Source organism: Centroberyx gerrardi, chromosome 2 (assembly GCF_048128805.1).
Source record: "Centroberyx gerrardi isolate f3 chromosome 2, fCenGer3.hap1.cur.20231027, whole genome shotgun sequence".
NCBI classification, from domain to species: Eukaryota; Metazoa; Chordata; class Actinopteri; order Beryciformes; family Berycidae; genus Centroberyx; species Centroberyx gerrardi.
This window is the reverse complement of record NC_135998.1, coordinates 5740224-5812312: the sequence shown is the minus strand read 5'-3', so window position 1 is coordinate 5812312 and position 72089 is coordinate 5740224. Positions and strand designations below refer to the sequence as shown.

Sequence of the window (72089 nt, the reverse complement as noted above, 5' to 3'; positions counted from 1 at the left end):
ACTGAAGACATGAAAGAGTAAAATTGTTTGTGTTCTTTTTTTATTCAGATTGTGTTTATCTATTAATGTATGACCTAGTTGAGGATCAGACCACATTTTAGGAGTAATGAATGCAGGAATCCAGGTAAGGAAATAGGAAAAAGGAAATCAGCTGTTTGTTTCACTCTTTCACTGCAGCTTTATTAGATTAGATTAGATTAGATTTAGATTTAGATTTATTTCGAACATGTTAAAAAGACAAAAAAATAATAAATATATATATTTATATATATTTATATATATATATATATATATATATATATAAATATACATACGTAAGAAAACAAAACAAGAATAACCAATAAAATTAACAGTAAACGTGTACAACAAATTCTCACTAAACAACATAAATAAATAAATATTACATGTCCGAAATGGAGTAGGAAGAAGTAAAATACTTATTTGGTCCTACCCCTTTGCTAAGCTTAATCAATGAACTTACTGTTTATAGTCCAACTATCCACCCCAGTGTCCATCATACACAACTTAAATAATTACTTCTATGTTCATCGTCTTTATACATAATCAACTTGTAGGCGCCCATCCGGCATGTCCCAACACTCACAGCGAGAAAACAAAAAAAGAAAAAAACCCCAAAACAAAACAAAAAACAAAACAAAAACAATAACAACATCATCATCAGCGAGCGTCACATTCTTGAGACAAACAAGGGCCGTTCCTCATCCCTGTACCTCGCGAAAATCATTTTTTTGTACATCTTCTTAAACTGTTTGATATTCTTACTCTGCTTGAGTTCTACATCAAGACCATTCCACAAAGTCACCCCACAAATTGTAATACACATACTCTTAAGATTGGTACGAACACAACGTTTTTTCAGATTCAGTTTTCCTCTTAAGTTATACCCCCCCTCTCTGTCTAAGAACATTTTTTGTATGTTGCCAGGAAGTAAATTATTTCTTGCTTCTTTGTACATTATTTGTGCAGTCTTAAATTCCACCAGATCCATGAATTTCACAGCATGTGTCTTTAAAAACAGCATGTTAGTGTGTTCACGATATCCTACATTGTTTACTATCCTTATGGCTCTTTTTTGTAGTATACATAATGAGTGTAAGGTGCTTTTGTAGGTGTTACCCCACACCTCCACACAGTAATTCAGATACGGTAATACAAGTGAACAATATAGAGTGTGCAATGCTTTATGATCCAAAATATGCCTTGTTTTTCCCAGAACTGCAACACTCCTTGCCAACTTTGCTCGCACATATTTTATATGAGGTTTCCAGCAGATTTTGTGGTCTAATATCACACCCAGAAATGTATTTTCATATACTCTTTCTATATTAACATTATCTATCAGCACTTGTACGTGTGTGTTTATTTTACGATTTCCAAATAGCATAAGTTTGGTTTTGTTCAAATTTAATGATAACTTGTTTATGTCAAACCACCGTTTTAATTTACTCATTTCTGCCGTAACCACCTCCAAAAGCTGCTGCAAATTCTCCCCAGAACAAAAAATATTGGTATCGTCCGCAAATAAAACACATTTCAGTATCTTTGATACCCTGCATATGTCATTTATGTACAAAATAAACAATTTCGGGCCTAATACTGACCCCTGTGGGACTCCACAAGTAATATCCATACATGTTGATTTGTAGTCATCTATCTGTACAAATTGTTGCCTATTTCCTATATAGCTTTTCAACCAATTCAGCACAACCCCTCTGATACCATACCTTTCCTTTTTTTTTTTTTTTTTTTTTTTTTTTTTTTCTAGTGTAACTTTTTTTTTTTTTTTTTTTAATTGTTGAAATAGCATTACAAACAAAAAGAGTGATATAGAAGATAAACAAGACAGACATAATGGACAGACATACAGACAATAACATCAAGCAGTTATGATGTATGTGATGATATGATAAGAGTCCGGGGGCGGAGAGAAAGAAAAAGAAGTAATGTTGAAGTTATAGTGAAAATAAATATATGATGTAACAGCAATATCATTATAATAACAATAATAAAATAATATGATAATAATATAATATTACTATCACTATCATCATTATATACAATACAATATAATATAATATAATATAATATAATAATGACCATTAATAATTAACATTACATTTATATGGCAATGAGGAGAGAGGCCAGACCGGGGCACCGGAGAGGCGAGCGAGAGGCCCCCCACCCGGCCCTCCAGCAACACAACCGGAAGCCCCGGCGGGAGACAGGCGGCGCGGGTCAGGGAGGGACCCAAACCCCCTCCCTCTTTTTTTTTTTTTTTTTTTTTTCTTCCTTTTTTTCTTTCCTTTTACCCTCTTTCTTCCTTTTTGTTAGTTTAGTTTAAGTTTTTAGTTTTGGGGAGATCTTGCTTTGAGCCACGCCCAGGCCCAGAGGAGGGCGCTGGCCCGTTGCAGGTTTTGTGCCTTGTCCTGCCTTGGACCACTCCCAGACCGTTTGGGAGGGAGTCTGTCCGCTGAGGAGTGACATTCTTTGTTTTCTTTGATTGTTTATTTGTTTTTTTTTTTTTTTTTTTTTTTTTGTTTTGTTTCTTTTTTCCTTAAGAGGGAGGGAGGTAGGCCCCGCCAGCCCCGCCCCACATCAGCCCCCACCGGAGCCCCCGCCGCGCCGCCAGAGGGCCAGGCGGGGAGCCGCCGCCCGCCCCCCCCCCAGCCAACCCAGCCAGGCCCCACACCCCATCGCAATTGTTTGACAGTAATAATGTCATTATCACAATTACAGCAACTGAAGAGAAAAAATAAATAAATAAATAAATAAATAATTCAAAATAGATAAATAATAATAATAATAATAATAATAATAATAATAATAATAATAATATCAATTCTATAAATTAATAAGTAGTATGTAAGTGTAAAAGAGGAGAGAAAAAAAAAAAAAAAAAAAAAAAAAAAAAGGAAGAGCAACAACACTATTTTAATGTAAAGAATGAATAATAAAACAAAGCAATAGAAAAACAAAAGATAAGTGTGTGTGTGTGTAGGTGGGTGTGTGTGAAAATGCAATGTTTGATTGTGGGTGACAGATGTCTCATGAAGATAATAACCTTAGTAAAATTTAAAAAAGCGAAAAAATAAATAAATAAATAAATAAATAACAATAATAATAATAATATTAATAATATATATACATATACATACATACGCACACACATACATATATATATATATATGCATATATACACATATACATACATATACACAATAATAACGATAATGATAATAATAATAATAACAGCAATAATAGTAATAATAATACTAACAATGATAACAATAATAGTAACAACAATAATTATAATAGTAATAACATCACTGGCAGCATCGAAAAGAAAATAATCAAGGGAGAAAAAGAAAAAAATAAAATAAATAAATAAATAAATAAATAAAATAAAAAAAAGGGGCAAAAAATAAATAAATAAATATATAAAATCAAGTAAAATTAAAAAAAAAACAAAAAAAAACAAAAAAAAAACAAAAACAAAGAACTTGATGACTATGATAGTAGTAATGACAACAATAATAACAACAACATTATTAATACTAACCATAATAACAATATATTTGATTAGAAATGAAAAGAATATATAAATATATATAAGTACATATAAGTATTATAATTAAGTAGTAAGTACACATAAAATGAATAATGATGGTATGCAGGAGGGAGGGATAGATTAGAGGGAGCTAGTGGGGGAGGGGGGGTGTATGTTTGTTGGGTGTATGTGTGTGATACCTGTAAGTGTGCAAATGTATGTCAGATTAGGGAGAAAAAAAAGAAAAGAAAAAATTATAGGAATCATAGCATTGTGGATTGGAGATCAGGCAGTAGCGGAGGTTAATTTATTGATGACTGTGGACCAGGTGTTATTGAAATCAGCTGTTTTATGGTTGAGGGAGGCAGACATTTTTTCCAGGGATATATGGTCTATTAGAAGATTCTTCCACTGTGAGATGTTTAGGTTATTTTTTGATTTCCAGTTTAAAAAGATAGACTTCTTGGCGATAGTTAGGGCTGTGAGGAGAACACTAGAAGCAGTGCTGCATAATTGTAAAGCTGATAGGTCGCCTAAGATGCAGACCTCCGGGGATAAAGGGATGTGGCAGTCCAGTACGTGAGATAATTGATCTGTAACTTGGAGCCAAAAGTGCCTGATTGGTGAGCAATGCCAGGTGGCATGCAAGTAAGTGTCAGCTGTGTTTTGTGAACAGTGTGTGCATCTGTCTGATTCATTAAATCCCATTTTGTGTAATTTCTCACCAGTGTAGTGTATTCTATGAATAACCATATACTGTATGAGTTGTAAGTTTGTGTTATTGCTCTTGTTGAAGTTATTTTTGCAGATTTGGGTCCAGAAGTCGGCATTGGTACTAATGGAGAGGTCTTGTTCCCACTTGGAGACTGGGAGAGATATTGAGGTGTCTGAGCTGCTGAGAAATATGTAAATTCTTGATAGGATTTTCTTTGGGCCTGAGAGATTTAATATTTTCTCTATTGGAGTTGGATGAATTAGACTGCTGAGAGTTCTATTGAGTTTTGATAGGATGGTTGATTTTAATTGCAGGTACTCCAGAAACTGTGAATTCCCAATGCCGAACTTCTGGATTAGATGTTGAAAATTAACGAAGGTACTATCTTGAATGACATGGTGTAGATGTGTAATTCCTTTATCCTTCCAGGCAGTGAAATTTAATGTTTTTTTATTGATAGAGAAGTCTGGGTTGTTCCAGATTGGTGTGCGGAGGGATGGTACAACTGTGGAGTTGGTGATTTGAAGTGCTTTCCACCAAGCTGACAGAGTTGAAGCTATGGTTATGTTTTGAAAACAGTAATGTTGCTTGATGGTTTGGCTGATAAATGGGAGGTCTGATAAATGTATGCCGTTGCATAATGCCTGTTCAGTTTCTAACCAGAAAGAATCAAGTTTGGGGGGGTTGAGCCATTTTATAAGATATTTAAGATGATTGGCCAGGTGATATAATTCAAAGTTTTGGGCTTCTAATCCCCCCTGGGATTTTGGTTTTTGTAAAGTTGAGAGTTTTATCCGTGGAGTTTTGTTTTTCCAGTAAAATTTTGAGATAGTCGAGTTGAGGGATTTAAACCAGGAAGTGTTGGGGAAAACGGGAATCATTGAAAATAGATAGTTGATTTTTGGTAGGATTGACATTTTAATTGTGGCTATTCTTCCAGAAAGGGAAATAGGTAGGTTGGTCCAGCGATTTAAGTCATCTTGTATTGATTTGAGTAGTGGTGTGAAATTTAAGTTGAACAACTCTGACAGCTTGGTAGATATATTGATGCCTAAATATTTAATATTGCCTGTGGGGAGGTGATAAGGTGATGCCAGGGCTGCCACATCCCTCTCATCCATACCGAGTGGTAAGATGGTGGATTTTGACCAATTCACTGAGTAGCTGGAGAGTTCTGAGAAAGATTTTATAACCATAAAGGATTCTTGCAGGGATGAGTGAGGGTCCTGAAGGAGTAATAACACATCATCTGCGTAAAGAATAATTTTGTGCTCTGTAGTGGATGTCTGAATACCTTTGATGTTACCATTTTGCCGTATTGCAGCTGCTAGAGGTTCAATGAATATAGCAAAGAGGGATGGAGAGAGAGGACATCCTTGCCTGGTCCCGTTGTGTAGAGTGAAATTTTGTGAAATCAACCCGTTGGTAGTGACTGTGGCCGTTGGTGATGTGTATAGTGCCCTTATCCAATTAATAAATGATTCTCCGAACCCGAATTTTTGTAAGGTTGCAAATAAGAATTTCCAATTAACTTTGTCAAATGCCTTTTCTGCATCAAGTGATAAAATCAAGGTGTTAGATTTTTGGTGATTTGAAAGCTGCATTAAGTTGAATAGTTTGCGAGTGTTGATAGATGACTGTCTTCCTTTAATAAAACCTGTCTGATCGGGATGTATGAGAAATGAGATGACTCCTTCAATTCTGGATGCTAAGGTCTTACTTATAATTTTTATGTCTGTATTGATAAGGGATAGTGGACGATAATTCGCTGGATGAGTGGGATCTTTGTTAGCTTTCAAGAGTAGGGTGATCATTGCTGTATTCATAGCTGGAGGTATTTTGGAGGTGATGGTGAGTTCTGCTATCATTCTTATGAACAATGGGGAGATGGTTGTCCAGAAATGTTTGTAGAACTCAGCAGGGAAGCCATCCGGTCCAGGTGCTACCATACCTTTCCATTTTATTGAGTAATATATCATGATCAATGGTATCAAATGCTTTTTTTAAATCTATAAATACTCCCACTACATACTTCTTTTTTTCTATACAACTAGTTATTTCTTCTATTAGCTCAATTAATGCCATAGATGTTGATCTGTTTGTTCTGAATCCATATTGACTGTCATTCAACAATTTATGCTTCTCAATAAAACTGTCTAACCTTTCAATGAATAGTTTTTCCAATACCTTAGAGAACTGGGAAAGTAAGGAAACAGGCCTATAATTAGTAAAGTGATGTCTATCCCCAGCTTTATATAATGGGATAACTTTAGCAATTTTCATTTTACCTGGAAATGTGCCCGTTTTGAAGGACAAGTTACAAATGTAAGTTAATGGTTTTACAATGCCGTCAATGACTTTCTTGACTAGTGTCATATTAATTTCATTCCAGTCAGTAGACGTTTTATTCTTACACTTACTAACAATATCGATAATTTCCTGTTCTTCTACTGCTCTTAGAAAAATTGAGCTTGGATTTCTATCCCCATGAACATCAACAGCCCCCCCCCTCTTCTGGCTGTGGGCCATTGATTTCTTCTGCCAATTTTGGTCCCACATTTACAAAAAAATTGTTAAACCCATTAACCACATCATTCTTATTATTTATAGTCTTATCATTATCAATAAAATACTGAGGGTAACTTATGTTTGTTGATCCATTTCTAATAATGCTATTTAATGCACTCCATATGCCCTTGATGTTGTTTTTATTATTCTCTAATATTTTATTATAATATTCCTTCTTACATATCCTCATAATATTAGTTAACTTATTTTTATATTTTTTATATTTATTTTCTGCATCTATAGTTCTATATTTTATGAATTCTCTATATAGGGTATTTTTTTTTTTGCAGGCATTTTGTAGTCCCTTTGTGATCCACGGCCTATCTGTATAATTTTGCTTTCTGTTGTACTGCTTTATTGCACAGTTTTTGTCATATAATGATTTGAATATTTTTAGAAATGTTTCATAGGCTTTGTCAGTATCATCTTCTTCATATACTCTTTTCCAGTTTTGTGTTAGTAATTCATCTCTAAATGCACTCATAGATTCCTCCGTTCTCACTCGCCTGTATTTAAATTTATTGACATCCTTATCCTTCCCATCGCCACAGTCATAGATCACAAAAACTGGCAAATGGTCACTGATGTCATTCATTAGAAGCCCACTCACTGTATTGTCTTCCATAATATTTGTAAATATATTATCTATTAGAGTGGCACAGTGTGATGTTATTCTGCTTGGTCTAGTGATCGTTGGATATAAACTCATACTATACATTGCATCAATAAACTCATCAGTCATTTTGTGCTTATTAGGATTTAACAGGTCTATATTGAAATCTCCACAAATGAACATAACTTTCTGATTTGTCTTAGCAAACATTCCCTCCATACTATCCTTAAATATTTCAATGTTAGATCCGGGTGCTCTATATACACAACTAACAATTACATTTTTCTTTTTTTCCATACAGATTTCAATGGTGACACATTCCAGCACATCATCAATAGTAGTTGTCATACTTTCCATTACCTTATAATTAAAGCTTTTATCCACATAGAGAGCCACACCCCCTCCTTTTTTATTCTCCCTGTTCATGTAAGTCAATTCATATCCATTCAACTCAAAATCCACACCCTTCTCAGAGTTGAGCCAGGTCTCAGATATAGCTATGACATTGAATGGTTTCTTGAATTGACTTAAATATTCTTTGATGTTTTGAAAATTTGCATATAAACTTCTGCTGTTAAAGTGAATAATTGACATTCCATGATCTGAATTAACCTTCATGTTAAACTGATCCTCTGTGTAGTAACAGCAATTATTGTTTAGATTATTGAAGAAATTATTCTCAGGGTCAATATTTTGATCAAATTCATATATATTATGTTCAGTGTATTTGAATGTTTTGAGATTCCAACCATCTCCATTTACATATAAGCCTTCCATCCCTCTGCAGCTAACTTGCGAATTTACACACTTGATCTCTTCATCATCAGCGCTGTTAAATGGAAGAATGATATTACCTTCTTTGCAAGGCTCATTTTCTGGTGTTTTACAATTTAAACATGAAGTGCACAGTATATTAAAGGATAAGGCTGGTATTTTTTTAAGGCTGGTATTTTTTAATGCATTGCTTACCGTCAACAAATCCTATGAAAATAACAAAATCAACAATGCATTTGCTCTACTCCCATTACTCTCCGACTTCCCACGTTCCCTTTTTAGCCTTCAAACCGGAAGTCATTGGCTCCAACTGTAAGCTAAAAACCTTGAAATACAGCTCACAAAGACATAGTTTCTATTTTAAAAATCGCTAACTGTTACCATGAAAAGTCAGGCTATTGTAGTTATTACCAAATCAAATTCAAATGGGAACAAATTCTTCATTACGCCGGGGACTATTTTCGGTGCTACGGAACTACTTTCCTGAGATCGCAAACATGTTTACAGTCGGCTTATTAAGTTGTTTGAGGAAAAAGTCGGCTGGCCCGGTGCATCGCAATGATGAAATATGCTGCCAGAGCAGCAGCATGGCTCTGTGATGTGTTTTTAATCGTTTTTTTAAATACAATGGAGTTATGGCTGCTGGGACATGGCTTCATTGGGCACCGGCAACATGGACGAGACTTGTTAGCAAAACAAATTCATTGCTTATTTTATTTTCATAGGATTTGTTGATTAAAAAAACACCAGCCTTATCCTTTAATGAGATGTACTGGGAAGCACTTTTCAAATATGAGAAGAGATGAGATACAGAGTTGTAAGAGATCTGTCCCAAGTAACTCCATATCACATCAAACAGGTAGCTTGATTTTTTTTGTCTCCTTTGTTCTTCTGGTTTGAGGTATTGTTTTTAAGGCCCTTGTGGTCTCTCCTGGGGCATATTCCAGAAAGCGGGTTTAGTGAAAACTCTGAGTTTGTTAACCCTGAGATGAGGGAAACTCTGGGTTTTCCGTTCCAGAAAGAGAGGTAACTCAAACTCTGAGTGAACCTAACCTGCTCGCTGGCAGGTTTTCTTTAACAAACCCTGAGTTTCTCCCGGTCTCCTCCCTCCTGCTGAGCCTGAAGCAGCTGTCGGACATGGGGTGTCCTTTCCTCGGTAACCCGATAGATGTTGAAGCCGAATTAATTCGCATAGCCTTACGTCGGGAGAGGATTTTGAGACCCCGATTAGATGTACTATCATTCCCTGATGAGTACCTAATTGAACGTTACCGTTTTTCGTCACACTCTTATCATTTATCTGAACAACATTCTCTGGCCTTACATCTCCAATATTACACACCGCGGACGTGCTCTCAGATCAGAGCAAATTCTTTGTGTTGCTCTTCGTTTTTTTGCCAACGGGAGTTTCCTTTATAACATTGGCGACGCAGAACACATCGGGAAAGCAACTGTGTGTAGAGCCGTATGAAAAGTGTCCCTTGCACTTAAACGCCTGCTGCACTAAAAGAAAAATGTCACAACTGGAGTTGCAGTGTTTTCACGTAACAGCAGAATGTGTTTCTAACACAGAAGCAACAGCATTGTGGAATAAATATATCATCATCTAACCAACATTTTCTGATTGGTTAATAGACCATGAGTACAATGATGAGTAATTATGAACAGCTGTGATTATGAGGGTACAACAAGCAGGAGTGGCTCAATTTTCCAACCACAAGCAGACAGTTGGTCATGGGAGAGGGCTATGATACATGCTACAGCTTTTAAGATACATTGCAGAATTTTAGTTGACCATCTCAATTTGGGGTAGCTTCTCATAGCATCATGAAAAGTTTGAGTGCCTTTTGAGCGCCCCGGGGTTAACCTCTTCTTCCCTGTCGGCTCTGCCACTGGGTCCGTCATTACAAACACAGGTTGCATGGCCAAGCTTTATTCAAATCCACAGAACTTTATTTTAAATTCTAGTCAAGTTTTCCAAAAACACCAAATGTGTCTATGCTGAATTACAGGGAAATAATGTAGATAAATCTAGATTTTTTCCATTTGATGTAATGGTGCAGCCATAAAAACATGGCGTCTTGTATTTGAATATTACATTCAATATAAGCAGCTGGAGCTTCAAGAAAGAGTTGGAACGAGCAGATACAGAATATTGATGTGACATTGTTGTACAGTTAGGAAAAAAAAAATTCCAACTTTGAAGCTACTTAAGAGGAAATTTAAGGGTAAAGTCAGGAAAAGTCAGGGTAGAAGGAGTCAATAACAAGCACATCCATTCAAATTCTCCCAGAAAAAAAGTCAACATAATTGACGTTACTTACGTCAAATGCATGAGCATGTGCAGAAAGAGGCGAGATATCCCAACCAAAGAAAGTGATCAGAATGAGTGTTTGACAAAATTTTATCCATCGACCGGATTACAAAAGGGTTACACCACCCCTCTCAAACTGAATGAAATTTAATTCGGATTGGGCCAGTTTATTCTGATTGACGTGTTTATATGAGGCATTTTTATTCTGATTAAAAGGCTCCATGTAAACGCAGCTACTGTTGACGGCCTCAGTGACATATAACGGATGATGCCCTGCTTCTTTATCCTACTAATTTTGGACACAGGAAATTATTAGTAGGACTCCTGACAACAGCAGGTTGGCAGTTTTACTTTTCAGGCTCATATCAAAATGAAACTATATCCTTTGTGCACTTTGCTTGATTCTTGATATTTATTAATTTACAGAAACTGGCTTCCAGCAATGTTGACGAGATCCAGAGAGGAAGCATTACCTGAATCATTAGTCTATGAGGAAAATACTTTCCATTTCAAAAATCCCAATAAAGTTTGTTTCTTTTCAATGAGCTAGAGATGCAGAGTCAAATTGGTGGAAAAAACACAATTTTAGTCAAAGACATACGTGAGGGCAAAGGTTCATGTACTATATATTTTGAGAGATTAGAGACTGCATAACAGGTTGAGATGTACTGACATCCACAGAGTTTTGTATTTTGTAGAGGATCGTCAGCGGTGTGCTATGTGATGTCAAAGGAGTTGGTGTTGTCTGCCACCGAAAGACATGAAGGAAGGACACCAGGCAGGGACAGAACACCAAGGACACCACTAAGGTAAGTACAAAGAATGGTGGGAATCCAGGAGAGAGGGAGAGGAGGCAGGGAGAAAGACAGTTAAGAGAGAGAGAGAGGAGGCAGAGGGAAAGACAGTTAAAGGGCTAATGATGAGATTTGAAAATGGTGATTTCCCTAGGAACAAAATAAAATTCAGGCTAGGCTTCATTGATATCTATGTGGCATGCCCATATGCCAATTACAGGTGGAATTAAAAATCTAAAAGGTTTCATTTTCCTGAAATGCAGTATCATTTTGTATCACTTTGGTGTAAACGTGATCACACACACACGTTTATACTCATGTTCAGCTGCTGTATATTATTACTCATACTTATTTATATTCTCACTCTTCTTAGCTCTATCAGTGAAATTAAGAATAAAATTACTTCAATTGGTTTTCGGTGGTGGGGTTATTCTTTAGTTCTTTAGGATTATCCATAATCCAATTGTAAACTAATGATTTTGAAACAAAAGAAAAGGGTTTTGTTGTTCTGTATTATTTCAAAATACATTTATTTGACATTTTCTATTCCAAGTTCTATGCAAAGTACTCTATTATATCAAAGTGACAAGGAAATTATACTCTTCATTACAAAAAACAGTAGGCCTCCTACCGTTCTATTTGTTATGCCAGCTCAGCATTCAATTGATTCATGGACATTAAAGTGGGATTTCTGCACTCAGAAATAGTCTACCTCGTCCCCTTCAACATTTTGCTAAATTATTAATTATTAATTAGGGATATTTCAGCATTCACAACCTTATTTTTAGTGGCAGCCTGGTGGGGCTTTTATTTTGAAAATAAAATAAGCTTGGGCCACAAAACCGGAGATGAAATTGTGGCTAGTTTCACGGATCTCTTCTTAACACTGTAAACATTTAGGACCTTCTGATAAAGTATTACACCTACAAAGTGACAAATGTGATCTCACCTCTGGAGAATTACACACTTTGGTGTTATTGCATATAAGAAAACCTTACATATATCTAACTTTAATACATATTTGCATAAATAACTGACAGTGGATACATCCATAAACAGGATCTTTATTAAGTTTTACTGATATAATTAATTACCGGTCTGTCAACATTGGGATCTGAAATAAAGTCAGTAATAAGATTAGGTGTTTTGGTATGTTAAACTTGCAAATAAAACAAATGTAATGTAAAGCCTGCATACTATACTAATATTTAACACTTTGTAAATACTTCGGCGGCACACATTTGGTTGCATAGCAATGCTACTATGACAAGAAAATGGTTATGTTAGCTGGCCTGGTAGCGAGTGAGCTAGCTAGATTTTCAAAATAGTTAGCCAAGTTTGGCCATGATCCGCTTTCTACCACTTGGCACATTACCAATTTTCTCCATAGGATACTTTGTCGTCCAGGGTAAGGGCACATTGTCATTTTGCAAATGTCTCTTGTATATAAGGCTGCATTTTATAGGCCTAGCTATCTTTACACCTCTGCTCTGTCCCGTTCCTTCACTGTGTGGGCGCCTAAATGGAGACTAGATGACATGCATGGAAAAAGCGGGACATTTGCAAGAGCACTGAAAAATCTAAAAAAAAAAACGAGCTTTCTGTCAGCAGTTATTTTTGGAGACAGTGGCATTCTTCTGGCTCTCATGGACGCTTACACCAGCTTTGAAGGTAGTGCGTCTTTGAGGAAAAAATAGTTCCTATCCAAATAGAACACAACTATTGACAGAAAGCTTGGTTTTTTTTTAAAAAACATTCAACATAACATACTGACACCGGTATGATTTTACTGTGAGCATCGTGTTTTGCAAAACAACGTTTAACATAGTTTTCAAAGACTGTCGCGTATGCCCCTAGGTTTCTATTGCAGTAGAGTGGGGGGGCAGCCCGGTGTTACTGGACGGGTGGAGCAGGCGGCTAGCGAAGTTATGGTTTCAACTAATAGGTATCATGTTATTTGGGCCCAGGCTTCAAAATACCGAACTATTCCTTTAAGGGTCAATAGTAGCAGATGCTAGACAACAGAGGACCTCATAGAGGCCCTCCGAGTGTACCCGTCCCATTTGATGGTAGATTTCTGTAAGGCCGAAATTTATGCTCTGGAGGAGGAGTATGAAATTTGCATATTTTTAGTGCAGTAGTGTTTTGGGTTTGGCATATGACTGATAACTCTCAGTAAATCTCTTGCCTTAAATGTAATATCTTCCAGATTCCAAAGTGCTTCTCTGTGACTTTCATCGTGGGAAGGCATGGGTTGAATGGACAAGGCAAGGCAAACTTTATTTATATAGCGTATTTCATACACAAGGCAAATTCAATGTGCTTCACATAAAAGAAAAAAATATATAAAAACCTTGCTCAGGGCCACATTTTAAAATGAAGGAAAGAGAATAGGGTGACCTGCCAGGATGAAGCGCTCAAGCTCCTGCGGGCCATAGCAGATTCTCCTACAGAGGAATAATTTGAAAAGTGTGTCCTTGCCCTCCAGGAGAACACCACCTGGCAGACAAACGATAAGCTGAGAAGCTGGTTCATCATGACTGCCTCAAGCTAAAGTGGGTGTGTCATCTCTGACTTTATTCTAACAGGAAATATCTATGATATTAAACTTTGTTTATGTATTAGTAGTTTAAAAAACAAATAATATAAGAATGACTTTTGGTCTAAATGTGTAGGCCGAAAATTTGTAACAACGCAAACGTCTGCTGCAATATAATCAGAAACGCGCGATCTACGCATTTGCTATGTAAGCAGACAGCTTGCATAGGCGGAGTACTCGCATGTACTTAGCCTTAGTGCTCATTTCATGAAATCACTTTACATCACTATTCCTGTTCTCTTAATGTTTCTATACCACAGACGGAGAAGATGGAAGAAAACTCATGGCTGTGGTCCTGGCACACCTGGAAGAAAACAGACGCGCACACCCTCACTTTTTTTATATTCCAATAAATAATGCTTGTTTCCCGTGTTCCCATGGTGAGAATGCGTCATTTAGTCATTTGTGTTGACTAATAACCAGGGGTGGAAACAGTACTAAAACATTCTATTAAAAGTAGAAATACTGTTACTTTGCTGAAATTTTACTTAAAACTGGGGTAGGCAAGTTTCTTTTTGTATTATTTGGTAAAGATTTCATAACACCCTGCAGCTATCATTAATTCAAATGGTCTGAGAGATAAGGCCTCTGTGATCGCCCCTGCCTCCGTATTCTGGATCTCATGTCATTGCTCCTAGGCCTCAACCAATCAGATGAGCTCTCTGCAAGGAGGCGTTCCTACTGCCTGTCAATCATGCACGCATAGCTCAGTCTAGTCCTGCCCACCCTGCAAACTGCAGAGAGAAAACAAATACAGTATATCCACAGAACAGATGATGTTAAACAGCCATAATCCAAACTGAATACATTTGTGTAAGGAGAGACCTATTCATCAGGAAGGAGCCACATTCAAGTCAGTAGCTATGACAAAAAAATGTTTTGCCAGTGAATATTTAAATAACAATTGAGCTAGCAGAGTTGTTTTTTGTGTAAAATGTTTGGAATTTATTTATATAAGTTTGCCTACTCCCCCCATGTATAGTAAACCTAGTTCGCCCACTGTTCATATCACAATGTGTTTGTAACTGCAGAGGCTAATCTATGCTGACCAAAAAATATTTTTGCTAGTGGATATTTTAGTTACAACTAGTTTGAGCAAGCAGATATGTGTTTTGCGTAAAAAGGTTTGGAATTTATTAAATTTGCCCCTCTCAGTTGACAGGCCTGAGCCTCGTTTGGAGGGAGGGAGGGAGCAGAGAGAGGGGGGGTGGATTTTTTTGTTGTTGTATACTTTCAAATTCTTGCTCATTTCTCCATGCCTACAGCAGCTTTTAAAGTCGAGATGAAACGGCATTTCGAGAGTATCTAACTTCCGTATCGTGACGTATTTCCGAGTGAAACAGGAAAGACAGGCGGGACATAACGTTGGGAGGAATTTGATTTGAACGTTGAAAAGTGGGCGTGTCATAACACCCGAAGACACACCGAAGTACCATGCTGTTGCTAGCTAGCTAATGGGTGGATGTCATGATATTATTGGTTGAAATTGGTTATGGGCATGCTTACGTAAGCACATGGCATATTTTGTTTTACAGGAAGAAAACATGATTGAATTTTGATATAAGAATACAAAGAAATTGATTTTTTGTATTTTTTTTGGCATATATTGGTATATAGGTGCACAATATGACCGGGGATGTGATCTAAAAGGGTTAAAAAGCCATTTTTCATTTCATCTCGACTTTAAGTGATGTTGAACTTTGGTAGTACCTTGGGTTGTGTAGCTTCCTGGGCATGATATAACCCCAAAATCTGCGGTTCTCTTATCTGTTACTCCGGTGCTCCCTTAGAGGTGATTGGAAAATAGCTTTTTTTCTCTCTCTCCATTCATTGAATATTGTATGGCGAAAACTTCTAGCACATAAACAAACACGAACAAATCAGATTCTGACAATACATAAAAACCCTAGTCATGTTGCTGAATTGTGGTTAAATTATCGCTTTCTGTATGTTCTTTAAATCTTTCAGTTTGAGCAAGTGCAACACCGAAATCTGGTCAGTGAAATTTATGCCGATGGAACGAAGAAAATAACGTGCGAAGACACGAAAAAAAAGTGAGACTTGTTTTTTGTATTTTGGCAGAATCTGCAATTGTCATGTCTCCCGCTTTTTTTTTTTTCCCATTTACATTTATTGATAAACGTACTACTTTAGTTCCATTGGCATAAGTGTCCTCAGACCAGATAAGGATGAGAGGATAGAGTTGGTTCTTTTACTTAGTGTTACATAGTTTCCTGTATCGGTTACCACAGATTGTTGCTAGCTACCTAGCTAACAAAACCAGACTTCTGGTCATTTTTTACAAGGTATTTGGAAGATCTGCCTCAAATAATGTGACACACACAAGTCTGGTCACAATTTGTGTATTTATATATTTGTATAATACATTGTAGATCCTCCCAAAATGAGACACTGGAACATTCCTTCCTGGAGGGCTACATAAACTGCAGCCTCAAAGTAAACATATCACTCAACGTATGACATTCAACACTATGTCATTTACATTATTTACCAAGTTGTAGCATGGGAAGTGAAAGAGTGTATTTTTCTGGTGTACCATTAAGAAGTAGTACTTATTGTAAGTAGTAAGAATTGAGTTGTGAGAGTTGTAGGGCACATACATGTTCAGCCTGATCTCCTGAAATTTTGTGAAATAAGCACAAGTCGTAAAATGCAAATTATGTGCACTGTGCACGAAAAGTTATAGAAAGATAGAAATAGAGAATTATGTGTTCCCACCACAGAAGAAGGAGACATTACTATAAATAGGAACTAGTCAGTAGCGCTTTAACTTTGCATGTTCAATCTATAAATTTGCGTGGACTAAAAAATAGGCCTATTTATGACACAATCTTGTCAAATGGTACTATGAAGCTTGCACATGCCAATGAAGAAATCAAACGCATGGAATGTTATTTACTTTTGTATGTTTTGTTGTTTTCTATGTGATAAGCAGTTAAGCAGTTTTAAATTTCACAACATTTGTATATTAATGCACCAAATGTGTTGTGTGTGTGTTAATCTAACCCTAACCCTAACTCAGCTTTGAAGAAAAGTCCATTTTCACAAAAAACATTGAACAAGTAATAATTAACTGAAAATTGTACAACAAAATAGAATGTGTGTGTAACTCCGTTAGGTCAGCTTCATAAAGAACCCTCTCAATTTTCATCGTGAACTCTGCCTTTTTCTGCTGGGGCAACCTTGTCCTCACAAGGCTCATGAAATACAGTTTGTCATAGTCTTGTGGTTTCTCTAGCGATGTCAGGATGGTTTTCTGGAACTCAGAAAGGTCTGGCTGCATGCTCCTCTTCCTCCTCACAACTGGCACGTCCGTCCAACCTGATCTCAAGGAAAAACGTGAAATGAACATGACTCCTGGTGTCATATTTTAAATTCTGTCTATTGCCCAAATTGTGATGGGAGGATGATCATTTATATTTTCTCTGAAACTTCAAGAACTGGACTCTAAAACGAATTAAATATGACATCTGAGTAAGAGATAATAAGAAATGTTGAGCAAATTTTTGCTAGTGTGGCAATTTAGCCCAAATGAAGCAAAGGGGGTGAAATAGATTTCTCTGTTATTTTAATTTTATGCTTTAACATACATTTCTACACATTTGTTTTCACTTTGATGGAACAGATTGCTTTGCAATGAACTCAGACAAAAAAAATCCTGAATAAATATATTCTGAACTTAATAGCAAAACAAAATGTGCAAAAAGTCACACTGTACTGGTTTTGCTGGTAATGTTGTTTGAAAGATATTAAGTACAAGAAAGCTGTCAAAATGACTGTTTTGTGCCTGAGGTTTCAACAGGTTTGTTTAGTGCAGGTATCGCACTTAAGTATTTTGACACTTTTATTTGGAACAATCATCTAAACTTTTGATAAAACAATAAACACAATATTCTTATTCATGTTTGGTCTTCAGATGGTAAAACAGGTTGCTGGTGTCAGTCGCGCTACAAAGCTTATATAGATGATAATTTTCTGTTTTTATAACCTAATCATGTCCACAGGATGGAGGCTACCCCCTTTTCAGACTATTTTTCTTCATCTTTGTTTACATTTGGTCGGAGATTAGGAGGTACACTCCATTTACTTTCGCTTTCATTTTGTGTGTCTGCCTACATAAACAAACGCACATGGGTTCTAACTGTAAAGCGTGTTCTCACCAATTTTGCGACTGATGTCAAACTGCTGGATGTTATAGTGCCAATAAAGAACGACCCTGTTTTGTCCGCCTTGTTTGGGAAACCTACCATCTGAAAACTGAGCAAAACATCTCTGATATGGAGGGATCAAACTGTGTTTTCCATGAGGGAAGAAAGTTTCTTCCTCGCTTCTTTTTATAACACTATGATAACACTATAAAGGCTCACGTTATAAAGTCTGCTGCTTTTTGGCCGACATTTTGAATTACGCTTTATTGAGGAGACGTATCTGAGAAACATTGTTTTCACATATAACCATCATTATCTTTATGGCCATACTTATCCAACAGACCTAATCTTTTAAAGACATACACCCATGATTTTATAATCATGACAGTATCATAGCTTCCAGTAGGGTGTCAAGAGCAGAGAGGGTAATTAATTTCCCATTCTGCTTTGTATGCTTCATTACCACAGGTCACATCAGTGTGACTGAAGACACAATGTGTTTAGCCTACAGTGTTTTGTCTTAAGCAGGGTTCTTTTGGACATGGAGACTCCAGCTAAATGGAATGAAATGGCTGAAAAGTAGTCAGTTAGTGGAGTCCGGGGGTGTGAGGGGCAGAGAAACTTTTTCACCATGAGAAGTCAATTTGGTGGCCTGTTGTGCATTCTGATGGTTTTATTGGCCTGTTGAATGTGACTGCTCATTTCACAGGTCACATGTATTACTTTATCACTAATAACCTTCTGAAGGCACAGGCTTTGGCGTAAGGGAGCACATGACAGATGGCTATTGTGCTTTTCAAATGTAGATTGTCAGAGTTTTTTAGTTTTTAACTGTTCTATTATGTGCAGATAGAGATAACCATAGCCATTCTACCTGCTCCTACCTATTAATAGGCTATACCAAGCAATATTCTCATTATGCCTTCTCCTTTGTTTGCAATTTCACAGCTGTATACATAAAATGGGTAACGCTTCATTTTCCAGGTCCACAATTTCCTAATAATTTACTAGAAAGGAACTGTTAATTTCTTACTTAATAATTATAACAGTAACGATGTTCACCATATTGCTAACCCTAACCCTTAAAGTAAAAAGGAAAATAATTCAAAAAATAACTTCGTTGTGAAGAGCCAACAAATCAGAGCAAACATATCGATGGATGTCAAAGTGTTGCCTGAGAGCAAGTTGTTATACTTGTCACTTTAGCTGTTCGATCTCTTTGCGGAGGTCTACGTTTTCAGCGTGGGCTAGGTCGATGACTGAGGGATTGGGGCTGAGCAGTAGTCATGCTCTGCCAGGCTTTCGTCCATGTCTTCTTCTTGTGTTGTGTCAAAGTAGGTGAAACGCACACCTGTAGTGATGAGGTGCCGGCCAGCGAAAACAAGCATGAAAATGGTGAAAGTAGCTGCACACTTGTAGCTCCGATGCAATAATTTATTGAGACATTAACAAAACCAACGTTTCAGCAGCTAGGCTGCCTTCATCAGGATTGATCTACCAGGACACAAGTTTGACTGAAGTTAAAAGCACTGGTACACAGGTGCAGGCAATCAGGGTAACCTGACCAATCACACCCTCCATTAGCTTTTCCACCTGCTATTCTAAGTGTGCTGAACAATTTAAAAACATTTTACATAAACACTGGCATATTCTTAGGACAGACAGACTTCTAGACAAAGCCTTTTCTGAACCCCCTATGGTTGTGTTTTCTCAGGGTCAGAACCTCAGAGACCATTTGGTCATGTCTGATTTACCCCCCCTTTCTGTGTCTCCACAACGTACACTTGCTCCTATTCCTAATGGTAACTATAGATGTAGTTCCTGTGCCCAATGTAATGGCACCTACAAATGTCATTATTTCAAACATCCTCATTCTGGTAAAAAGATCCCCATAAAAGGTATCATTACATGTACCACTAGAGGTGTTATTTATTTACTTACCTGCCCTTGTGGTAAGGCATATGTGGGAAAGACCAAACGTGAACTTAAAGTGAACTTAAACATTGTAGTAACATTAGATGCAAAAATGTTACATACCCAGTCTCTGCACACTTTGTAGAAGCCAATCACCCTGTTTCTTCTCTACGTTATGTGGGTATTGAAAAGGTTTCTGTGCCACGAAGATGGGGGGGACATACATGCCTTATTATTGAGACGAGAGGCAGCATGGATCTATAACCTTAAAACCCTTGCACCTCTTGGTCTTAATGTTGACTTTGACCTTAGACCTTTTTTGTAGTCTCTTTATTAATATGTTTATGCTTCTATTTTTATTGATAGGCGGTTCCCCTACAGTTTCATTGCTTGCAGAACATACACCTATGATGATGGTGGCGGTTTTGCAGGTTTAGCCTATGCTGATCTCAAATGGTATTTCCATGATATTAACTGGAGAGGCAAAAGTAATGGTTCTGGCTAATGTTGTAGTGGAAGTACGTAGGCGCTATTGAGTGCATAAAGTGAATTGGAAACATTTGGATACATTTTCAATTTTTTTTTTACAATTTGACAAAGTACAGCTAAACCTGATACAACTCCATCTAAATCTGACAAAAGACAGCTAAGACTGGCAAAGGCGACTGAGGATGTCCTAAAATGGCCACCGTACTAAAGCTTGTTGTCATATTCCACTCCGGAACGAAGCTCCTCCCGGGCCATTCAGTAGATTTTCATTTTTTTAAAACTAGTTTGGCTCCTTCCTCGCAGCTCTCACCCCCTCCCATTCCTGAAAAAAATAGTTCACTTTTTCATTGTGGGACATGTAACATTCAGCGGGAGAAAGATCTGTCAAAGTGAGACTGGTAACCAGCGACATTTCTCTGCAGGTACATTTAGCTTAGCTATTAGCCTTTATGCACGGTGCAATGTTTGTCTTTCATAAGCCTCCGTAGTGCACAAGCTTTGCTGTGCTTTATTTACAGTGTGTTGCTGTCACCCTCTAGTGGTCAGAAAATGTTGCTTAAAAGAGGGCAGGCCTAATGGATTTCAAAGTAGCAGATAACACAGTGAAAGTCATGGGGTTGACATGCCTTGGACTATTAATAATTTAAAATGAATCTCGGACACAGCAGAAGACAGAACATTGTAGATGTAAAAAATATATATATATATTCCTGATTTACTTTATTGAATGACAAAGCATCCATTGGTGTCCTTTTTGCATCCACCATAACAAACATATATAATAATATATAACAAATATTTAATCATTTAATTCAATTAATTCCCTTTGTATTCACAAATATCCCGTGTATCATTTATGTGCCCATCATCCCCAGATAAGCAAAGCCGCACACATTTGATATAAACTTTTGCCCACAGAAAAAGGGAAAGGCCGTTGAATTTCAGCATTCGAGTTGTGAGCACATATACACAAATACACAAACACGTGAAGTGCATAAGTGCTTGTTCTTGTTATCTGTATTTGTGTCCTTTGTTCTCTGTTGTACTGTACACGAGGCAGAGATTTTATGAGATGTTTTCATCCAAATAAAATTGCATAACAACTTATTAAGAAAGGAGCAAGTGGAACTGGGAAACCATCTATGCGAGTGGGAGTTGATGTTGTTTACGTGACTTATCTTCTGGTTCATTCTTCCCCCTTGAGCTAAAACTCAAGCCAACATATTGGCTGTTGCCATGATCACTGTCAGATTTGTTGAACTGGATTGCATTACAGACTGTCAGGCCCGAGTGCAAAGACATATTCCAGTAGTACTGATAATTTCCATAGTTACTGGTTGCTGTGCAATTCTGAGGCAGCCACAGAGGTAAGTAGTGATCTTTGTTGTTTTGAAGAAAAACAGGAATAGAGAACGCAATTTATTATGATGGTAACCGAATGTTGGTGTGCTTATGCTTCTGGTCCAGACTTGAGTTGGCAAGAATATTTTCACAATTTCTTTTTGAGTACAACTGAGGTGGGCACATTTTTTAAAACTGACAGCTTAATGGCCATCGGTGATGACCCCCCATTCTCATAGAGCCCAAAAAAAATGCAAATTGCTCCATTATAGAAACAAGCAGCCCCACTATGTACCATTATTCCACAGTTGTACATCAATGCATCAGCAGCTGTTGAATGACAGCCCTTGCTGTTTGCTTTGAACTTAGAAGTCCAAGGTGATCCAAGGTGGTCTGAGCTAATATCATCATCTGTGCACTTGGCCTTGACTCAACAACCAATTGGTGGGTTTCAAACCCCCTGTATCTTATTAGTTACCATTGTTTTGTTGTTGTTGTTTCTATTTACTTTTTTACATAACTGACCTTGGTACCCCACATGTAGAAAATATGTCATAGCTCTGGAACCAAGCTAAATGATTAGAAATGATTAGAAATCAGCCAGTTTGTCTTGGTCTTATGCACACAGGGATTCAAATTTAGCTTTGAAAGATTCCTTCCAAGGCATATAATTGGTGGTCAGTTAGTCAGCTTTTATAGAAGCAAGTGAGAATGTCTGTGGTTAGAGAGAGGCAGGTAAAGAGAGATAAATAAATGGAGCATAGGCGTAATTTTCATTTCAACTTTGGGGGAGACATCACTACTGAGAACTGCTCAAGCCACTACAATTATAGTCTTAAAGGTGTCATATACCAAAAACTCTCAATCCATTTTTACACGTTCATTTTCCAGCATCTCTCTGAGCCTTACCAAGAACAGGCTGTTTCTGTTGCTGTGTCTTTAAGGCTCATTAATATTAACGACCCTCTGTTCTGATTGGCTAACCGTTTCAAGAGTGAAACGTGAGACACCGCAGCCCGGCGGCTACAGGTAGGGAAAACTCTCCGGTAATAAACAATGACAACCGCTTAACCACTTTGAAAAAAACCCTTTGTTAGTCTATTATTTCTTACAAAAATGATAATGAGCGAACCTTTGTGACACCACAAAGTTACAGAAGTCCAAATGGCTCGTTTAGAGGCTCGCTTTTCTAATATGGATTGTGTGGATTTAGTTGGCGACCGTGCGTTTTGATACTTTCACAATGGTTATATAGCACATCCAACTCCTTTATAATCAAAGAGGCAAGGGGAATCCTGTTTTACACCATATGGGACCTTTAAGTGCATTTTATACTTTAATGAAAAAGGTGTCTCTGCACATAAACCGACGATTTGATGTGTATTTGGGATTGAAAAGGTTCTCCGCGTAGGTATTGCGTACCTGCCCAAGAATCTCAACTTCACGTCCAGCCTACACGGAGTCGCGTACTCTGATTGGCTGATCACAAGGGCGATCATGATGTGTACTGTTGTTCCTCGTCCAAAGCATCCAACTCTTCAAGCTCCAACTGGTCCAACACATCCCATTCCTCCAACTGCGTTGCTATAGTCGCGTCCATGTGATTGTCGTCACGTCTGCTTCCTGTTCCTCTCCTCTTCTATGTTTCATTTTGGTGCAATGTGATTTTTTTTAAAACTGTCACCCTGTGTACAGGATTTCAACAAAATGCTATGCTCACAACACAGAAGTACAAAAATGTAAGGGCTGCCACATTCTTTACATTCGCACTTTACATTACGTTTACGTTACATTCAACTAGAAAATCCGCTTTACACCAACATGAATGGTATGTTCTTAATGGGATGCTATTCATGTTAGCTAGCCATCTGAGTTAACTTAGCTGATGAGTTACAGTGCATGGCTAACGGCTAAAGTCAGTTAACTACCTACGTTAGCTTGCAACTGTGATAGGTATCAGCAAGTCAGACGACATTTAGCTAGAATGGCCGAATTAACTATTTCCCCTGACGCCTTCCCCTTACCGGTTTGCACCTGCAGTCTGTCAATAGTGTGTGTGTGTAGCCGTACGCAGCAGTCAGACCTGAACATCACAGAAGGGGCGCCTCTCTCTCTCTCTCTCTCTCTCTCTCTGGGTGGGATTCTGGCGGGCGCTTTGAAATCTCTGACTTTTAACTGAAGTTAGTAGTAACTTTGCCTCCAAAAAATAAGAACAGAAAACTAGACTGATATAGAGTTAATATAGGGGGGACAAATATTCTGTATGAAAATATTGGGGAGTGACACGTCTCCCCGTCTCCCCCCAAAATGACACCTATGAGATGGACACAGTTATACAGAGAGTGAGAAAGAGAGAAAAAGAAAGAAATACAACAACACAGATGGGTTTTGACAGGCAGAGAGACAGACAGAAATGGCAAGGGGGTTGGTGAGTTAGGGTGAAGGTGATCACAGTTTTCCTGTGAGCTTGCACGTCGTCTGGTGACAGAAGGTTAAGGGATTAGAATGAGACGGCCTCGGATTATGACGCACACACACACACACACATTCACGACTAGGCATGCTACTACCAATGCCCAGAATCAAGTTTGTAACACTGGGTCACTGACACTCGGTGAAAGTTAGTTGTTGGTCCCCAAAAACACTTTGTTTAGGATGTTAGATTTTTTTTAAAAGTCTTCATCATATTGAATGTACTCCACTCAGGAAATTTTCACGTAATTAATAGATTAGCATCATTTCAATACCGTCAAAAACGACTGTTCTATTATTTATCCCCTGTGGCCTTCACATACTGTACCAGGTATGAGTACTTTAACCTCATATACCATATACTGCTCTCACTATTGGTACCAGGGGGAGAAATGCTATTCGTATAGTCAGAATTCTGAGGAAAAAAGTCAGAAATCAGAATTCTGAATTTAATCTCAAAATTCTGACTTTTTCCTCAGAATTCAGACTTTAAACTCAGAATTCTAATACAGTTAATCTCAGGACTCAAAATCAGTTTTTCACATTGGCCCTAATCCTCTTCCGTAAGACTGAGTTGAAGTGCCTAAGAGTTTAATATACAGGGAAAATCCTTGTCTTTGTTCATTTATGGTGAATCATTTTCTCTCACAGAAAGTGGCCAGTCTACACCACTTAGTATTATTCCTTTATTTGGGACAGTTTATGTGATGGGATTCAATCAAAATCCTAAATGATTTTATGTTTTTTTTAATGGAAGAGTCACTTCCAGTCAGTCAGCAGGTCAAAGATGTTCAGAAATAAATGCCAACACCATAATGAAGCCCAGGTCATGTGTCCCACGCTTTCAAATGCAGCTTTTCTTTGCACTTGGTGATGTCTATGCATTTATTCACTGTTATCAGACTATAGGTCATGCAGCGCGTGGTAACAAACCTTCTGGTGTGTTGACGTACGAGTGATGCGTAATGGGGCCATACTGTGTGCTAGCTTGCATTTTGACTCACTGTCTGCTAGCAGAATTTACCAGCTGAGATTGAGTCAGATGTCTACAAAGGTACAATGCTCACCCATGTAAAGAAACACACTCATACCCACACAGACGCATGCATGAATACACACCCACGTAACGCATACATGCATGAATGCAAACACACACGCACACAAACACAAAGAACACAAGTGCACACACACAATAGAGTGTGCATGCATCCACGCCCACCAACCCTCCCACCGACCCTATTTACACACACACACACACACACACACACACACACAAAGCCACTGATGGCTGTTAAATCCCTGCGTGGCGTCATTGCCAGGCAGTGGGTGGGTGTGGTCTTCACTGGCTAGTTAAACATTCCAAGGCTTAAATACTGAACAGCCACTGCCATTCACCAACATCACTCTGTCCCTCCCTCCTCTCTCTCTCTCTCTCTCTCTCTCCCTCCCTCTCTCTCTCACACACATTTCTCGCAGTCTGGCTCACTCTTGCTCTACCATTCAGTAGCTGAGGTCCTACTTTTCAGTATCAGGAAGGTAGCTATCAATATTGTTTCTCTCTGTGTACCTCTGTCTGTCTCTCTTTCTTTCTTTCTCTAATTTTTGCACTCCGTGGCTTAATCATTCAGTAGATTAAGTCTAATTTTTTAATATCAGGAACGTAGCTATCAATAATATTGTTTCTGTCTGTAGCTCTCTCTTTCATTTTTGCACTCATTCAGAAGCTGAAGTCTTATTTTTAAATATCAGGAAGGTGGTTAGTGATAATTACTGAGTAACTGTGTAGATCTCTCTCTTTCTCTCTCTCTGTGTTTCCCTCTCAGCAAAAGTAGTCCCTCCCTCTCTCTTTGAGTCACTGGAGCCACTTGTGATACTTTTTCCAATAACTCTGTCTCTCCCTGTTCATCATTCGACAGTGGCAGCCTCTTCTCCTGCTCCCTCTCATCTCAAAGTTACTCGGTTTGCGCTGAAGACTCTGCAGGACTTCTGAAGACATCTCCTGCGGTTTGGTCGGCGATCCGCTCAAGTCAACTCAGCTCAGTTGGAACAGGCTGCTTCGGCCCGGAGGTTGTACCTTTTCTGCAGCGATCTGCTTTACAGTGACCCGGTCTGGGCTTCAGCGGTCAGCCAGAGAAGATGTCTCTCCATATGTCAGTACTGGTGTGCATCTCCGTTGCCCAGCTGTGTGTGGGAGACCAGCCTGTGCAAGAGGAGATCATCACACCCAGTAAGTACTGATATGAATAAGACATACCAGCAACAAGTATCATGGGGAATGAGGGAGAATGCCTCTGTCATCAAACTGTCTCTTAGAGAACATTATTACACCCATCAAGTGCTGATATTTCTATATAGAGATGTGAAGTGAGGGTAAAGATAGGGAATAGAGACAGACCTAATCTGTGTTTGTGCAATTCACATTTTATTCGAGAGAACAGCCTGTACAAGATGATATCACATCCAAAAAGTGGTAACTCTGATTGAGATATTGAGAATGGACTCTTAAACTCAGCATGGGCCCGAATTTAAGGTATTAATGTCATCTGGGGCCCAAATAGAAACAGTAATATTGACAATCCTCCCAAACAGAATACAGTCCGGAAAGTGAGTTCTGGAAGCCAGAAATCTCAGCACCTAGTAAAGTAATCACTGAATCATTGGTATTGATAAACAACCCTATCAACCCCCTGCAGATATATTCTGATCATTTTGTGCTATGGGACAGTCAAAATCCTACTTGTTGCACCTTTAACAACAGAGCGAGACAGTGAGAAGGAACAAGGAACAAGGACAGGACTCAAAGAAGGAAGTTGTTTATTTCTACATAGTACACCACTATTAAATGTACAAAATGTCAGGACAACTTTTTCTTTCAACAAAATAGTAGATCCTTAATTGATTTCACACATTTAATCTGCTCAGTCTCTCATTAAGGGGAGATGTAGATGAAAAGAAAAAGAGACATGATAAACAACAAATTTTAAGCCTTGATACAAGTGAGACGGATTCTGCAACAACAGGGAAGTGCAAGTCAATATCATGGAGGTTCTCATGTTTTGTATACACTGTGAATGTGCTGCAGGACAGTGTGGACAGCATTATGTCAAGAAAAATGTTTAGGAATACAACAGAAACAAGACTACCGAGCATACTCAGCTACGCACACGCTGATGTGTCTTAGCACACAGAAACAGGGAATGCAGAGCGAAAGGACAATGAACATATGACAACAGTGACAGCAACACCGACAGCTGTGCCAGAGTCGTGACTAACAATCTAGAAACCTCCCAAACAAAATGCTTCCTTTGTTCAGGACTGTACCCAGTTAATCCCATTTGTTTTTTTCTGTGCCTGTATTATTTTCAATAAGAAGTAGATAACACGCACACTCTCTCTGTGTGGTGCTGGGAGTCACATCCCCAAAGAAACCAATGCAGAGGTGGATCCTGGGTGTGCACACTGTATTATTTCCAATACAATGAAATAATACAAATAATAAGCCTTTGTTTGTATAGTGCTTAACAGAGGAGCCATAAAAGCTGAGACAAAATTGCAAGAGCATACATTATATAAATAAAAGAATTAATGAAAAGAAAATGAGATAACATAGAATCACAGAGGCAACCCAAGGTAAAGGTAAGTCAGCTCGTATGTTCCCATGCCAACAAATTCCCATCTGATCTCACGCTTGGGAATGCAGACAAACAGGAAAAGCCTGAGAAGGTGTAGTAACATAAAAAACAAAATCTGTATGCATTAATAATCACAGTCATATGAGCGGAAAACCTGTAGTGTCAAGGCCTGTGGCAACTGATTGCTGTGTTTTTTTCATCTTACAATTCATTATATGAAGTAAATAAACTTTCCACTTGCATAGTGCTTCACATTTAAGAGTTCAGCTCTTTAGGAACTTGCATAGGTTTTACTAACCAGGGAGTCTGCCTATATGTGCTGCTGACATAATAGTTAAACTCACATATTTAATGTTTAATGTTAAGTTGTTCGATATTTTAATTTTTTAATTTTAATTTAATTTTTATTTTATCTCTAATAATGGATATACACTACCAGTCAAAAGTTTGGACACGCCTGATTGAATGTACTATGTTTTTCATTCTCTTAAAGCCATTTTGATCTAAAGGCTTCTGCTTAAATGCTTGAAATTAGTTTCTTAGACAAATATAAATAGTGAAGTTGATCCTATGTATGAATTTCTTTCCGAAGCCTTTGCCTTTCCATCAAGGCAAAGGGCGGCTACTTTAAAGAATCTAAAATATAAGATAGTTTTGATTTGTTTAACACTTTTTTGGTCACTTCATAATTCCACTTGTGTTATTTCATAGTTTGGATGTCTTTACTATTATTCTAAAATGTGGAAAATAGTAAAAATAAAGAAAAATGTGGTGTGTCCAAACTTTTGACTGGTAGTGTATAGCATTTTGTCAAACCCTTTTATCAAATCAAACCCTTTATATAGTTGTATATAGCTTTATGTACTTGTATATATAGTTTTCTTTATTCCCCATTTCTTCATTTTACTTTCTTTCTTAAAGTCTCCTAACAGGCGCTCACTCTCTCACAGGGCGTGCCTGTGGGAGAAAATTACAAAGTATGTTGTGTGTTCACGTCCTCGGTCTGCAGCCAGTGACTTCATGCAGCAGCCTGGTTGGGTAGAGTGAGTCAGAACGGTTGGTTTGGCCACCGGTCTGAGAGAGTTGTCATTGGTCAGACGATATTTCATTTGGCACAGCAGAGTTTGGTTTGCAGTTTTGTTTGGGAGTGTTTGGCAGTGAAAGCTTATCCGACGAGGCCCATTCAATACCACTAACCAAATTTGCACAACAGCAGTGACTTCAATTAGTGCAATGGTAGAAGTATCACAGATTCTGGTTGGTTCAGAGGTGCTTGGCATAGAAACACTGCCCACCAGGACCTAAAATCTAACACCCTGTGATAGAAAACACACCACCAGTCCAGTCCATGTTAGATTTGTTCTTGGTTGGACATTGCTTGGGATGCAAACTATACAAGATTTAGCCCTATTTAATCCTTGTCCTCAAACATTTTAGTTAATTGTGCTGAAGATCCAACATCATATCTTTGTTTTTTCCCCAGATACTTTTGGGCAAAACCCAGATCTAGTAAATTTGGCTGAAATAGCAAATTTTGACTGATTAGTTACTATAGTTTAAAAAAAAAAAAATCAAAATCACACTGCCTGGTTTACTGTTGCCTTGTTGAATAGATGTTGAATAGATGTTATGGGCCACCAAACCTATAGAAGCTGCAACCCGAACCAGAAGAATTTCATCAGTATTGGTCTGAATGGAAGGTTTTATTGTCACATGGTCTAACTGCTGTTTCAGAGGCCTCTCTGTTTCACTAAGGTTCCCCCCCGCTGTACATCAATCCTTCATCTGATGGTCAAGGTTTGGTTTGACACACCAGCGTTTCTGCTTGGTTAAGAGTTGCTTGGCACAAAAAATCTACCAACTCGGACCCATCGGCACCAAAAGCACACCACCAATGCGGTAGCAATTAGTGGTCGGGATAGAGTCAACCGTTCCATCTTTCCACGTTACCGTTCTTCTTGGTCCTCGTTTGCCCTGTGCGCAAAAAATGAGGAAATCATTTTATTATTTATTTATTTAACCTTTATTTAACCAGGAAGTCCCATTGAGATTAAAAACCTCTTTTTCAAGGGAGACCTGGCCGAGTTCGGCAGCAGCACAGATAAGAAAAAATGGTTTCAGACAGATGACAATAAAAACAAATATAGGAACCGAACACACCACAATAAAAGCATATAGGATGCAAAATACAGCATAAACTAATTAGGTTTTTTTTTACTAATAGTCCGCTACACAGTTGAGAAATTTGTTAATTAAAAACAGTGACATTTTAGTGAATTTGCCTCCAATTCTTTCATTTTGTATTTAAAAGCATTTAGCGAGATTAACTCAGTTTTAAGTCATTCAGGAACGTATTCCAGGCAGAAGGTGCAGAATACACAAACAGCATTTTTTCCTTTTTCTCTGTACGTACATTTGGAACATAAAGCATAGAAACAAAAGTGCAGCATCATGTGATGGGTTGGGCCACCCAAAGCACAGGAGCTGCAACCCCAACGTCTAAATACTGATTCTGTTTCCCTGAGAAACCCTGCTTTATATCCAACCTCAGTCTAATAGAGGCCTTTGGTTTGGCAGAGCGGTGCAGGTGGTTTGGCAGCACGAGGCGAGGGGGGTAACTGTGCGTAACTGGCTGCATCTAGAGCTTGGTGTTATGAATCTGCATTCGCTCGCATGTCCTGGACTGATGTTCTGGTCTGTTCCAGCTAGCTGACACAGCAAAATATGAGGCTGGGGCAGCACAAAAACACAAGAAGGATCACGCAAACTATTATAACTGTGTTTGTGTCTGTCTATGACTTTACAATTTGTGTTAGTGTATGAATGCATTTATATAAGCATGGGTGTGTTTTTGATTGCATGCTACCTTTCTACATTTCAGTAATACATATCGTGTTGTACTGCCGCTCTAGCCCTTGTGGAATTATGTGGAATTCAAACTGTGTGTGTGTGTTTTGTCTGACCATCCTGTGTGTTTTCTCCACAGAAAACGTCCCTCTGCTGGGCGGCTGGTCTGACAGCAGTCCAGAGTCAGCTGATGTTCAGATGGCAGCTCGCCACGCTGTGGAGAAGTACAACAGCCACTCCAAGACCAAGAAGTTGTTCAGACTGGTCTCCATCACCTCCGTTCAGACTCAGGTTAGATCCACGTCTGTTAGATTTACTCCTCTGGCTGATAAACTGTTCATCTGGTTTTGATTTAGCTCTGTCAGTAGCATGGCCAGCATATTCCGTTAACTGAATTAGAATTTTTAGAAGCTAATATTAAGATTGGAGTTTTGGTTATACAAACATTTCTCAGAGGCTGCTCTGGAGGCAGAAATAATGTGATTGGTTGAGTTAAACCTCAGTGGGCGGAGCCAAAGAACCACATTTTTTGTGGGGTAACTAATGTTACACTGCAGCCCAGTGAAAAGGGCAACAGGTAAGAGAGGAAGAAGCTAATATCATGAAGCCTAGGACTCTTGTTACTAACTGAAAAAATGCAATATAGCCATACTAATTTATCCTAGCTGACCTTTCAAGTTCAAACTAGCCATATTAGCCTATAGCTATCTAGCTAGTTGCTGCCCATCCTAGTTCATGAATGCCATCCCGTTTTGTTATTTAGTTCCTTCTTTCCTTCTTCTTTAGAGTTCCTTCTTTGCCATTCAAGTTTCAAGACTCTGAGAAATGTTTGTATAACTCCAATCTGCTAAAATTGAAAATCAGTTATTTTCTTGAGCCAAATCTCAAAGCACACCTGAGCTCCATAATGACATAACAGTAAATCCCATACAGCACAGTGGGTCAGTGGGAAGATCATATTAGAGATGTTACATTGAATTAGGCCCATGACACTGCACTGTAGACAACACACTCATATCCAACACTGAGTCTCTGTCTTCTTCTTCTGTCCTGTCGTCTCGTCAGGTGACCAACATGATCAACTATAAGATTGAGGCGGTCCTGGGAAAAACCAAGTGCCTCAAGAATGAAAACCACGACTTGGACAAATGCAGTCTGGGGAAAAAGGTGAATCTATTTTGTGTGTGTGTGTGTGTGTATGTGTGTGTGGGTGTCAGAGTGTGTTTGAAGTAATATTCAACTATTATTCAAGTACATTTGCAAAAAACACTTTTAAAATACTTTTTTTCAAGATGATGTTATGTGTAGTAAACCTCCGGCATTAGCAGCTCCCGCTGTTACAATTAGAAATTATGTTCATGCTATGTTTTCCGATTATTTATTCATAAGGAATATATTCACAAGGCTGTCACACAAAACAACAAAAAACTCAGAAAACTCAGTTGGTGTAAGATGTGCTTCTTTGCATGTGTCTGCTGGGGGAAAAAATGGCACCTGAGCATGTAAGGTCAATGCACATATAAACTATAAATGCTATATTAACGTTTGATATCACTTTAAAAGGAGCAATTCACATAATCCAAATGAAATGGCGTCTTAAAGAGGATGTGTCATTTTCAATATGCATGTGTTTAATACGGACCTACACATAGTTTTGTTACTTTTCAGTGTGTTGTTATTAATATTATGTGTTGTTATTTATATATTTTGTACTGAAAAGTAACAGAAATGTGTGCTGTCACAAAATAGACACTTTTTTGAAAAGGATATATGTTTTGTGAGAGTGGACTCAGATTGGACTGGTGTGTGTGTGTGTGTGTGTGTGTGTGTGTGTGTTTGGGTTGATGTGTACAGTTCTGTTCTGTTAGCACTTTATGTGATTCTTGTGCTGTCTGGCGTAATCCTGTTTATAGCCTTATTATGCTTACTCTCTAGAACAGTGTGTGTGTGTGTGTGTGTACATGTGTGATGCCTCCTGCGGTGACTTGTAATTGAAACTGCAGACGTTGTCCTGCTGAGTCGCCATTTAACCGCCTACAGGATGCAGACATTTAACAGCTTCCACACCCAAACATACAAATGGAAGCGAAAGCCATATTTGGGTTACAATTCACACGACATCACAATAGACCTTGGTGCGAGTGTTTTTATTGGCCCACCCTGACTGCTTGGTAAAGTTAACCTCTTAAAGTATCCTCTATATTAGCACAAAACCTAGTAATGATACACAACATTTTCATATAAATAGATCTCCGTTCTGCTATCGCCGATTGATATAATAACAGTGATTCAACCTATATCAAGTTCATAAAGCTTTTCCATTGTCTGTTCTAAACAGCCGGTGTCTGGTAGCTCTTTCCCGGGAAAAATCCTCTGCCGCACAGGAAGTGATGCGTTTTATGTTTCCGGTTTGTTTGGAATAAACAGAAGAAGAAGAACTGGGTAGTTAGCATGAGCAGTGATAGCCACCATGGCTGAACAGACAAAGAGAAGAGAAACTCAAACTGCATCAACAGAAAATCCAAGCTCCGCCCACACTGTTTGATTGACAGGTGATGTCTGGGAAGCGCAGTGCAGAAACACCACAGTGATGAGGCTGAGCAACAAAGATGTCGGCAAAATTGAAAACAAAAATTTAAATCATGTGGATTACAACTTTAAGAGTTCCATTGAAATACAGTTTGTTTACTGGATTCAACACTCTTTGATAAATTATTACCTTACATTAATCATTCAATTTCTTTAAAATCCAGATATAATTATTCATTCAATATCTGTAAAATATAAAGGTTGCAATCTAAAGACTATTAGCATTTTGTTAAAATTCTATTCTTTAGAAACTATCATAATTTATTTTAAATGTCAGCTGTCAATCGTGATGTTCTCAATTTCTCATTTTGGAACAGAACTTTCCAATTGTAATTGAAGTGTACAGGAAAAGATAGCTGTCACCTCAGCAAATGGAAATCAGAATAAATCAGGACTTTAAGTAGAAAAGTGAAAGGACATAATCCTTAACTGTACTTCACCACCATCCAACCCAAATTTGAAGAAATAGCCCTGTACCACTTTCTTGTGCCTCATTCTAAAATATTTATTTATTGTTGCATATATTCCTTTATAAGATAGATTACCTTTAAATGAGTATTTTCCTCATTCTGACGTACATGTTTTTGTTGTTTCCCTCTTTGCAGCGTCTGACGTGCCAGTTCACGGTGAGTTTCGACCCCCGCAACCAAAAACATGAGCTGGTGAAGTCTTCCTGCACGAAGATCCCGACCGTCACCCCGTCTCCCTCCTCCCCTTCCACCTGAACAAACCCCTCATCCAGCTCACTGATGGAAAACACAATCCTGATACTGCAAACCAGCACTCAACTTTGGAGTTTTTACTATCTCCCTACACTTTGATATAATGTTGATGGTGTTTTGTGAATAAATGTTTTGCAACTGATTTGAAGCGGTGGATGTGTGTTTTGCTGGATGACGAATGACGACACACAACATTGTCTCTGTAAAACTTGTTTGGAGAGGCGTTGGAAAAAATGTTACAGGTGACTATGACCGCACCCAGGATGTAATATTGGTTATTGTTACCATAATATGAAGCTTATTTATATTTACACTACCAGTCAAAGGTTTGGACACACCTGATTGAATGTACTGTGTTTTTCATTCTCTTAAAGCCATTTTGATCTAAAGGCTTCTGCTTAAATGCTTGAAATTTGACAAATATAAATGAATTTCTTTCCAAAGCCTTTGCCTTTCCATCAAAGCAAAGGGCGGCTACTTTAAAGAATCTAAAATATAAGATAGTTTTGATTTGTTTAACACTTTTTTGGTCACTGCATAATTCCATTTGTGTTATTTCATAGTTTTGATGTCTTTACTGTTATTCTAAAATGTGGAAAATAGTAAAAAATAAAGAAAAATGTGTGTGTCCAACCTTTTGACTGGTAGTGTTCAGCTCCAACAATCATTCTATGAACACTTATGATTCTCCTTTTCATTGTCACTACAGCAGCTTGTTGTACATCTTGATGACATATTCCTCATTCATTGATTTCTGGCTTTACAAAATGGTTGTTTATGGTGAAAAAAAATAAAGTTTCATTCCAAACTGTTATGTATCCTCTCAGAAAAAAAGTTATTTGATGTCATTGCTTATTATTTAAAAACATAGACAATCTTTGTAACATAGACGATCTTTGTAATGCAAAGCTTGCTTGGGGAGGACACGGCACCAAATATGTGCACCAACATGCGGTATTCTTTGGGGGTTTGACTGGTATCACCTATGTCCAGAGGCAATCATTCCCAGTTGAAATGGTGACACTGGAAACAACCCCGTTTAGAGTGCAAAAGGACAGTAAGATCTGTAGGCTCGATCCTATGCTAGATGAGGGCATCATAAGAGTAGGTGGCCGACTACATAGATCTGCAATGCCTGATGAGACCAAACACCCTTGTATCTCGCCCAAAGATGCCCACATTTCAGTTCTCATACTAAGACACATCCACGAGCGCTCCGGACACAGTGGTAGAAACCATATGCTTTCAGAGCTCCGTAAAAAATACTGGGTTGTAAAGGGAAACTCAGCAGCAAGGAAAGTAATCTCAAAGTGTGTTGTGTGTCGACGTGTGAGAGGCAAAACAGGTGAGCAGAAGATGGCAGACTTGCCGCAGGAAAGAATCCTACCTGACCTCCCTCCTTTTACCAATGCCGGATTGGACTATTGTGGCCCGATTGAAGTGAGGCGAGGAAGAAGCCAGATCAAAAGGTATGGAGTCCTGTTTACCTGTATGTCTAGTAGAGCCATACACTTGGAGGTAGCCTATTCATTGGATACCGACTCTTGCATTCATGCTTTGAGAAGATTTATTTGTAGGAGAGGGCAGGTTAAGCACATCAGATCTGATAACGGTACAAACCTGGTGGGTGCTCAGGCAGAGCTCAAGAAGGCCCTGAGTTCACTAAATGAGAGGAAAATCCAAGGCGCTCTGCTTCCTGATGGAATCCGGTGGAGTTTCAATCCGCCAGCAGCGTCACACCACGGTGGAGTCTGGGAAAGACTCATAAGATCTGTCCGTCAGGTGCTGAACTCCATTCTCCATCAGCAAACCATCGACGATGAAGGTCTGCAAACCATCTTCTGCGAGGTAGAATCAATGCTCAATAACCATCCCCTCTCCACCGTGTCCTCTGAGCCACACGACTTGGAGCCGCTGACTCCAAATCACATCCTCTTGCTAAAAACACAACCTATCCTACCCCCTGGAACCTTTCTGGAATCTGACCTTTATGCCAGGCGCCGCTGGAAACAGGTCCAGTACATGGCCGACCTTTTCTGGCACAGATGGACAAAGGAGTACCTTCTGCTGCTCCAAGAAAGGCAGAAATGGACAAAAGTGAGGAAAAACTTGAACATTGGAGACATTGTCCTGGTGGTTGACCCCACTGCTCCTCGGGGGTCATGGCCATTAGGCAGAGTGCTGGAAACCAAGCCTGATGGAAGAGGTCTGGTCCGCTCAGTGAAGCTCCAGACTAAGACTTCAGTCCTTGAAAGGCCCATAACTAAGCTGTGCCGTATCTTAGAGACCGAAGAATAGTTCTTCTTTCTAAAGATCAAGACATCAGTAAAGTGTGCGCCCTCCACAGGTGGTGAGGGCGCTCCTTTAAGTTGATGGGCACGGCACCTGGCGGGGGAGAAAGCGGGTTACAGCAGATACCGTCTTTGACCTCAGCCTCAGCCTCAGCTCTGAACATGTCTGCTGGTGAATGGCATCTGCAACGCTGCAGTTAAAAATTAAAGACACTGAAGCGACATCATCTTATTTTTGTATTAAGTTTATTTCTGTAATAAATGCCAAGCAACAGTGAATGATGAACTCTCTCTGGACAATTTATTGGAAACAAGGCTGCGAGTCTGACATACTGCACCCGCACTCTCTATGTGGTAAAAACAATAGGAAAGTGGAATAGGGGTTAAAAGAAATACCCAACTTTAAGAGTATTTTTGCCACTACATTTCGTCAAAGACGAAAGGGCGCTTGGGTGAGCTTGCTTGCACACTCTGCAGGTGAGACGCCTTTTGCAGTCTCTGCTAATGTGGCCTGTGGAGAAACAGCCAAAGCATATGCCCTTGGTCTTTAAGAAGCTGAGTTTGTCTCTATGTGTTTTCTTTAAGAACTGTTTACACAACTCCAATGTGTGTTTACAGCTACAAAAGGGGCATGAGGGTTCAGGCACCTTTTCTTTTTGGGCAACAGTGACACTTGTGGCAAAACTGCTGCCGGACAGCTTTGAGACCTGTGACTTGACAGGAGATCTAGCAGCCTTTCCTCTACTAGATGACTGATCTTGAAGGTCACCAAAGAGTGGGTCGGCTGCTATGCGAGCTTGTTTTTCAATAAAACAGATAAGGTCCAAAATTCTAGCTCTATGATTGCGCTCTTCTTGCAACTCATAAGCTTTGTTGCGCCATTTCTCTCTGAGCTTGTATGGTACCTTAAGTACAATGCTTCTCATGTTGGATACTGTGTCCAATTCCTCCAGGTATTCCATTTCCTCCATAGCATTGTAGCAGCTCCTAAGGAACATGGCATAATCCTGCAGTGATCTTGAATCCTCAGATTTAATTTGGGGCCAGGATAGAGCCTTTTCCAAGTAAGCACAAAAGATCCTGTATTCGTTTCCAAAGTTTTCCTTTAGTAACTCTTTTGTTTTCTGGTAGCCTCTATTTGGGGACATGTACTCACAGCTTTTGACAAGCCTTTGAGCTTGGCCTTTTGTAAATTGTATAAGGAACTGCAGCCTCTCTCTGTTGTTGTCTGTTTTATTTTCAATCAGGTTTTCAAACGAGTGAATGAAAGACTTATATTCCAGAATTTGTCCATCAAAGAGTGGAATGCTTCCTTGTGGTAGTGTAGACAGAAGTTGCTGCTTTGCAAGAATCCTTGTTAAGTCGTTTTGATTCTCCAGAATTTTGATCATGTAGTTTTCCTGTGCAGAGCTGGGTGTAGAAGGACTATGCCCTTGTGACAGAATTGACTGTGTGTCTTGTGTTGATCTGGCAAATGACTGAGGAATCACAGGGGGCATGACAGAGGGAATTCTGAGCGCTGAGGTCTGCTGCGGTTGTGGCTGGGTGTTAGTACTGGCCCTATAAACAGACTGGCTTTGATGATTATCTGCACTTAAATCAAAGAGGGGAAATTGAAACTGAGCACCTGCCTTGCTCCTAACCACTGGAGCATCCTTATGAGGATAAAGTGAACTCTCCAGCTCTTCATCCCATTGTGCATCTGTAGCTGCTGCTGCGCCAGCTATGTCTTCCATTGCCTCTGCACCTAACACAGGTTTCTGAACAGGGGCTGCATGAGGCTGCACAGGGTTAAGTATTGACATTTCAGCCTCTTTTAGATAATTAATCTTGGCAGTAGTGGCTGCTATTTCTGTATGTAATTCCAATGTTTCTCTTCTTTTTCTTAGCATTTGTTCCTGTTCTTCAATGGCATGCTTTTCTTGCAGCTTTGCAGCTTTGGCCATTAAAGCTGCTCTCTCTGCCTCTGCACTAATACGTAAGGATGAAGAAGATGAGGAGTATGACTTGACTGAGGACCTGACTGATGACTTGACTGAGGACCTGACTGATGACGACTAAGAGTGGCAGATGAGGAGACTTCAGCTAAACTGGGGTTTTCCATGGCTGAAATCCATTTCGTGGCGTTGGCAAGGAAAGCTACGATTTGTGCACATTTAGGCTGATACCATTTTTCATTGTCTTCCCTTTTTGCGTCCTCATCCAACATTTCAACGTAGGAGGCATGCAAACCTTTAAAATCCTCCATAAGTTCATTAAACTTAATCATGTTTCCTTTAACTTCATCAAGATAATCTTTATCAGTCATCAAATTGTTCACGACGTTCATTCTCCGTGTTAAATGTGACAGTTTTCCTGCTCTGGATGAGCGCAGACGCGCAGCTGCTTCATTCATGTCTTTAACAGGAGTTATTTCTGCTTCGTCAGAACTTGCCATTTTACAAACTTCCAAAAACACTCAAAATATTTATCTTTCTTCGATTAATCCAAATAGTCTTCAAAGGTACAGAAACAGTTCTTATTTTTTCCAATATCTTTTAATTTCCTTCATACTAGGCGTCTTCACCGCTCTCAATTGTTTGGCCACGTCATAGTAAAGTTGAAAAATAAAAGATCACAGTCCATTAACACAAAAATCTGCGGTGAAATTCGTTTCTGGCCACTAAAAATAATATTTCCAAACAAATAATCCTTCCAAAATGTTTGTTTTAAGAGCACATACCTCCTCTGACGTGTTTCTTTGTTTAGTGGCCATGCGTCAGGGCCAGCGTTTCCTTTGGGTTTGCTCCGCGTAATGCTCCAAAACAAATCCTCCAGTATCAATCCACAGCACGTCTTTGACGAAATGTAGTGGCAAAAATCCTCTTAAAGTTGGGTATTTATTACAGAAATAAACTTAATACAAAAATAAGATGATGTCGCTTCAGTGTCTTTAATTTTTAACTGCAGCGTTGCAGATTGCTGCTATTCACCAGCAGACGCGTTCAGAGCTGAGGCTGAGGCTGAGGTCAAAGACGGTATCTGCTGTAACCCGCTTTCTCCCCCGCCAGGTGCCATGCCCATCAACTTAAAGGAGCGCCCTCACCACCTGTGGAGGGCGCACACTTTACGTGATAAATAAAATAAAATAAAATCAGTAAATTCATTAATAGAAATAAACTTAAATGCGGCTCCTATACAGACGATGACAACAATGATTTTGTGATAGTAGGTGTCAGTTTTTTCAAATATCTAATATTTGGATGTCAGGTATCTAATATCTATATATCTAATTTTGGAATCAAACTCATCAATGTTGATTCAAGTGTTGTAAGCAAGAGGTAAAGAGCACATGGATTCTTAAATCAAAATGTAATTAATTGGTTTGGGTTTTTATGAATAAATCTCTGATTGCACTCATTGCATCTCATGGAGGTTTTGCGAAAACAGCACCTGTCTCCTTAACATTAACTGAGTTTGAGTTGTCTTCATTTTCTTTCACATATCTGAAAAGAAAGAATGATCTGGCATCAGACCCAAGTTCTGTTTTCCCTCATTCAACATTACAGATTTGTATACATTTCTGAAAGCAAGAATGAATGAGATACAATGGGAGATTGTTAAAAGTCCGTCATTACAAAGAATCTATCCTGCGTTGTCATAATAGCATGATATTCTTCCTCAATAGTTGTCAAGTAGAAATGAATAGGGATATTGAGGCACAGCGCACAAATCTCTAAGTCAGTCGGTTGTCAGATAATTCCTTGCACCTTCTAATAGATGAAAAGAGACATTGAAAAATGTATAGATAAATTTAGAGTCCCCATGAAATTAACTCCCAATACTTTTACTAGTATCTTTAAGTATCTTTAAGTGAGTATCTTTCATGGTGACATCATGCTGCACCAGGAGGCATAAATATAAATTTCTAACCAATAAAACCATCAGATTTTTGAACAATCCCGCCCCTCCACACCCCTCCCATCAAATAAGACTGTCTTTCTCTCCCTGACTCATATTCCATTGATTTAGACTTTTGAATGATCCCTCCCTGCGTTATGTCCCGCCCCAACATCCTGTTTCAACAAGAAATGCATCAAATCAAGTAAGTAAAGATGCAGTTTCATGGGGTCTTTAAATATCATGCACTCTTAATATTGTGAGTTTGAATTTTTTCTGTGTGTAACTCCCTCCCAATCTCTCTAAAATCTAAGAATTTCCTCTATTTAATGAAGCAGAAATGCCTTAAAAATGAACTAAATAATAAACAAAAGTAGGGAGAGACAGCGGCTGATGTGATGAATGTGCCGACTTCTTTACTCACTGCATTCATATAGCTTGTTGATCCTGAGGATGTCGATATCGGACATGTCACAGCACAGAGGAATCTGGAATGGGAGTGATGGTATCTTCTCCATACGCTGATGTGAAGGCAGTCCTAGAGAGGAAAAAAAAAACACAAGAAAACACACAACACAAGAAATTAATACACCAATGAAGAAACTGTCCTTGTTTACGGTTGTAGGAGAGTGATGGAATATTTCCAATGTCCTGCTGAAACCTTGTATCTCCCAAAGTGTTTGTCAAAGAAATGGTTGATTTTCCTGTTAACAGCTGTGCATTTTTGACATTTTACGTTGCATTTTCAGTACTTTGGCTTGATTTCAGGGTCATAAAACAATTGAATATAATAATAATTGAACACACAAGGTTTTTGCAGTAAACTGACAATATGAAAAATGAATGTACTGCTTAATAACAATCATATCTTGCTAAATATCAGTGTTCATGATATTAAGATGAGAGGTTACCTTCCGTAGTGCGTGATGGAGGAGTAGTCATACGGAGTGTTCAGGTTGTTAGTGTCCGCTTTGTGGAAGTTGTAGGAATTAGCTGTGGAATAAAATATTTAATATATTTATATAAGATCCTCAAAGTAAAATAAATGAAGCAGTGATTCTCAAAGTGAGGTTGAAGAGGTTCTTCTTGGTTTCAAGGAGGCTTCCAGAAAAACAAAAATTTCTTGCATGTACCTTTTAAGTTTAACACAAGGAGAAAATCTCTCTCTCTCTCTCTCTCTCACTCACTCACACACACACACACACACACACATATGTCCATTTTGCTATTCTCTGTTGCCAATTGATACCATATAGAAGAAGAACTGGGTAGTTTGCATGAGCAGCGATAGCCAATGTCTGAACAGACAAAGAAAAGAGAAACTCAAACTGCATCAACAGAAAATCCAAGGAGACAAATTAATTGCTCAGAGGAAAACAAGCTGCTAAAAAGGAAAGTGACCGTCTCTGAGCCAAAACTAGAGTGAACACCAGCGTTGTCTGTCCAAGATGAAAAACACAATGAGGAGCGATGCAGATGTGTCTCTTTTTTCTTTTGGACTGGTAGATTTTGCCATCGTTTATTAGCTGCAGTCTACATTGAGTGTCATTGTTATTATTATGTTGGGCCAGTTCCTAAACTGAGTGCAAAACACCAAAGCAATGACCACTTATCACTTATCAAGGTGTCACCAAAAAAATAAAAACAAGAATCAGACGGATTATCTCTTTAACTAAAACTTAAACTCTTATTCATTTTATTATAATCGGTGAACAATTCAATAGGTTACTAGCCCCAAACCCCACTCCTCAACAAACAAACTTATTCCACTTGAAACCATGGAAGCTACCATAGTGTACAGTTGCACTGGGGCTCAGCGCTCACCTGTCGGGATGTTTTCCCAGTTGATCCGGACATACTGGTCCCTGTCGCTCCGGGTGTGTTCGTGGTGGAAGCCCAGAGCATGGAGCAGCTCGTGCTGAACGATGCCATGATGAAGACAGCCGTGCACAGACAGAGACAGCTGCTGCTTCCCCCCATCTCTCCCCAGGTTAGACCAGCACCTACAGTCACCGACACATTACATTACATTGTGTCATTTAGCAGACGCTTTTGTCCAAAGCAATTTACAATAAGTACATTTTGTCAACAGTGGTCAAACTGACCGTATATCTCATGTCAGTCTTCATCAGCTAAGCCTTTAATAGGAATAAGTAGCATTTGTAGAATCAGAGTTTTTAAAATCTTTTAATAAGAGTAGAAGGGAAAAAAGATTGTTACATGTTTGTTTTTTTGGGTTGTTTTTATTAAAGTACTTATCACATCTTTAAGCACCTTGACATCCACTATGAGTACATTTAATGCCATGCTAATCTGTGATGTGCCACTGTTTTCCTCCATCGTTGCTCCATTCTTTACATTACATTATGTTAGACACAGTAGATGTCAGGTTGCAAGTTTGATTCCTGACAGCAGCAGGACGGTGTATACCAGTTGTGAGCTGGTGACTGGTGGGTGGCTGGTGTTATGTTATATATTACAGCAACCATAACAACTGCCAAACTTCCCTTGTGCAAACCATTTAAACCACAACTGCTTTGGAAGACACTGCAGTGTGAGCAACCTGCACTCTTAGGAAATGGTGTGTTCTGGTATTGTGTTTGTTCATATTTGTGTATATAGGATGGATATGCAAAAAGACAAATTCCAATGACCTGCTTTAATATGGCTAGTACATGGCTAGAACCAAAATTACTTTACTGTTAATTTATTTTGAGCCTATCCAGATTTTCTCACTTGGTTCAAATGTTGCAACCTGTAGTATTGCCTTGAACTGGTTAGAATAAAATAAAAAAAAAAGTTCAGCATTTGTCACTCAAATATCTCAGGTTTTGATCTAAAGCAACCACATGTTATGCAGATGTGAATCTGACATACACTCACCCAAGTTTGCTCTCAATGCTGAGGTAGTCAGACTGGCCGCTGTGAGGAACAAAGCGAACGCAGGTTTTCATTTGAAAAGTCTTCATAGCGTTCTCAATCGTGGCTCTTTCAGAGTCATCTGCAGTGAAAAAGAAATGATCACATGCATTCATGCTGTAACTGCTGAAGGATTTTCATCTGGAGGACCTGCTCACTCACTGAATTACATTTGTTGATTTTTGCTCATACATCATTAGGGAGGAAAGTACTTTCTGGAAGCGAGGCAAAGAAAACATTATACAGCCAAATGCTTTGAGACAGTGAGTGGAAATTGACATTTTTTGATATTGACTCATCTAATTATAGTATTTTACATCAAAAGAGCGGTTTTCCATTTCTATCTCTGGTCACTGTGGTAACCATGTTCAAACAGCATAAAATGTCGACTTTTAAGATTATATAATCTAGTTTTGATTGATCTCAAGTATAATCTCAAGAAAATCTCCAGCATATAACCTGCCAATGTGGTGAGACACACTTTCTCTTGCAAAAATGTTATCTTGAATCCAGAGGGATTTTACTTATTTCAAGAGAAAGTGAAACTGCACTGGAAATGTAAAATTATCTCACTCCATGGGAAGATGTTTCCTCTTATTTTAAAGGTCACACATATACACAAGATGGGACCTTTAAAAAGAAGACTCTGTACTAGATTAAATTACTTGCTAGAGCAGATACTATATATTTACAGCGTACTGACATCATTTGAATTTTTTGTGGACGTTACATTTATGTCATACATCACAAAGCACTTACAGAAGTAATCACTGATGGTGTACGGCACAACCAGTCCGTTAGGGGATTTTTCCCATCTGCAGTAATCTGACCAGCACTTCAAGGCATTCCTCTTCTTTGAAAGAGCCACGTCTCCCTCCACCAACATATGGTCGAAGCCTGGAGTCCATGCAGTCAACATGTTAAATAGATTGAGAATGTACTAGAGGTGTGACCAAGTCATCTTTGCTCGAGTCCCAAGTCAGTCTCAAGTCTTGAGGCACAAGTCTCAAGTCAAGTCCCAAGTCTAAATGTAGATTACCAAGTCCAAGTCAAGTCCATGTAATTAATGTCAAGTCTCAAGTCTAAATGTAGAACACCAAGTCAAGTCAGAACAAATCTAGTATCAATTTAATATCTTAAAGAAAACTAAATATCTAGGACTTTTCAATGCAATATGGTTTTAATAGGATAAAAACTTGGTAAGAGCATCATGAGTTTGATTTCTATAATCAGTTTCAACTTCAATAAATTCAATCATTCCATACAAATTCAGAAAACAGAATTTAAATTCAGTCGTCTGCTGGAACAAATCTCATCACTTTCAATCTAAGTCATTTACACAAACACAAGATCTCAAGTCAAGACTTTAGAAACCTTTTCAAGTCATCAAAGTACAAGTCACCATAATGCAGAAAGATTATTCTTACATTTTAGGCTTTTAGCAATAGCACTTGTCAAGTGTAGCTTGAGTACGAACAGTTGAATACGTGGACATTTTTATATCGTCACAAACACTAGGACAAAGCAAGAGCTAGGAAAAAGACAGAGGGTCAGCTTAAGAATTGTTAAATGCGTTTTCCTTTTATTCCTGGCTTCAAACCTTTGTGAGGAGAGTGCTGATTTTTCACTTTCTGCCACATCTGTCAGTTTTCTTCATTCATTTGTTTGAATACTTTGGCTTACTCCTATACACTTTTCTCTACACTGTTAACCTTTGGAAGGAAGAATGTTCAGGTGTCATTACATTACATACATACACATTACAGAAACATCCTAACTGCATCATTCTACCTCCCTTTAGATTGCAATTAATTTAATTTTGCCATTGCAGAAAGACCTAATATATGCAGACAGGAGTGAGTTAGGATCTAACCCACAGTTTGGGCTGTGGATATTATAGAAGCATCCTAACTGGTGAAATTTCCAAACATAGCAGCCTGATTTTAATACACCCAAATGGCTATCCTAGCTGGTTATCAGCCAGCTATTACTGTACACTAAAATAATACATTAAACCTCAAACTAAAAACATTCCACTGAACTTGCAAGGTAAGTTTCAAACTTTGTCAAAACTACTGAGATGGTCAGACAGTGTCAAAGTGACGGAACAAAAAGTTAATTTTCTATTGCTACAACATTGTGGATCTTTAGCTGGCTGGACATAGCAGTAAACAAAAAGCGACCATAGCAAAAAATTGGAAATTGCCAGTGAATTACACTGTGAATATTCCAGTTATTATCCAGACTATGCAACAATTCCTCTGGTTGGTATCAAGTACAGTTGCCTCTGATGAACAATCGCCTAATACAGACAGCAGTGAAACATGAGAAACAAGAAAGGATGGTAAAGTTAAAGGTCCTATATCATGGAAAACAGGATTCCCCTTGCCTCTTTGATTGTTGGATGTGCTATCTAAACATGGTGAAAGTATCAAAACTAAATCCACACAATCCATATTAGAAAAGTGAGCCTCTAAACGAGCCATTTGGACTAACGTAACTTTGTGGCGTCACAAAGGTTTGCTCATTATCGTTTTTGTAAGAAATAATAGACTAACAAAGTGTTTTTTTCAAAGCGGTTGAGCGGTTGTCATTGTTTATTACCTACCTACCTACCTTTCCCTACCTATAGCTGCCGGGCCGCAGTATCTGACGTTTCACTCTTGAAACAGTTAGCCAATCGGAACCGAGGGTCGTTAATATTAATGAGCCTTAAAGACACGGCGACAGAAACAGTCTGTACTTGGTAAGGCTCAGAGAGATGGTGGAAAATGTAAAAATGGATTGAGAGTGTTTTTGGTACATGACACCACACAAACAGCTTTGAATGGACCTCAAGACAGAAAATAAAACACTGGAAAGTGTAGAATATGGGATCTTTAAGACAGGAAAGAAAGATGTTTACCAGTCCAATGAATCTGATCTAACCTGGCTTGAATGTTGAAAGGTGGCTGGCTATAAAGTGGACTCCTACCATCATAAACAGCAACTTATGCTCAATTAGGCCACAAAACACCGAGAGACAGAATTCAAAAGTGCATCACAAACAACAAGGCAATAATAAACAATGTGTCTGTTTCACAGTTGAGTCAGAGATTGAAGGACCACTGAGTGAAGACGTCAAGCTGAGATGGGTGAAGCAGCCTGATGGAAAGGTCTTCCACAAGGAAGAAAGGAAGGAGGAGAAGGAGGAGAAGGATGAGAAGGATGAGCTGTAACCTCATATGATGCTTTTAATTTTCAAGTTGCACTATTTCACTTGAAGTATTATTCATTACTTCACAATGATAAAATCAGAAATTATGAACATGCTAGCATATTTGTACATCGAAACTATATTTTTCACAGGGATCCTAACCTTGCGGAATAGCGTTTGTCTTCAGCGAAGTTTTAGTAGTTTAAGTTTCATTAATTTTGGATGTAAGTGAATTCTGCATTACTTACCTTATATATCTCTCTTATCTCTAATAGAATTATCTTTGTTTAATGATGACAGCATGCACACACACACACACACACACACTTCGCTATCACACTCACAAACACATCCTCATTTCCCTTAGATTTCATTTTCTGCATCCAGCGTTTTTTTTTAATTCGTTATATTTTAATGTACTTTGGTTTTTCTTCTTGTAGACTTCTTTTTTCAGGTTCTGTTATCCAATTCAGTTGTGTTCTTGTTTGATTTTTCTTCTGATCTCTTGTTTGATTTTACTTCAGATTTCTCTCTGATTTTTCTTTGTCTCTCTTGAGGTGAGATGGTTTCTTAAGCCCCTTGAAAATGACAGATGTGCAGTAACTGATCCGGTGCTGTTGGAGGACAAGGGCAGAGTTTGTATGGTAAAAGTGTATTGAGAGATCCTGATGTAGATGATTTTCTGCCCATATAGGTGTTCTTCTAAAATAGGACAGAAGATAGTTGGTACATATCTTTAAAAAAAACAGACAGGTCTACACTTTGCTGTATTTGAACACAAATTAAAACCCATTTGTTTTTATTTTTCATCTTTAGAAAATGAATAAAAGGGATTTATTCATTTTCTATTTACTCTTTTTTAAAACATGTAAATTACGACGATTTGGTGTAAACTGCAGTTCTGTCTTTCGTTCATTTTTATTTTCCTTGTTTGTAAAGAGCTATATCAATAAAGATTCTCATTATTATTACTACTATTATTATCAATATTATTATTATCATTACTACTACTACATACTTTGACATATTCTGCAACTTTTTCAACAAAAACCTCAAACAAAAGCTGGTTTCATGAGCGAGTCGCCATTCAGAAATGGATAGAGTTAATAAATACAAAATAAATGTAAAAAAAAGAAAAAACACAATTCATAGAAATTCAGAAATATAACAGTGAGCATAAATGAATAAATACATGAGTAAGACAATGCATTTATATAGTCATTTATTTCCCCATTTATTTATTTCCCTATTTATTTCTGCATTTCTCCCATATGGTAATGAGGCTGTACACTTAAACACGTGTGGCTGGTGTTCAACACACTGTTGGTTGGTCATTGTTCTGGTGCGTTGCTTGATTGGATTTACTTCACTTGGCTGACAGCAAAACAACTTTGCCTGCAACAAACTTCAAGTCCCTTCAAAACACAAACTTTACAACTAGGCTGTAGAGGTTTTTTTAATCCCGTTTTTTTAATATTCCATCACAGTTTTGTCCCGTGACGTCATATTGTAACCAGATTGAGGCAAGCTTGCTAGGCTAGCTGTAGCTACAGGAGAATCATCAGCTCATGTTCTAGCCAATGAGAAACGACCGTGATATTGAGTTGTAAATGATTCGATTCATTTTGTTGGGAGATATATTCATACTCAAAATGTTGTGTTGTGTCATACGAACCGATCTAACTGAGAGAGAAACAAGAGTTTTTATCGAGTACCAAAAGCAACTTGGCACAAGGGGGAAAAATGTCAGACAACCTCCAAAAAGTGCACGCAGTAGCCTAATACAATAAACCACAAAATTAATAAAATAGCAAAGGACAAAGATCAATAAAACAGAAGGACAATGAGGTAGAGCAATGATAAAAAAAATATTGAAATAAAATAAAATATAATAGTTTCAGACACAAGGATACAACAAATGGAATAAATAACAGTCTAGGGAGATTGAATAAAATAACACAATGAGAATAAAAAGAAATAATAAGAGCCAAAGATTATAAAATGGCCTTATGATAAAACTGTTTTAAGACATATTAAAGGAGAATAGGATTGGCCCAAGAATTGAGCCGTGTGTTCATTGTGCCTTGTGTATCACATGTGATGTTAAATAAAATAAAAATAAAATGTGATTGAAAGACTGAAACTCTTTACTAGCATATTATGGAGCAGTTAGTAATACAGAAATAAACAAATAAATACTGAAATAAATCAATTGGGAAATAAATGAATAATAACACATTTATTACTTACATTTTCTTTATTCTGCATTGATTTACTTGTTTTTTGAATGAATTATGTTCACTTTTATTTTGAATTTTTTTCATTGACTGGTTTCTCTGTATATTATTTTTAGAAATGTATTTATTATTGAATATAGATTTATATATTTATTCATTCATGTCTAATTATGGCCGATTCTGTCCTCAATAGAAAAAGAGTTGGTCACTGGTCTACCTCTAATCAATCTGAATCAACCACTAGGTGGCAGCAAATCACCACCACAGTTTCTGCAGACTGTTAATCATCCCTTTGTAGCTGATAAACACAGTCCATGTACATGAAAACATGTTGGAAAGACAGACACACATACACATATACATACATATACAGACAACTGTGAATTTGTGTATTGGTATTGCTGTAAGTAGTACATTTATTACAGCTAGTCCTAGACTAAAAAAATGGACTAATTGGAAATCTAGACAGAAATGTTTGGGGTTTTTTTATTATCAAAGTGGCAATACAAGAAGCATTTTTCTGGAAATGTTCATGGACAATGCTCCCACCACTGGGCAACAAAGTGAGCCACGGGGTCTACAATCAAATCTATTGGTTCCTAGCAACAGTACTAATGCAACTCGTGTGGGAAATGTTGTTCATTACATTTGCTCAAAAAAATTGCAATCTGCATTGACTTCAAGAAAGTTATTTATTTATTTGTAAATTTAGAATATGTAACACCATTACAAGTATTTCATTACTACCCGGTGCTGTATGTGTATTGGTAAATGTCTTAAATTGTATGGAGAGGAAGAAAAATACAGGTTTAAAGCTGCATTTCCACAGATTTTTGTTTTTGTTAGAGGGTGGCTGGACAGCTGACCGGGCACTGGCATCCGGATGAAGCTGCCAGTTAAGCCAGCAGGGCCAGCCAGACTTAGCTTAGCCTAAGGAGATACGATATGGATATGCGGACTGCTGAGTTGGCCGGGTATCTGCTCTCTGCTCGGGCAGATGTAGTGTGTAACTTTAGAATGTGGAAGTGCATTAGTTCTGCAATAGAAAGGTATATTGATGGTAGTGTTGAAAGGCAAAGGCGCAAGTGACAGCAGTACAGTGGACTTGGGTCTGCTGAGACTGGGAAAAGAGGGGGGTGTTTCTGGGACGCTGGAATACACTGTTGAGCCTTCTTGAGGTGTCATGGTCCTAATTTAACGAAACATCGGTGAAGGGAGCTGCCCAGTTAATAACAACAGTGATTTGTCTACACTCACTGAAAGCTTGAGTAGACAGCTGGTGAATGTTGCTACCTATTTTATAGATAGATAGATGCATTTATTGATCCTTTCGGAAATTTGTTGCGTGCCATACAGCAATATCAGACAAATAAACAGACAACTATGACAACTACAATGACAGCAACAATAGCAACACAAATAACAACACTGCCACCTCACCGCAACGACAGAACACCCCACCATCACATCACAACATATCCCACATCACTAGAGTGCTCCTCACATTACAGGGTGCAGCATCCCAACACACAAAGGTCTAGTTCTTTCTGTTTCACAGTTTGTTGAGCAGTGCAATACTGGTAGGAACAAATGATCTGCAAGCCCGGTTGGTTCGGAGGTATGGCACCCTATACCATCGGCCCGATGGTAACAGCTCATATGCAGTAAATAGGGGGTGTGATTCATCTCTAGTAATCACTTGACCTTTCCTCCTTACTCAGGACTCACAGATCAATGCCATACTGTTTTGCTGTTGTCCAGCAATCTTACTGGACATGTTAACTATCTTATGCAGTTTGTTTTTATTATTCAGTGACAATGAAAAATACCAAGCAATAGAACAGAAAGTTAAAATGCTCTCCACAAAGGAGCGATAGAAAAGGACCATGATGTCTCTGTCCACTCTGAACTGTCTCAGTTTATGCATGAAATATAGATGCTGCAGACCTTTCTTGTAGATAACATTTGTGTTTGAATCCCATGACAGTTTAGCATCTATTATAGTTAGATATTTGTATTCACTTACTACTTCAATACCTTCCCCATTGATATCCATTTGTTGGTGGGTGCTGTTACTAGTTCTGAAGTCAAAGATGATTTCCTTAGTTTTCTTGGTATTCAAATGAAGAAAACTGGACTTGCACCAACCAACAAACTGATTTACCCAAGCACGATAGCTGGTTTCATCATCATCTTGAATCAAACCCACGATTGCCGTGTCGTCAGCAAATTTAATAGTAAAAAGATCAGATGTGTTGCTGCTAAGTTCATTTGTGTAAAGAGTAAATAAAACTGGAGAAATGGTGCTACCTTGTGGAGCCCCCGTGTTAGTAATAATAGGAGAAGACACTGCACCATTTACTCTGACACACTGTAACCGGTCAGTCAAAAAGGACTCTATCCATCTGATAATATTACTATTTAGTCCTAACTTCAGTAATCTCTCCATCATAATATGAGGTCAAATAGTAGTAAATGCTGACGAAAAATCCACAAAAAGAACACGAGCATATTGTTTGGGCTGATCAAGATGACAATAAATGTTATGCAGCATATACAGAAGAGCATCCTCCGTGCTCCTCCCACTCCTATATGCACATTGTAAGTGATCAAGTTCATGTTGCACTTCCTTAAGGACATGGTTTAAAACAATCCTCTCCAGGCTCTTCATTATAATCGATGTTAAAGCAACTGGTTGATAATAATTTAAGACAGACGGTTTTAACATTTTTGGCACCGGCACTATCAGTGAGGTTTTCCATGCCCTAGGAACATGGTGTGTATCGAGTGACATTTGAAAAAGCAGTCCAAACACAGGGCTAAGTTGTTCTCTACACTCCTTCAGAACCCTACCTCTAATCCTGTCAGGACCAGCTGCCTTTCTTGGATTGATCTTTTTAAAGGTTCCACAAACCTCCTCAGCTGTTATAACCAAGGGCTACCCACAGTCAAGTTGTTGCTTAATCAAGTTACATTCAGTGGAGAAATCTGATGTATCAAACCTAGCATAGAATGTATTTAAGTCATTAGCAAAGGTCAGATCATCCCCATTGTTCTTAACATTTCTTTTCTTCTCCTCCTTCCCTATCATTGTGTACCTCCTGCCATGCCTGCCTTAAATCATTACCCCTCATCTTCCCCTCTATCTTCGGTTTGTTTTTATGCCTGCAATCGTTGGTTATTTGCCTTATTTCCTTTTGTATAGCTTTCATTTGGGACACATCCCCCTGTTCAAAAGCCCACCTCTTCCTCTCCAGTTCTACTGTGAGGTCCCTACTGACCAATGGTTTATCATTTGGGAAAATCTTAATGGTCTTTGTTGGGATAACACTGTCCACACAAAATTGTATATAGTCCGTCACCACAGAGTTGAGTTCTTCCAAGTCCCTGCAAGTGTCTGTAAAGGTATTCAATGTTGTACAGTCAAAACAACCTTTGAGGCACTCCACTGCATCCTCACTCAACTTCTGAATAGTTCTTAGCTCAGGCTTGTTGGATTTGAGCCTCTGTTTGTAGTGGGGGACCAGGTGGACCACATTGTGATCAGAGTCCCCAAGGGGTGGCTTTGGATAGCCTCTGTAAGCATCCATTATATTGCCAAAACAGAGGTCAAATGTCCTCTCCCCTCTTGTGGGTCTGTTAACATACTGATAAAAGTTAGGCAGTGCATTCTTTATGGAACAGCCATTGAAGTCCCCCAGTATAAGCTTAGGGGCATCGGGTGCAATATTTTCTAATTTAGCCACTGTTTCATATATTACACCTGCAGCAGTCTTGGTGTTAGCACGGGGGCGAATATATACAACAGTAACAAATAACTGTCCAAATTCCCTGGGCAGATAGAAAGGCCTAAATGACAGGGACAGAAGCTCAATGTCGCTAAATCCCGAAACCCGAAGCGTAGAGTTATCAATCGTCTCCTTGAGCCATGTTTCGGTGAAGCACAGCAGGCAACTTTCCCTGTACTCAGAGAGGTACCTCACAGCAGTCTGAAGCTCCGTAAGTTGCTTGGGGAGAGAGCGGGTGTTACGATAGCCGTTGGTAGAGGTGGCCTACATCCGCGTGCATGAACTCTCCATCATATCCCACCACGCCGGCCCCTCCGCCTTGTTCCAGGTGTTTTCGCTCCTCTCCTGCATTCCTCAGGCAAGTCAACTGGAACGTAGTCGCGATCATAGTGCTCCCTCAGTCGCCAGAGTTGGTCATGACTATAACGGAGAATGCTATTTGCTGGGGCGGTCAGCTGAAGCTGCTCCACCGTAGAAACACGTGTAGTTAGCGTTTGTGTCGGCAATAGCAGGTAGATTACCAAAGAGATCGCATACAGGAACCCTGTTGGATGCATCTTGACTGCCTCCAGTTATTCTGGCACAAAAGGCACATAAAGACAACTTATAAACAAATTACAAACAAATGTGTCACCCGTCGCCACCATGCAGCGCCAGAAGTGCGCTGATATAGTGCTATAGATTAATACAGGATAGCCTGTTTTCTATGATTTGCATGGTAGTGTAACAGAGAGAAATGGACTCTATAATTTGAGTATAGTGTGTTTTTTTTACTCATGGACTTCTTTTGATAGAGGGGCTGAATTTATTGATGGACTGTAGTATGAGCACTAAGAGAGACCCTTGTGTCGTCCAATCATAGTGTTGCATTCAATGAGAAGCAGCGAGAATCCTGTGCATGCGGGAGAGAGAGAGCGTGACGACGAGAGAAAATAGAGAGAAGTCAACATGTGTAACGATGGAGATCGGTATAGTGAAAAAGAGTAGATATCAGCTATATTTCCACTCCAGTCTAGTTGCAAAAACAGTGGCGATCGTTGTAGAGAAGAAGAGAATCATTTGTGAGTTAAACACGGACGTTTTGTTAAAGGTTTGAGCTAGAAAATGTTTCCGTCGGACATCTAAGGGCTGCCGCCGCCACACAATGCTTATGTTAGCCTAGCGAGTTGAGCCTGGTTATTGCGTCGTGTTAAAGACCAATGGTTAGAGACCGTAGGTGTATGTAGAGACAGAGACGAAGGGAAAGAAGAATTAACTCGGTCGAGAGAGAATTCAACTTCTTTGCCTGTCAACACTGGGTGAGTGAGAACTGCGTTGAGTTGCCTCGCCAGTCAAGATAGAGAGAGTGAGATCTGCGTTGAGTTGCTTCACCAGTCAAGCTGTAGGGAAGAGAACCCATGTTGAATTACTTCGCCTGTCAAGACCGTGGCAGAGTGGAACTGTGTGCGTGCGAGGGAGGACGTCGCGGGAGAGAACTGTTGCTCACAGGACGTGGAGACAGTGTGGTGCAGTCAGGCGCGTGCGTGTTATCGTCTGAGGCGGTTCTTCTGAGGTCAGCGATTATCCCTGCCAACCAGTGACACTTCTTCATCGTCAGGTTCCTGATGGAGGTGATGTTCAAGGAATAACGGTACCAATTTTCTGTTTTATATTTGAAGAGACTGAAGTTGTTTTAGTTAAAGACAAATTGACATTTGTGCAAATGTTTTTAGTTTAAAGTGTAATTTGCCTCTATCTTGAAAGTTAAAGCTGAGATATGATCCAAGGTTTCAAGGTTTTACTGTACTCAATTTCACGACTGTGGGTGAGGTTAGAGTGTTAAAGGGGCACTTAAGTATTTCAAACTGTTTCAAGTCAGGGTATTGGAGGCACACTTCATTACGTCAGAAAGATAAGAGTTGAGTGCCCAATTACAGACATTTCAGTTGTGTTCTGAGGGAGGTAACGAGTGTTTTTGTTTTTGGAGTATTTCACTACTTCAGAGGGAATAAGAATTTAGTGTGCTTTTGATGTGAAAGTAAGGTTTCATTTTCTTTTGGAAAAATGACAGGAAAGACATAGGGTTAACATAAGATATGGGTTAACGGAAAATAAGTTGGATTACAAAGCAAATCTGTTTTCTTTTATTTTTTTGAAGAAAACTATTTTGGTTATTGAATGGTTGTAAGGTTTATATGGTCCTAAGCACCTAGGAAGGAGGTCTAATGAAAAATACTAAATACTGAACTGAAACATATATTTTATTTTATTTTTTGTTATCAAGGAAAACTCATTTAATATATGATTTCATTTGTTTTTACATGGTGAACTTGACCTCAGGTGTATTATTGTACCTACTAAGAGTTTATGTTAAGGTATCTTCTCTGGAGTAGGGGCGTCTCACTTACCGCTGTAGAGTTGCATAGGAGGGAGATATACAAGGTAGGTCACACAATCTTACCTGTGCATGTAACACCCCAGGTTGTCACTGTGATTCATAGTAAATCCTGGGGCCCAACTTATGTTACTTGTTAGCTTATTACAGGGTATTTAAGAGGCGAATTGAGTCGGGGGCAGGGGCTAGGACCCCTTTGTATTCTCGGCCATCCAGAGTAAGATAGATTTGCGCTCCTACCACGCGGGCGTGTTCCGTCCGCTACAGTAGTATATCATTCAGTTAAACTTTAAACAAGTTACAAGTTCACAAGTTAAACAATTTGTGAATTATGACAGATATCTCAACATATTCTGCAAAAACTATGATGGAAAAATAATGTAAACCACACTCTTCATGGTACAATACAAATTATATGTTTATCATTTGCATGTGTTTGCATCTGTCCATCTACAAATAAACCACACTGTAAACCCTAACAATGACTTAAATTGCCTTTTCAAGTGTGCCTTACTTAAATTTTACTAATGTGTTAAAATTACTTGTTTAAAATAAGTTATATGTACTTTTGAGGTGAATACACCTGTTTACTCAGTGCCTTAAGTTGACTTAACTTGACTTAAACGATTACTGTCGAGAACGTTTCCTTTTTGGCCAATTTGGCTTTCCGTAGTTTTTATCAGCGAGCAGGCATTGGGACTATTGGCAGCACATGTCTTTTCTTCAGTCCGCCAAAACAGCTTCTTCGTTTCACCTGTTTCATCAGTTGGTATCGGTAAGTAGCTCTCTCCTGGTTCCAGTCATATCTCTCCAACAGAAAACAGTTTGTTACCATCAGTGACTCCAGTTCCACCCCGGCCCCAGTCAACCAAGGCGTACCTCAAGGCTCTGTGCTTGGACCCCTCCTCTTTACCATCTACTATCTATCCCTTGGTCAGATCATCCGCCACCACAGTCTAAGCATCCACTGCTATGCTGATGACACACAGCTGTATCTCAGCACTAAACCATCCACTCAGCTCCCCCCACAGTCTCTTGTCAACTGCCTGCATGAAATAAAAGTATGGATGTCATCTAACCTACTCAAGCTTAACAGCAACAAAACAGAGCTCATGGTTGTGGCTCCCAAGGCGCTGCTCCGGAAGGTTGGAGATCTTCTTCTCGACGTGGACGGCTGCTTCATCTGCCCATCCCCAGAAGTCCGCAACCTGGGTGTCATTCTGGACTCCACCCTCTCCTTTCAGTCACACATCAAATCCATCACCAAATCCGCTTTCTTCCACCTCAAAAACATTTCCAGACTTCGGCCATCACTCTCTGACTCCGTGGCAGAGACCCTCATCCATGCCTTCATTACCTCCCGTCTGGATTACTGCAATGGAGTCCTGTTCAGGGTACCCAGCAAAGCCCTGGACAGGCTCCAGTATGTGCAGAACTCAGCTGCCAGGGTTCTCACCCGCACCAAGCCCTGGCAGCACATCACCCCCACCCTCATCCACCTTCACTGGCTCCTGGTCAAGTCCCGCATCTCCTACAAAATCCTCCTCCTCACCTACAAATCCCTCCATACCCTCGCCCCCCAGTACCTATCTGACCTCCTCCACCCCTATACCCCATCCCGGAATCTGCGGTCCTCAGACATGGGTCTGCTCTCCACCCCCAACACCAGCCTGCGATCTTTTGGGGACAGAGCCTTCAGTGTGGCAGCCCCCACCCTCTGGAACTCTCTCCCGGCAGAGATCCGCAACGCCCCATCTTTGGCCACTTTTAAAAAAATCATGAAAACCCACCTGTTAACCAAGGCCTATGGCCTCTAGTTAACTCTCTCATCCCCGGCAATTATTGCTATTTTTATTTTCTGTTCTTGTTTTATTTGTTTTGTCTGCCTCACTGTGTAAAGCGTCCTTGGGTCTCTTGAAAGACACTATATAAATCTAAGTTATTATTATCATTATTATTATTATTATTATTATTATTATTATTATTAAGTAAAATAGTATATAGTGTCAGCAGCCTCAATTCGGTTGATACATCAAGTTAACGTTAACCTACGTCAGATGGCTACCAAACCTTATCCACAATAGTTCATATATTCATCTGTTCGAGGTATTTTCAATGTTTTGACGTTAATGTGACTTGATGGCTAGCTACAAACTTAATTGCTGATGTTTATGCTAGCCAAAACACTGTCGTTAGCCTACATTTGCAAGGCTAAATTAGTTAATTAACACATGCTAGACATTAGCCAGTTTTAATTAATGTTGTTGTGCAAACTTAACTGAATTGTCAAGTGGATTTATGATTTTAGCTAAGTCTAATATTAACGTGTTTTACGGTAACATAGGATAATTAATCTCTCTCTCTCTCTCTGTCTCTCTCTCTCTCTCTCTTTCTCTCTCTCTCAGGTTCTGGTTAAAATAATGAAATAATGCTGTGGAAATGTAAGTACTGCATTTTTAGTACTGAAAAAAGAGCACAACTTCTCAAACACTACCGGTTAAAACACGGGAGCTACACAAGAACTGTTCCAATTCCTTGCCTGCACCATGACTGCTTGTGTACATTCAAATCTTTCAATGCACTGAAAGTTCATTTATCAAAAATTCATTCACATGTGCAGGTTAAAACATCAAGTGAAATTTCACATTAGTTTCCAGTGCCAGTTGTGCAATTTTTTTGAGCCCTGTACAGAAGCAGACTTCTTAACCCACTTGCGCAGTAGACACTTGTCCAATGCCCATATCTAGGTTGTAGCTTTGAAACTAAAGTTTATTCCACATTCAATGCACACAAAAGCAATAAACACAAGACACCAAATCAGAAGTTTAAACCAGGAATATTTTCTGAAATCCTCCATGGCAATGAAAATGACCCATCAGAAGAGGACATTACAGATTTTGATACCACAGAGATTGAGGGCAATGAGGAATCAACTGGTGAAACTGTACAAGACCTAGGGAGTCAGTTGGAGCATAACTTGGCTGCCCTGTGTTTAAAAATGCAAACAATTCTTCACATACCTCAGACAGCTATACAAGAAGTCTTGCAACAGATCAACCAGATACAACAACTGTCACAGAGAGGTGGTCAGTGCTGTCATGGAGAACAACGTGCTCCTGAAATTCTGCAACACAGGTGGATCCCTATCAACCAATAAAAGGAGAGAATCATATGTGTTAAGAGAATTTCCCGTAGTAATGCTGGTGGAATATTTTATTGATAAAGACAAGAATTCTGCTGTTTATGTCCCCGTACTGAATATGCTGCAGAAGATGTTAAACAACAGTGATATCTTGGACAAAGCTCTTTCAACAGACAAGCAGTCATCACATAGTCACATCACATAGAGTACAATACTTACCAAGACGGTTCACACTTCAAAGAGAATACCCTTCTGACAGAGGATGAATTTCAAGTTGTTCTTGGCCTTTATATAGATGATTTCGAAGTTGCCAATCTCTTGGGTACATCCAAAAAGAAACACAAGATGTGTGCTGTGTATTGGGTTCTTGCCAATCTGCCAGCAAAATATCGGTCCACTCTACACTCTATTCAGTTGGCTCTCTTATGTAAAGTCTCAACAGTCAAAGAGTATGGCTACTCTAAAGTTTTACACCCTCTCATTCAAGACCTTGTTTCACTGGAGCAACATGGTGTCTATATTGAGCAGCTAGGAACAAGTGTTAAAGGCACCGTTTTGTATTTGGCTGCTGATAATTTGGGTGCACATTCTCTTGCAGGATTCTTTGAGAGTTTCACAGTGGAGCACTTTTGTCGATTCTGCATGGCAACAAGGAACGGCATACAAGAGACAGAGGTACGCTCAGGTTTATTCCCTCGAAGAACAAAAGACGCTCACAATAGACAGGTGCAGGAAGTTACACAAGAGCCTTCTCTAGGCAAGCAGTATGGTGTAAAAAGAGGATGTCCACTGACTGACAACTAACAACATTTTCATGTTGTAAGTGGTTACCCTCCCGATATCTTACACGACCTGTTAGAAGGCATTGTTCCAACTGAACTGTCACTGTGTCTTCAGGATCTGATTAAGAAGAAGTATTTCAGTCTTGAATCACTGAACAAGGCCATTAAATTCTTCCCATACATGTTTACAGACAAAACGGATCAACCTCAGCCAATTGCAAAGACATTTTACACCAATGGAACAATTGGGGGAAATGGCCATGAAAATTGGGCTGTTATCAGGTTCCTTCCACTTTTCATAGGTCACAATGTCCCTGAAGGGGACGATACATGGGAAGTGTTGATGACATTGTGGAAATGGCTGTAGCATCAAAGTTCACTGATGAATCAATTTACTTTTTGGAGTGTAAAGTGTCAGAACACAGAAAGTTGCTGCTGAAAACCTTCCCCGATGTTAGACTGCGCCCTAAACACCATTTCCTGGAGCATTACCCCCAACTAATTAAGGAATTTGGTCCTCTGTCAGATGTCTGGACAATACGTTTTGAGGGCAAGCATAGTTTTTTCAAGAAGGTTGTCCACGACACCCAAAACTTCAAAAATGTTGTTCTTACATTGGCTGTAAGACACCAGAAAATGATGGGGTATCATTTAAACTCAAGCTCCTTTTTCAAGCCCTCTGTGGAAATGGACAAGGTTTCAACGGCACTGGTGACTTCCTTTCCTGAAAACGTTCAGGAAGTGTTCCATCAGAGAGATGCGCATCTAACTACTGTTCTTGTCGCATCATCTGTATGCGTAGATGGGATAAAATACAGTGCAAACATGGTGATCTCTACCGGTTCTTGCTCAGGCCTCCCCAACTTTAATCTGATAACACAGATTGTTGTCATTAATACTGAAATTCTGTTTGTCTGCAAAGCGATGACAGCATGGTTTCATGAACATCTAAGATCATATGAACTCTGCAACAATACTGCCCCACCGCTGACAGTTACTCAGTTATCAGAATTGAACGATGTCTTTCCACTGTCAGCCTATAGAATAGGAGGCAGACTGTTTGTGACACTGAAACGGTATATTTTGTGCTAAAGGGTTTTGTAATATGCGCACATTGAGGGGTGTAACAGTTAAACTGGCTAGAAAACCTAGTACCACTTGCTTAATTCCCCCCTGATACAGCCTTTTTCCAAAAACATGCAGTCAAGTGCTTTACAACACTGCGTTTGAGTGATCACATGCCTAGTTCATTTGAAAATTGGCTTTTTACATGTCACCACCCTTATTGGGAAACCACGTCACATTGCATGTTCTCAAATTAATTCTGTACTGCAGCCAACCATTAATCCAATGGGCAGGATATTGTCATTGAAACGGTAATCACTACCAGGAATCATTAGAAATGACTGTCGACCACCTGTGTGTTAAGTTTTTTTTCCCTCTCTCACTCTCTCAAGATGGCTACAGCACAGAGGCTGATTGTCAGGATTATTCTGTCTGAAGGGGACATAAGGAAGACTACTTTCCTTCAGAAGCCTGACACAGTTGAAGGATTTCAACTTGAACTTAAAGAAAAACTTGGACTTCAGTTCAACTTTGCATTACAATATGAAGATCCGGACTTTGACAATGCACTGCAATCTCACAGACATGGCAGACCTTCCTGAAAAGACCACTGTGAAAGTCATTCCTGTGCTCGACCTGGTTGAAGTCCCAACACCCAGCACACCCAGCACAACTGATACAGAAATTCTCAGTGACACATCGACTGGAAGACAGAATCAGTGGCCAGAAGAATTTGAGATTCCGTTATTTTCAGTTGATGTAGAGTTTCAACTTCGGCAAGGGAATCTAATCTATATGAGAGATGAAACTTACCTTGATGTGTCAAGAGACCTCAAACATCAAATCCTCGAGAAGTTGGCAGAGAACATATACAGTTTTAAGGCGTACCCCACTGATGAAGATTTTAAGGATGTAGCAGCAGCTTTGGTAAAGAAACATCCTTGCCTCTGTGAACCCGGTTCCTGTACAGGCTCGTGTGGCTGGAAAAACAGCCTGAAATTCAAAATGGGCAATTACCGAACAAAGCTACGAAGAGCAGGATGCCTGGATGTTGCAGTCAATGGAAGGAAACGCAGAAGAGAAGCATCTGATGGAGAACCATCAAGCAAAAACATGAAAAGAGCGAAGAAATGTGAGATCAACTTTTTACCCAATTTCCCAGAAGGAGAAGATCAATCCAGTCTTGAGGCCATCAGAAAGACCTAGTTGAGGAAATGAAGAAAAGAACACCAAATAATCAACTTGTGAAGCAGAAGATGGATATATCCTTTGCATTAAGGCGGAAAGAAGTGGTGGAGACCGAACCTGCTGTGGCTCGAGTTGTTGAACGTTGGCCTGCACTCTTCACGGAAAATTAAGTATGTTTTAGAATGACATTTTAAGTTTAACATTTCCTGCATCATCTCACCTTTAAACAATGTATTTGATTGAGTGTAAACTTTTTTTCCCAGCTTGATTTATTTCCATGCACGTTAATCTTTTTTATGATGGACTGTTTTGCCTGTTTTTAAAAGCATTTACCAAAATATATATTATGTTTGTATCTTTTCTTTTTTCAGGTTTTGGCCGAGTTCAACCGAATAGTAGGCAGAGATCTGAAGAACCAGTTCTGTGAGGCACTGGATAAACATAGTCCACGCTTCATGGAGCTTTTCCGACGAAAAAAAGGACATGTTGGGCAGGTGTTGGCAGATTTTCTTCAGCAAACACAGGTTTGTATTTAGGATCTTTTTGGACTTAGAATGCACTTAAATGGATAGGTCAACCACACTGCCTAATTCTGTCATTGTTTTAACACGTTAGTATTCTGACCAAGTATGTTCACAAACTGCCCCTTGACCTTTGCTGCTTTGACACATTTAATGATGGCTTCATAATGTAATTTTCCTGACACTTTCCTGAATGTCCTGCCACTGTGTTTGTATACACATAGCTCATGTACATAACTTTTGCCATTTTGTGTCCCCCTCCACGCCCCCTGCTCCCCCCTCTCCCCCCTCTCCCAATAAGACTTCAGATGTGATTGCAGTGCGCACCTTGGTACTTAGGGGCATTCCCATCATCTTGGGTGATGACACCGCAGATTTCTTCATAACATGCTGTGTAAGTAAAGTCACACTTAATAGTTCACCCCCAAAATGAAAATTCGTTCAAGATCTTGACAGATTATGGGAGGCCTTTGATTTCTTTAGGGTCCCAGGTAGCATTAAGAATCTAGTAAGAGCATACTTTCAAGATATACAGATGTGCTCCACCACAACAGAGTTTACCACAGCCTGGCAGCATCTTGAGACAGGAATTATGGCAGGGTGCACCATCTTCTCCTTAGCTTTCACTATGGCTTTCACTATGGCGATGGAGGTAATTATTGGGGCATCAAAGTGGGTAGTAGGTTCCTCCCCCACTACCCACTTTGATGCCCTAATATGCCCTAAACAGCAGGGAGGGCTGCGCCTCCCACCCATTAGGGCATGTATGGATGATATGACTACAGTAATGACTACAGCTCCTTGAACAAAAAGGCTGCTGAATAAATTGAATGATAACCTGAATTGGGCTAGGATGAAGGTTAAACAGAGTAAGTCAAGGAGCATATCCATTATTAAGGGGAAGCTAGCAAGCAAAAGGGTTTACATAGATGAGGAAGCTATACCAACAGTTCTAGAGAAGCCTGTCAAAAGCCTAGGAAGGTGGTATGATACAAATCTGAGTGATAGGGACCAGGTTCAGGAGATACAACAGCAGCTATTTGGAGGTATTCTGGACATGTAGAGATCAAGGTTACCAGGCAAGCTAAAGTTGTGGTGTTTGCAGTTTGGCCTACTGCCTCGGCTAACGTGGTCCCTGACAGTATATGAGGTACCACTGTCAAGGATAGAGAAGTTGGAGAGACTGGTCAGCTTGTACGTCAGGAAATGGCTTGGAGTGCCACGCTGTCTCAGTATTGTAGCTGTGTATGGGAAAGGAATTCTGGAACTACCTATATCTAGCCTAGCAGAGGAGTTTAAATGTGCAGGGTAGAGTTGTCATGGTGGTGCCATTTTGACGCCGGTGTTGTTTCCCTCCTTAACACCGGCCATACCGGTTATACCTCATGTCGCCACTAGAGGGCCAAGCGCTATCAAAGTCAGCGTCACTACAATGAAAGTGAAACTTAAAATTCCTCTCCAAACTCACGTTAACGGCATTTATAAACGGTAACACTTTTTAATCGGAGGTTTTTAACACTGCTCAACACTCAGAGAGTTAATGTGAGTGCAGTGCAGATTCTGGCATATTGCCCTTCTTTAGGCTCCCATTGGATTGTACTGGACTCATTACTGCCACTAGGTAAGGACAAATAATTAATCCTATCCATCCTAATCTGTCATATTAGTGATCAGATATTAGTGATCAGTATGTTGTTAGTATGTCCATTTATCATTTAGTAGCCTAACTTGAACATGGATGCTCTGAATATGTACTTTTATTTGACAAAATACAAAATAACGGTATTCCCGGTGTGGGGCTAATAACACCGGTGTGGACTTCAAGACCGTATGCCACCGGTAACACTGCCCACCGCGACAACCCTAGTGCAGGGTAAGATTGGAGTTGATGCTGACAGAATCTAAGGATCCAACAGTCAGGAGTGCAGCACTTCCCTTGTTAGCAGGGAGGAAATGGAACCCAAGAGAGGCAGTGCAACAGGCGCAGTCAGCTCTAAGACATAGGGATATTGTAGGGCAGGTGCAACAAGGACGAGGGGGCTTAGGCCTGGGAATAGGGCAACCGTTACGGAGTAAGGCAACTTCATCAGAGAACAGAGAAACATGGTTGTAGATCAAATACATCAACAGGAGGAGTCAGCAAGGTATGCCAAGGCAGTGTCTCAGGCAAAGCAGGGCCAGTGGATGAAGTGGGAGAGTGTAGAGAGGAAGAAACTCAGCTGGAGAGAGCTATGGGGGATGGAGGCATAAAATTGATCATAGGTGCTACTTATGATGTGTTACCCTCTCCCCAAAATCTTTGTCAATGAGTAGGTGAGGATCCTGCCTGCCCACTGTGTTCAGGAATAGCTACACTTAGGCATACTACTATCAGGTTGTAAAGTTTGTCTCAGGGAAGATGCACCTGGAGACATAATCAAGTGCTTAGGTGCAGCAGCAATTGAGGGGAAGCGACTAGAGATAAATTAATTGCCTGATAGGAGAGAGCGTACTAAGATTAAGTTTGTCAGAGAGGGAGACAGAACCAGGAAGGAAACAATTTTAGGCAGGCAGGTTGCAGGACAACTAGGGGCGGGGCTAGGGGCAGGGCGAAATTGGAAAATGGCAGTGGATTTAGAGAAACAGCTTGTGATCCCCAGGGAGATAGTCAGGTCAAATTTAAGACCAGACTTGGTGTTATGTCAGAGTCAGAACAGATTGTGTATTTTGTGGAGCTCACAGTGCCATGGGAAGATGCAGTAGATGAAGCTTATGAAAGGAAGATGTGGAAGTATTCTGACTTGGCTGCTGAGGTGAGCAGTGAGGTTGGAATGTACGATTGAAGCCTGTTGAGGTGGGTTGCAGAGGATTTGTAGGCAGATCAACATTAGCACTTCTTGGTGTGGACAGAGTTTAAAGCAGGCAGTTAAGACTATGTCAGAAGCAGCCATGAGTGCCAGTGAATGGCTGTGGATGAGGAGGAAACATGCTAACTGGGACACAAAGTAGGTAGATGGCTTATTTGAGTTAGCCTTCTGCTAGCATTGGCTTGGTAGCATGCTTGTATTAGCCTTGTGCCAGCATTAGCATGTTAGCATTAGCTTGGTGGCATGAGTGAACATTTGTTTGCACACTTGTTTGGTAATACAATTTATAAACAGGGCCTAAGTGTCTAGTAGAAATATTGATATTCTAGGGCGTTGATTAATCGTGTGACTTGGAGAAACATTGAGGGTAGCAGGACAGCTGAGCGGGCCCTGGCATTCATTAAGAAGCTGCCAGTCAAGCCAGCAGGGCCAGACAGACTTAGCTTGGCCTAAGCAGATACAATGTGGATATGCGGAGTTGGTCGGTATCTGCTCTCTGCTTGGGCAAGTGTAGGATGTAAACTTCATAGTAGGTCACTTGGTGTGGTTTTGATGTAGTGTGTAAGTTAATGCTCTGAATAGAAAGGGATATTGATGGTAGTGTGTAGAGTAATGTAGTGTTGTTGATAAACAGGTGCAGGTGACAGCAGCGGCAGTGTGGTGGACTTGGGTCTGCTAAGTCTGGGCAAAGGTGGGGGGGGTTCTGGGACGCTGGAATACACTGTTGAGACTTCTTGAGTGTCGTGGGCCTAATTCAACGAAACATGGGTGAAGGAGGGTGCCCACTTGATAACCCCAATGATTTGCCTACACTCACTCACCCTGAAACTAGAGTAGGTAGCTGGTGAATGTTGCCTGTCTTATGGTGCTGTAGAGTTATGACGGTGTAGCCTGATGTTTTCTATGGTACTTACTGGTATGGTAGTATATCATTCTGTTAAACTCTGAACGGGGCCTCCATAGGAATGCTCACCTTGGATTATGGCACAAGGGATATTAACATCATATCCTGTGTATTGATAAATACCCTCACCTGTTAGTTGAAAACCAGCAAGGTCTGTATGATCAACTTCAAACAAACAGCAACGTAGTTACTACATTGGTTGATTGATCAGTGTCATACACAAGGTGCCCAGCCCATGCATGACACTACCAAGTAGTTTCATGGGTCAGCAAACTCAGATATCATACAAACAGAACATCCTTCCTTTTTCCCCATGCTTTAGCAAGCAATATGCAGAGATGTAAACTAATCACCTTTGGTTGACAGTCACCTTTTTGATTCCAAAATAGGGCACTTACAGGGTAACTTCGGTATTTTTCAACCTGGACCCTATTTTCCCATTTTTTTGTGTCTAAGTGACTAAAGGGGCAATAATTTTTGAAATTGGTCCAGTATTGAGTGAGATCGCATCGCCGGCAGCCGCGAAACGAGCTGCAATGTAATCCGACGGGGCAAATCGCACCGTACCTGACATATCTTTCTGTTTCTGTTGTCAGAAGACTGCAAAACTATAAAAAAAAAAGTGATTGAGGGTCACAAAATGCTGACAGTACAGAAATTAGTGTTAGCCTTGGTTAGCCAGTTAACATTTTGTGACCCTCGATCACAGTTACTTGCGCAGTCGTCTGACAACAGAAACAGAAAGATATGTCAATGACAACACCTGTATTGTGTTATACATTATGTTGAAACACAAATCAGTCATCACAGACAGAGTTATGGGTGACAGAAAGTTCACTTTTAAACATTGCTGGCAATGTTACAAAACAAACAAACCAACCATTTAATTAAGTAAATGTTTTATAAGTGATTACTTAGATCTTCTCATTTGGCCCCTTTGTCAGCCTGTTTTCTATGATTTGCATGGTAGTATATCATTCAGTTAAACTTTCAATTGGGCCTCTATATGAATGCTCACCTTGGATTATGGCACAAGGGATGCAAATTCATCTTTGAAAAACGGAATATATAATGTGATTCATTGGCTCCCTTTTATGTTTTCATCTTTATAAAAAAAAAAAAAAAAAAAACAACAACTTGTGAATTATGACAGATATCTCAACATATTCTGCAAAAACTATGATGTAAACCACACTCTTCATGGCACAATGCAAATTATATGTTTATCATTTGCATATGTGTTTGCATTTGTCCATCTACAAATAAACAACTTACAAAAAAGATGGTGAAAGCCACTGACAGAAAATGTGTCTAACACAATGAAGTACATTTTCCATTTACAGATTGATAAAACTAAAATAAGATTAAATCCATTTAGACATGAAAACTCAACATTCTATTCCATAACAAATTGCTTGTAAATGAATCAAGTCCAGATATTATATCAACACACCGAGGATTGAGTCTTAGTGTCTCAGACTCATCAGAGTAACATAAGTGTCACGATCTCAGCCCTAGCCCTTGTGTCCTGTCATTGTCTGCCCCGTCTGCTCCTGTTGTCCGGTCCATCACTTCCTTTCACTCCCCAGTCCTGCCTTCCTCCTGCCAACCACCAGATGTCCTCGGACTTCCCCTCATTACCTGTTCCCCCCTCCTGCTCCCACACACCTGTAGTCCATCACCTATTAGCCTGTTACCTTGTTCCCTCTTCTCCTGCCTGCCTCTGCCTATCACCTCCCGGACTCTCCCCTGCCAGCCAGCTGTCCCTCATTTGTAATCTGTCTGTGTGTGTATATCTAGGCTGCGGTCGAATAGTCAAAAAAATACGTCCTAACTCCTGTTCCTAACCACTTTTCCTTGACCTCGTTGGAAAACGTCACGAGGTCAAGGAAAGATGTGAAGGAGAATTCATAAGGACTTAGGAAAAGACAACGCGGTGCTAAGAGAATCCGACTGCATTTACACTAGGCTGCGTAATTATGCGACAGCGGATGTTAATGACGTGGGTCTGCCGTGTTAAACTACAATGTTCTGGAGATGGACTACTAAAAGCATCTTAGATACTTCGCCCCGTGCATTCTTACCGTGTTGTTTCATGCAGGCTATATAAACGTGGACAACCCGGTGAAAAATATTACTTCATCACCAAGGTTGGAATTGAAATAAAAAAGGAATATAGGCTACCAGTCACAAAAGTGAAACGGGTTAGGGGTTGTCACATTGAGAATGGTTGCTCACGCTCAGCCTCCTGTCCACTCATATTTATCGACATGAATCCCAATTAGTATGATTGTATGAAAATTATTGTTAAATTCATGCAAGATAGGCATAACATGTTACAAATCTACTACTGTACATATCATCATTCTTAAGTTTCAAACATGTTGAATTAAAAACATCATCTGGCTAAAGACGTCTCATATCCCTTTTTCTTGAAAGACAGACTTCTGTGTTATGGTTAATATGCTGATTATGATCTGATTATAAGCCTATGCATATAATAGCTTAAGAACCACCACACAACTCAGTAAACACCTTGAAATGTTGACTTGATTGTGCTTTGAAGTTGTTATGGCTGATACAGGCCTTTATTAAGGCAAGGGTTTCAGCATCTGTGACTGAAGTCAAATTAATTAATGATATTCCTAAAGGCTGGCAATACAACAACGCTCAGAAAGAAGAAATAACTAATGCAAACTGAGCATAGGTTACGCTACAACGTTAACTTCACTTTGATCATTTTACGACAGCAGCGTAACGTTCATAGTTCGCCTCTATGGGTTTAACATATTGTTGACAGTTCAAAACATATAAGCATATTAGCAAGTTATGGCATAAGATGGAACATGCTTAATAAGCAACGGTAACTTGCTTGATGATCTGCGTCCCTTGTCGGTCATGATCGTTTGTTTTCGTGAACGGCCAAATGGTGCGTCGTTGCTGCCGCAAAGAATTGTGGGACGGCATTATCTCCTTTCCTTTCATAAAGGATGGTCCAGTGTATCCTATGCTAAAGGAGCTAAGTAAGGAAGCATTGAAGCACCTTTCCTTAGCATGTAAAGAATTCGAACAGCTCTTATCATGCTGCCACTTAGATACTTCCGGGTCATTTCACTCAGTTAGGAACCTTCCTAAGCAAAAAAGACTATTCGACCGCAGCCCTAGTCTTGTTTCCTTGTAGTCTGTGCCAGTTCGTTGTTCACTGTTCACGTGTGTGTTACCTGTGTTGTCCTGTCCTAGTCTGCTAAGACGCTATCCTGCCAGTTTTGGACTTTCTGTTCTGTTGCCTTTCGTCCTGTTTTCTGTTGTCTGCCTTTTTGGATTGCTTGTTTTAGTTCTGGACTCTGCCTTAGTTTTTCATTAAAGCTCTTGCTTCTACCAAGTTCTCTCTCTGCCGGTCATTGCATTTGGGTCCAGTCCCTGAGTTTTCCACACCCGTGACAATAAGAAATTAATTGTTACCTTAATTTCAATGAAAAGACACATTTGTGTGAGCACAGTTGTTTCTTAATCCAGTATCTATTTTTGTACAAGTAGTAAAAATCATGGCATTTTTAGTAGTAGTAAGAATAATAGCGTAGCACTTTTAAAGTTACAAATAGCTTTATAGTACTGGCAACAAACAAACATAAAACAATGATGAAATCAACTATTCTGTATGAACTATGGATCAGGTGATGTTACTGTTTCCTTTCCATTCCATTTACTGTATGTATTTACTGTCTGTATAATGTCATTTAAATAATACGGCTCCTTTTGTGCTTTCATGAGCACATTATCACAACACCTGAGCCACTTCTTCAAAATGTGTGATTACTTGTTCATGATATTCAAATAGTCTCATAAGAAAGAGAGCAGCACTGTTTTAGCTAAACAAACATGCTGTGGTGACTGATTAACTTCATTTTCAAATGATCAGAATGTCACTTATGTAAGGAAGAAAGAGACAGACACTACACTACACTTCTATTACAGACACTTCATCCATACTGCCAATTCAGTGTTGTCAGACTGCAAAGTGAGGAGTGAGAGAAAGATTGAGTGACAGACTACATTTCTGCCTTTTACACAAGAAGGGTAAGGCATCGCTTCTTTGAAAAAATATTTCTATCAGCTATTACATAAAGAGCATTTGAAAATTATTTCAATCAAGTAATGATAATGGTGGAGAGGTGATGATAAAATGAGATTTGACAAGAAAAATGTACAGTACTTTTCACAAGTATGGAATATCTTCAGAGTTTAGCAGCAAATTATGTTATGGTTAACACAACATTTATTCTGAGATTTAAATGCAAATTGATTAAAATGAATTTGTCAGCTGTGTAACACTTTAATACATGATAGTAATGCTTTTGATGTTAGACAGAGGTGCTTGAGATACAAAATGGATTTCAGAGAAATTTGATGGCTAAACGTATCAGTCCACAAATATACATTCAACATAGTGACTGAATACTGAAGGAGTAATACAAATAAATCTCAAAGTTTGGTGGCCAATATGTGAGAATCTCACAAACAGCGGTAGCTCCATTCCTCTGCTATTCTAATTTCAAAGTGAAACCCATCCGACCAATAAGGTGATGTCTGAGGCAGAAGGTGTGACTCCGTCCTGTCGTGTTGGAGGCTTGTCAATCCTTGTGTTGGTTTGAATTTCCAGAGATTTGATCTCTTTCCTCCCAAATTTACCTACAGCAGCTTTAAAAATTTAAATAACTGAGCCGCTCTCCTCTCACAGTAATTATCTTATTCCGATGACAGCGAGGTGCAAGCGAGCTGTGGCATCGTACATCATGGAAGGGAAGGTGTTTGTTGTCATGGTCTTATCAGGTTAGTGAAATTTGATGGTCATAAATTTTAGCCCCGCGACAGCAGGGGACTCTTAGTCTTGTTTCCAAGGAATTCTGATCAGCATAAAGAAAGTGAAATGTCTCACACTGAATTTACTTCACAAGGAGTCATTGTACAAACCAAAGAAATACAAAAAAAATTTGAATCTAGAATGCAATTTGCCCACAGAAAACAAGCAAATGGGGAATGTGCTTTCTCAATTCTTGATTTGTGATTTTGAATGTGTGAGAAACATGAGTGTAAAACAAATCAGGCATTATCCATCATTTTTTTTACTTGTATCTCGTGCCAATATCATTTATAAGTAATGAATATCACATTTAACTGCAATTGGTCAGCATTCACCGATTAACTACTTTGTATGCAGGAGTCATTGAGTTCACTAAATGACTAAACTGCATGCTTTGATTGTCGTCACAGGACTGTGCACCCTCCCCTCATGTTTTCCTCATCAGTACCACTTTGTTGAAGAACTAAAGACCTGGACTGAAGCCCAGACCTACTGCAGGGAGAAGTACACTGACCTGGCCACTATAGACAACAAGGAAGATATGGACAAGCTGTCTGACACTATAGACAGATACTATAGTGAAGTGTGGATGGGACTGTATGATGACATTAACAGTTGGAGGTGGTCTCTGGAAAATGAGGGTTACTATAGTGAAGGAGAGGCTGAATTCAGGATGTGGGACATAACTGAACCCAATAATCTCTACCATGAGACCTATGTAGTAATGCATGTGTGATAATAATAAGTAATGCAACGGTGAGAGGAAAACAATAAAATGAGTACAATTAATAATAATAATTATCAACATCGTCATCATTTTACGTTCATTTAGATACAAAAAAAAATTCTACCATCTCCAGATGATGAACATAGGCAATAACATCTCACCGAAAGGGTGACGGTAAAGGGCTTTAAAGGACCAGTCATTGCTTTGCACTGTGGAAGAAAAAATGACGTGAAATCTTCATGTACCTGATGGAATAGGCCCTTTTCACAAATATGGCTGCCGTATATCCGCAGGGTATAGATCGGTTCTCACCATTGGCAGCAATTTTAAAAAGCCAACTTTCTGTCGCCCATAACTCTGTCTGTGATGACTGATTTGTGTTTCAACATAATGTATAACACAATACAGGTGTTGTCACTGACATATCTTTCTGTTTCTGTTGTCAGACGACTGCAAAACTATTAAAAAAAAAAGTGATTTGATCAAGGGTCACAAAATGGTAACAGTACAGAAATTACCGTTAGCCTTGGTTAGCCAGTTAGCATTTTGTGACCCTCAATCACAGTTATTTGCGCAGTCGTCTGACAACAGAAACAGAAAGATAACAAACAAAACAACCACTTATTGAAGTAAATATTTTGTAAGTGATTACTTAGATCTTCTCATTTGGCCCCTTTGTCATCCCCTTCCCCTCTTTCAGTGTTGAGGCTACACAGTGTTGGCTAGCTACTACAGCTTTGACTGAGTTTGTGGATAGCCTGTATACCAGAAAAACACTTTCAAAAGTATCATTGTGCAGAAATTCCTGGTCATTGTTGAGTGCAACATCATTGCTGAGACTACAGCATCATGACTTTTCCTAAAAAAAAAATTTCAGGGGCCAGTGAAGCTGACGGCTCTTCCAGATTCATCTTTGTGAATGAAACCAAGACCTGGGCCGAGGCTCAGAGCTACTGCAGGAAGCACTACACAGACCTGGCCAGCGTGAGGAACCGAGCTGAGAATGAGGACATTAAGATGATGATAACCCAAGGAAGAGATGTGTGGATCGGCCTGTTCAGAGACTCGTGGAAGTGGTCAGATGGGAGCGCCAGTTCATTCAGTAACTGGAATACTGAAAACAATCAACCAGATGGCACAGTCATAGAATCTTGTGTGGCTACACGTTCTGGCAAATGGGAGAATTGGCCTTGTGGTCAGAAATTTTACTTTGCCTGTTACAGTGGTGATTTGTGATCTACAATTAAAT

At 39.3% G+C, this 72089-nt stretch overlaps 1 protein-coding gene and 1 pseudogene across 1 annotated transcript; one reads left to right on the top strand and one right to left on the bottom strand.

Moving 5' to 3' along the window:
• The first annotated feature begins 25732 nt into the window (after positions 1-25732).
• LOC139912936 (cystatin) lies at positions 25733-34262 on the top strand. The gene is made up of 5 exons (XM_071900864.2): positions 25733-25866; positions 26247-26557; positions 30949-31100; positions 31875-31976; positions 34004-34262. The coding sequence occupies exons 2-5, from the start codon at positions 26467-26469 to the stop codon at positions 34121-34123; spliced, it is 465 nt and encodes a 154-aa protein (XP_071756965.1). The 5' UTR covers positions 25733-25866; positions 26247-26466; the 3' UTR covers positions 34124-34262.
• A 6444-nt stretch (positions 34263-40706) lies between these two features.
• On the bottom strand, positions 40707-52818 carry LOC139912934 (high choriolytic enzyme 1-like; annotated as a pseudogene).
• Between the last annotated feature and the right edge of the window lie 19271 nt (positions 52819-72089).

Excerpts from the sequence above, each read along its gene's own strand:
- LOC139912936 (XM_071900864.2), top strand. The coding sequence starts at position 26,467 with ATGTCTCTCCATATGTCAGTACTGGTGTGCATCTCCGTTGCCCAGCTG. Across the intron at positions 31,101-31,874 it reads TCACCTCCGTTCAGACTCAG|GTGACCAACATGATCAACTA; the intron begins GTTAGATCCACG and ends TCGTCTCGTCAG. Across the intron at positions 31,977-34,003 it reads AATGCAGTCTGGGGAAAAAG|CGTCTGACGTGCCAGTTCAC; the intron begins GTGAATCTATTT and ends CCCTCTTTGCAG.